The sequence below is a fragment of the Hevea brasiliensis genome, unplaced genomic scaffold, assembly GCF_030052815.1.
Source record: "Hevea brasiliensis isolate MT/VB/25A 57/8 unplaced genomic scaffold, ASM3005281v1 Scaf365, whole genome shotgun sequence".
Classification (NCBI taxonomy): domain Eukaryota; kingdom Viridiplantae; phylum Streptophyta; class Magnoliopsida; order Malpighiales; family Euphorbiaceae; genus Hevea; species Hevea brasiliensis.
The window spans coordinates 874-72,962 of record NW_026614879.1 but is presented as its reverse complement, the minus strand read 5'-3'; the positions used below and the strand labels follow the sequence as shown (position 1 = coordinate 72,962).

Genomic DNA, 72,089 nt, shown 5'->3' with positions numbered 1-72,089 from the left:
TTTATAATAAAAGAGAATATCCTATTCCTTAATTTTAATAAAGTAGCAACTGCAGCAAATATTTGGATTTTGACATTTGATAACTGAAAGGAAAATTTTTGTCATAGAAATTGTATACATTGATGTATTACAATAGGTATTTAATACCAACAATAGGAAAGTGTTAAAACACTTCATCCCAGTAAATTTCACATTTTTCATGACATGGACAAATATATTGCAATCATTTCTAAGGGTTCAAATCAAATGGGAAAAAAAATAATCAGAATTCTACAATTAAAAGCAACACACCACATAGCAATCCCATTACAAGTTAAACTCATAGCAAATCTCTTCAATCAATACTTTCATTTGTCAATAAGTGAATGAATTTAATTACAAAATAAATCAAAACACAATAGCCCATAGCAGAAAATTTTCTAAAAAGAAAAAGAAATCAATTAACAAATAAAACAGTAAACTTGGTACAAATTGAACCTAAACATGTGACAGTGCAACACTCAAGCAAACTCCCAACACATGATAACAGAAACCTCAGCAATTTAAACTCAACAATTCCTTTATTGTCTCAGTTCCTTAGAACTCAACACATCTAAGGGAGTTAACACCCTTGAACTTGAAGGAATCCAATCCAAAAACACCAAAACATCAAAAATTCAAGCACAAGAAACATGGTCAGGAACGACGAATGAGAAAATGTACTCGAAACTTGAACATGTCGTTAAGTTCTACGATTAGAAAAAAAGAAGTGAATAAATCAAAGAATATGAAATACAGAATCAATGTAGTTGCCACCTATGACTGCAAGCATTATCAAAAGGGAAAGAAAGAAACTAGAGAGAGAGAGAGGATTTGATTCTTTAAGGGAACCGAAAGGCAAATGCAGGAGAAAAAATATTTGAGGGAAGAGTTTACGCTTATTTGCTTGACTCAAAATATCTAGCTAAAATTGGAAAAATTATTAGTTGCCTATTTACTCAGATAAGCATATGTTTGGTATCCAAAACTACTTTTCAGAGAAAGGCATTATTTTAAATGCTATTAAAAAATTTTAAAAATAATTATTTTACTATTTTTATATTTTAATAATAAAAATTTGTTAAATTTAATTTTAATTTATTTTTTAATATTTTCTAATTAATGTATTTTAAAAAAATATTTTTCTCAATGGTATAATTTCAACAACATTACCAAATAAACCTTAAAAAATTACTTTTCCCTTTTATTTTCCTTTCTAATCCAAACAATGATGATTTTTATTTTTCTCCCTTATTTTCTTTTCTCTGTAACAAAGCTTCTAAACATAGGCTAAATATAAACCTTTACAGATTAGGCCCAACTTAATTCATCCAATTGCATCTGTGCATATTTGAGGCCCAGCCCAATTTACAAAGGGACGGAAACAAATAGCGCGACCTTTACAACGGGATACCTTTATTTTGATTGATTCGTAAAATGTTTGAAATAACCAAATCATTATTAAGTGTATTGAAATTATTTAAGTAATTCTTTTTTTTAACTGAATTAATCTTCTTTGACCATTGGGCGATGGAAGTGATACGATAATTGCTTAACTGATTCCCAAATTTAGTGAGTGGTTGAGGGCATGTCAAGCCAATTTTTTTAAATAAAAAATTTTTACCTGGACTCGATGGGCATTTGGATAAATCTACCCAATAAATTAACTTAAACTATATTAAAAATTGCACATGTCTATTACGGACTGCTCTGGCTCTTTACTAGGATGAGAATTTTCTGGCAAGCCGGAAACAGAGTTCAAGAGAAATAAACAGCAATCTCCAATTGAAAAATCAAAAGCCAAGTAATTATCAGATATTTTAAAAGAAAACCGTCTTTGATTTGATGATTTCATCTTCAAATTCTGGAACTCTATATTTAGATTGCACCCACCAGAAGCATTTATAAAGCCAGATCCAGTCTTTATAAACCAGCAAGTTGATTGATTCATAAAATACAACAATAATAGAACTAAAAGAGAAATGTACAAGAAAATTAAAGCGTTATTCTTGCAAATCCCATCTAACATCTCTCAAGAATTTTGGACGAGAAGGGTAAGATTCTTCATAATGGCAACCTTCATCAAAGTTCTGAGAGTAACTAACAGCATCATAATGGAAAGACGAAGGTTTTGATCCATACAAGCTGTTCTTCCCATCTCTCACTAGCCTTCTTATCAAGTATCGCCATCTCCGGCGCCCTCTCTTGCTGCTGCTGCTGCTGTAATGGATGCGCGAGTATTCCATTTCTTCGTGCACAGGGAAGCACGAAGGAGACATCATGCACCCAGAGAGGCACGACGATCGCTGGTGAGGGAGAGGGAGAGGGAGATCTCTCTCCATGAAGAGATTTAAGATTGATCTTGAACTAAATAATTGATGTATAGCTAGCTAGCTTGTTTTTGAAGCCAAGCTTTTTCTCTGCATATATTGTCTCTCCTCAGAAGCAATAATGTTTTGGTGTTTGCAAGTTGTGTGTGTCCTTTTATAGGTATGAAGCATCTGGTAAATTATATGCTTTCCTGCATTAATTTTTGTGGGTCTTACCTATGTTTTTCTATCTTTGATACAAGTCGTATGCATGTCGTCACAACCACCATTGTTGTCTAGGCAAAGACTAGAGATTAGAAATAAGTTGAATGTGAATATATTTTGAATAGACTCTCATATTTAATAAAAAAATTAATGGGGTATAATTTAAAATTTTTTATATTTTTTTAATTTAATGAAAATAAGAAAAAAATTAATGATTTTTATTTTTTAAGTTTTGATATTAAATACAACTAAATTTGCCTTATATTTGCAGTTGAATGTGTGAATTCATCAATCCTTATTAGTTGATAATTAATTGTTTGTGTTGTAATCAAAAAATCATCATTTGTTTGGTTGAGTGGATACATCTGTTGCAACCACTGCCAAATTTTAATAATTTTTATTATTCATTTGTAATAAAAAAATATAATCACATTATTTGAAATTGGAAAACAGTATTGTTATTAGCATGAAATCAACATCTTTAATTAAAATTTCTTTTTTATTTTCTTTCCTTTTTCTAGAGATGAATGTTTGATTGATAGCAGGAATATTAATTTCGGGAAGAGTTTGGATTATATTATTATTATTATATTTCGACTCGTAAGATTAGAGTTAGAAAGAATCATTTAATTAAATTAGAGATATTTGATTAATTTTGTGATAAAATAGCTTTTAAATCCTTGCCTATTGCGTTCTTTTGTCAATCTCATTCATCCTTGCCATCATTTATTCCTTTGACCCAATTTCATATGGGGTTTCAAACTCATTTTTGAAGTTTTTGTAGGTGTTCTTTCAATGGACTTCTCTACTGCCAGCATCCGACTGGATACAAGAAACTTCCTAAACTAGGCAATTGGCAGATTGTTCCTTATACTTTCTTTTCCTTCTGAATGAATATTGTTCCTTGTGTTTATGTTGATGGCAATTGAAGAGAGTGATTGTTGCTTTTGATCTGACGAGTAAGCAGTGAACTCTCATCTATACCAATTCAACTGGTTCTTTGGGTGAGGTGATGAGAAGTTGAAGAAGAGCGAGAAGGAGATGAGTGCGGCGCAGGGGAGCGGTGGCGTATGGGTGGTACTGTTCTTCCTTTTGCTGTAGGCGGTGATAAAGCATATTTTCCTTCACTTACATTTATATCAAACTCATAATTCATATAAACTTGTAAGTTGTTTTTTTTATGGATTATATATAAAATAAAGTTTAACGAGAAAATTATAATGCACAAATACAATGTAATTCATTAAAAAGTGAAAATTAAAAACAAAATTAAAAAAAAAAATGCATGGAATGGAATATTTTTGGCTTTTCGTTGAGAAAATGACATCACACACGTATATGGGGACATCCCATAATGCAAAGCTTGACTGTAATTTGGGAAAGACACATCCATGTAGGGCCGAGCAGAATTCAGTTTGAATCGAAAAATTAAATTGAATCGAGTCAATTCGGTTCAATCAATTTGATTTTAAAATTTAATCGGTTCGGTTCGATTTTAATTTATAAAAATTTCGGTTATTTCGGTTCGGTTCGGTTTTGAAGAGAAAAAAATCGGTTAAACCGAACCGAACCGAATAGTGATTTATATAGTCAAATCGAACCGAATCGATTTTTGAATTAATTTATTTTTATGAAAAATTTATGAATTATATTTAATTTTATATATATTAATTGTTTAATTTCATTGATTAATGGTTATTAGGTTCAAACCAAAGTTAAAATTAGATCAAATAACTTGAAAATCAAGTCTAAATTAAAAAATCAATCAAAAATCAAACCGATCGGTTTAAACCGAATCGAACCGAAATAAAGCGGTTCGGTTCGATTCGATTTTTCACCAATTTCGATTCGGTTCGATTTCTAAAATTGACGGTTCGATTTTTATAATTTAATTCGGTTCGGTTCGGTTCGATTCGGTTTGAACCGATTGCTCACCCCTACATTCAGGGATAAAGTAACGGTAACCATTTTTAGTGTACAGGCAAGAAGAACTATGCCATCAATGGTTGTTTAATATAAATTGTTTAACTTTTTTATTTTTTAAATAAATTTTAGTTTTTTATTTTTTTGTATAAAAATTAAAACTCATTATGCATATTTTACCTTTTTAATGGACCGTCTTGGCGGAAATAAGATTAATTCTTATTCATTGAGCTGAGAATATACGGGGGTATCCAAAAAGAACCACTAAGCCAATAATTTTACATATAACAATCCTTCTTTAATAAGAGAGTGCCACACAAGTGCTCCATATTACAGTGCATTTTTAAATTAACCCGTAAAATTTTAAATTTAAATTTAAATTCTAATTAGATTTAATTATAAAAAGAATTTTTGACCCTATTGATAATATTAGTTATTTTATCGCTATTAATTATTTTAGTAACTATTAATTATTTAATTAAAATATTATCCAACAATAACTTTTAAGATAGAATTTGTTTTGATCATAATTAAAATATTATTTTTTTTATTTCTATTATTTAATAATAATATTTATATTAACATTTACAAATTATAAAAATAATTAATAAAAATTATCTTTAAGAGAGGAATTGAATATTTTAAATAAAATTAATAATATAATATTATTATTTTTATATTTAGTTGATAGTTTAATAATTATTTTATTAAATATTTTTATTTTAAATTATTATATAAATAATTAATTATTATTAATTAATATTTATTAATTATTACTAAATATTATTTTAAAAGCTATTATTTACCATGATTATTATCTGTTGTTTCTAAATGAATGAAAGGAAATATAATTAGAAAAATGACTATAATTTTTGTGTAATTACGCGTGGCAGGCTGATTCTTAATAAAAAAAGAAATGAGAAAATTAATTGAATTAAAATAATTTTAAAATTATAAAATTACGATATCTAAAATTTAATAAAATTAATAAAAAAAAAATTAGGTAGGGCATGTGATGTTGGCAGGACAAAACCTGCAACAGCAGTACCCACCAAAAATCGTGGGGACAAAGGTAGATTGTCGTGGTGTGAAGAGATAAGAAGAGAACAAAGCATGAAAAGACAAAAAAGGACATTTCCAATTCTCTAAGATTCGCTCCATCCATTGTTTTATCATCTTCTGTGCTCTCTCTTCTTTGGATTCCTTTCGCAGTATTCATGCATCAATCATACACTGTCTTTTATTAACGTGGCTTCATATGCAAATTTCCATCATTTAATTTAATATATTTCGAAATTTTTATTAGAAATAAGAAATAATTTTTATATAAAAATAATTAATAATATAAAATTATTATCACTAATAATGATAACTTAATTCGATTATGAAATCATAACATTATTGTTTTTGTCATTATTAATCTTAATAACAATATTTTTTTTTATAAAAATTTACATCATATTGTTAATAGTATTTTAAGAACTTAAATTTATATAATATAATAAATTAATTTTAAACGCATGATCAATTTATTGCTAAGCATTAAAGCTCTAATTAAAAAAATTATATAAAGAGAATATTTTTTGGCTGAATTAAAAATGTTAATCGTGTATATTAAAGTATGATTATATTTAAAATTTTTAATTTTTGTGAAATAACTAAACTTTTTAAATTTGTAATAATTGTAGCCAAATGGATGATAATTAATAAAATAATTTATTAATTAAATTTTATATTTAAATTTATATATATATTATATTTATTTTTAATTAAAATTTTATATTCAAATATATTTTTATTAATTAAAATTAACGTAATTTTTTTTTTATTTCACAAAAATCCCTAGCCCAAGGAACCAAGATTAATTTGTCAGCATTAGATCGACCCATTAAGAGGTAAAATACTCCTAATGGATATATATATATATATATATATATATATATATATATATATATATATATAATTTTTTTTTTCGAGATAGACACACACAGCTTAGTGATGAAAATAAACACTTGCTAAAACCATGACAATTTTAACAAGGTTCTTGAGGTATGTTATCTATCCACGAGCATAATATAATTATTTTTTGATATTATTCACCTAACAAATCTATGTTTAGTTCCCACTCTCTCAATTACCCTACTAAAAAAAATCTATATAAAGAATAAATGATGCTATACCCATAAAGTCATTTTGATAATAAAATCATGCATTATTATTTATCTTGTTTAGAGGAAGATTCAATGGGTTATATTCATAGTTAAATGATGTATATCAATAGGGATTCTGTCACGACCCAATCTATGGGCCGGACCGCCACTAGAACCTGGGCCAGCCTAAAACCCCCAAGGCCCGTAGTAAGCCTAATTATTCCTCAACCCAACTTTAAGGCCCATTTGGGCCCAATTTTAAGAATTAAATCGGACAGAGTCCGGCCATAAAATGGACCATTTAACGGGGAGTTTTTTACTCGTCCGACTTGTAAACACAATATATAATAAAATGGGGAGCTCAGCTCACCCTCCACATAATAAAAAGGTCATAACTCAAATGGAAGCTCAGCTCCCTCATCCAATCCCATCATGCATACATTTAATAATCTTACAGGTCCAACATAACTTTTACAATACAGGCCCAAATAAAATAAGTATTTTTAACACATGCTGAGTCTCAAATTTAACTCATTTGTTCAAAATACATTAAATACTATCAATAGACCTGTGAATAAGAAAAGCAGGTTAACCATAACAATAATCCTCCTGTAGCCTGGAAAAATAAATGAACAGAGAGTAAAATATCAATTTTAACCATAATCTCTATAGCTATCTAAAGCTAATGCACCCTGTGGAGTGAAATGCAACATCGTCAATATTTTCATATCATAACAGCAAAAAGGCAATTTGGAGTACTCACACACTCAACACTGTCAAACAATACATATATGGGAGCTGATCCCCTATACAGCCCTCTTAATCCAACCTCTGCCAGCGAGTGTCTCTCAAGCCAGACTTTCGCTTAATAAACCAAATGCGGGGTCCCAGCGAGTGTCTCTCAAGCTGTGTCTACTCATCTTGTATATATCCAATACCATACCACACGCACGCCACGCACACACACTGCTCTAAATTACCACAAATAACATCCATGGCACTTCAATAATTATGAATGCTATATAAAACGCGCATAGTATTTAACTACATAGATACATATTTATATGTGATGCATGGGCATGCTTGAATATATAATAATATCGAAATTATAATTAAAATTAATATTTTACTCATAGACTCAACCAAAGTCACTGTGACAGCTGGGTGGAGAAGGAAGGCTGTCTCGGCTCACCTGACAATTTTATTATAATTATTTAATAAATTTGACTCAATACAAACTAATAAAAAAAAATCAAAGATATCCTAAGTCATGCCGAAAATCAGGCAGAGTCTCCCCTACACCTAGGACCTATCCAACCAGCAAAATGGCTTAAAACGCACTTCTATATCTATAAACCACACACCTACAACTCAATCACATCACACAGCCCCTCCTGGGCCCATCCAAACAGTCAACAATCATAATATGAAAAATTATAGTTTAGTCCTTATAATTAACCTTTTTGTAAAAACTACCCAAACAAGCTCTAAAAATTCTAAAACTTTGCCCCGCGGTTCTTAGCAATATTATTAAGCTAATGCAAAAGGAATTATAATTTCTAAGCTACCACGAATATTCTATGGATTTTTAACCCAATTCAAGCACTAAATAATTAAGAAAAAATAAGGTTTAGGTTTACTTATGCCGATTCCGACCCCGGGAACGCACTCGGAATGTCTGGCAATGATGGGGTAGCCAAAATCTCGACTCTTTTTCAAGACTTTTTCTGTAGCCTGTCTGTCCGATCTGAAATTTACAGATCTGGGCAACAATTGAATTTTCTGAATTGAAGGTACCTACATGAAGCCCACAACACGGGAGTTAGTATATAATTTTTACAAAATTTTCTAAGCTCATTTAGTGCCCGAAAAAAATACTACGAAGTTTCGTGGGACCCACAGAAAAATGGTGTCTAAAAATTTTGAAATTGGTATTGTCGCAAAGCTCTCGACGTGTGGAGCACTCCGGTACTCTCGGTTTTTTCGTGGGGTTCACGGTTTGCGAGAAATCTAGCCCAAAAGTCGAAATGGGCTAAAACTTTCCGAACAAAAATTGGGCAAATCGCTTAATAGATTTTGGTGTTCTTGGTGTCTATGGAAAACTCTCAAGGTGCAGAAGAGTTTTGACACAAGACCCGGTCCGATCGGTGGCCGGATCGGTCGAATTTTAACCGGGAAGGTGAAACGACGCGCTGCGCGAAGGGGAGGTTTCACACAGCTTTTTCAGCGGCCTGGAGTATTAGCCGATGGCGGGGAGGGGCTGGGGTGGCGCGCCGGCGAGTGGGGAGGGCTGGGGTGGTGGCGACGCGGTAAGAGGAGATGAGAGGAGACAGAAAACGGGAGTGGAAGGAGGAGTGTCGGGAGCACGCGCGAGGAAGAAAGAAGAAAAGAAATGGCCGGTCTGATTCAACCGGTCTGATCCGGTCAGGTTTGATTCGGCCGGTCTGATTCAGGATACAAAATTTTGAATTTTTACTCTGCCTTGGGACCGAAAACGAGGCCCAAAAATTCTAAAAAAATTCTAGAAAACTCAGAAAAATTCGTAGAGTCCAAATATATTTTTAGTTTTGCCACGTGGTCTTTAAATTAATTTTTTAAAAATCATCAAAGTTTTATATTTTCGAAAAATTGAACCCGATTTCTAAAATTCGAAAAATTTCAAATAATTTTCTAAAATTTAAATAAAATAAAATATTAATATTTACCCACAAAATAATAAATTTAAAAATTATGGGTATTACATTCTTTCCCCCCTTACAAAAAATTCATCCTCAAATTTTTATACAAGGCAGAATAAAGTACAAAATTACATATTGAATAGATAAGGGTACTTGCTACGCATGTCCCGTTCTGACTCCCAGGTGCACTCTTCAACTGACTGGCTCCTCCACAAAACCTTAACCATAAGGATCTGTTTTAATCTTAGCTGCCTCACTTGGTAGTCCACTTTGGCTACAGGTTGCTCCTCAAACGTCAAGTCTTCCTTTAGCTGTACTATATCTGGCTGTAGCACATGAGAAGGATCAGGTATGTATTTCCTGAGCATAGAGATGTGAAACACAGGAAGAACATGAGAAAGGTTGGGTGGTAACTCCAACCGATAGGCAACTGCTCCAACTCTATCAGTAACCTCAAAAGGTCTAATATACCGAGGTGCCAACTTGCCCTTCTTTCCAAATCTCTTGACTCCCTTCATCGAAGAAATCTTCAGGAATACATAATCGCCTACTACAAACTCCACATCCCTCCGCCTGGGATCTGCATAACTTTTCTGCCTACTGAAAGCTGTTTTCAATCGTTCCTTGATTAAAGGAACTATCCCTGAAGTATACTGCACTAGATCTATATCATGCACCTTCGCTTCTCCCATTTCCATCCAACATAGAGGAGACCTACACTTTCTGGGTGCTATCCCTATGCTGGAATGATAATTGTTATTGTAGACAAACTCCACCAAGGATAGCTAATCATCCCATTGACCTCCAAAATCCAAAACACACATGTGAAGCATGTCTTCCAGTGTTTGGATTGTTCTTTCGGACTGCCCATCTGTCTGAGGGTGGAAAGTGGTACTAAAGTTCAACTGTGTGCCAAGCGCCTCCTGCAACTTCCTCCAAAACTAAGTAGTGAACTGGGGCCCTCTGTCAGATATTATGGAAGCAGGAACTCCATGCAATCTGACTATTTCTCGAATATAGAGCTGGGCGTACTGTGCAACAGAATATGTAGTCTTCACAGGCAAGAAATGAGATGATTTAGTCAGATAGTCTACAATTACCCATATCGAATCATATCCCCACGTGGTACGAGGCAACCTAGTCACAAAATCCATAGTAATCATTTCCCACTTCCATTCTAGGATAGGGAGCTCTTACAGCTTCCCTGACGACATCTGGTGTTCAAACTTCACCTTTTGACAAGTCAAGCACTTGAACACAAAGTCTGTTATGTCTCTCTTCATGCCATTCCACCATTTTTCACATCATGGTACATCTTGGTAGAGCCTGGGTGGACATTGTACAGTGTACAGTGTGCCTCTCACATGATTTCATTTCTGAGATTGTCCACGTCGGGCACACATATCCTGGAACCTTGCATAAGGGCACTATCATTGGCAAATCCAAACTCACCACCTTTACCCTGCTATACTCTTTCTATGATCTTCATCAATTGTGGGTCTCTGTGCTGGGAAACTCTGACTCTATCTCGTAGGTCTGGTCTTACCAAAAAATGGGCTAACAATACCCCATCATCTGAAAGATCTAAGATCATACCTTGATCCATCAACTTATGTATTTTCTGAAACAACGGTCTCTTCTCCGCTGATATGTGTGCCAAGTTGCCAAAAAATTTTCTGCTTAAAGCATCTGCTACTATATTGGCCTTCCCAGGGTGGTACTGGATGGTACAATCAAAGTCTTTCAGAAGCTCCATCCACCTTTCCTGTCTCAAATTTAAATCCCTCTGTTGGAAGATGTATTTCAAACTCTTGTGGTCGGTGTATATCTCGCACACTTCACCATACAGGTAGTGTCTCCAGATCTTTAGTGCAAAGACTATAGCCGCCATTTCCAAATCATGGGTGGGGTAGTTCTGCTCATGCCTCTTTAGCTGCCTTGAAACATAAGCCACTACTTTTCCATTCTGCATCAAAACACACCCTAAGCCAATTTTGGAGGCATCACAGTACACGGTATATCCTTTACTACTCATCGGTAATGTCAACACAGGGGCGGTGGTTAGACACTCTTTAAGCTTCTAGAAACTCTCCTCACAATCATCTGTCCAAATGAATGGAACATTCTTCCGAGTTAACTTAGTTAGGGGAGCTGTTATCTTGGAAAAATCCTGCACAAAATGCCTATAGGATAAAAGATAGGAAAGTTTGATCTATTGGAATGTATCGTAGTAACTATGCAATGTTCTTGATGTTTATACTATAAGCTGAAGATTACAGTACCGACTTGAGATTATTGTGTAGAGCTACGTACTACTGATAGTGCACCAAGATGAGAATAGTTGCCAACGGCATCTGTATTGGTATAGTTATGTCAGGACAAAATTTTTTTATTGAAAATGAGTTTGGAAATCCTACTTAGGGAATTAAAACTCAAAAATTAGATTATCGAAAGGTTATAGTTTAGTACAAAAGGAAGTAAGTTATAGAATATTAATAGATAAAAAGAGTTGTGGAAGTAAAAATTTGAATAGTTGGTTCAGATATAACAAAGAAATGTTACGAATGTGAGTAAGATTGTTGACTAGAATGGTTAAAGGACCCATGATTAGATAAGTAATTCTAATACGACCATAATAGTCATTCAAGAAGGGAACATGAATCGAAATATTAGATAGAACGATAGTAAGAAAAGATTAGTGCTGTATAAATAAAGTAAATATTATATTAGATTGTTAAAAGTCTTACACAAATTCAGAGGAAAGAAGATTATACGATCATATAAAAAGGAGGAAATAAACGTGTGAATATTGTAAGATGGCTATTGGGTAAAATTTCATGAACGAAATTTATTTTAAGGGGGGGGGGGGAGAGAATTGTAACACCCCTATGTTCGGGAGTGCGTTCTCTTGTTGGGTGGCGATTGTCTAGGACACTAGGATGCTTGGAGTTATATTTAAATATTAGTGTGGAGATATAAGGTAGTGAAATACAATAGAGGAAAATACAAGAAAAAAATAAAGAAAAAATAAAAGAGAGAAAATAGAACTAAGCTAAATGAACAAAACCGTACCGATGGATAATCGCACCGAGAAGTTGCGGCGTGGGCCGTTGACTAACTTTGGACCGCGGGGAACCCTAGAAAATATTTTTGGGACTTAAATAAACATATATTGAAAAATAAATGATATTAGAAATATCAAAAAAAAATCAAATAATTAGTACAAAGAAAAAACGAAAAATCGAGAAACCGACAAAAAATCGGTGTTACCGAAAAAGCCAAAAAGCAACCCAAATACGGGTATTGTGATCAATTGATACCCCGAGTTACCTTTTAACCTAAATGTACATTAAAAATAAATGATATTAAATTTTTAAAATACCATGAAAATTAAAATGGTGGTCCATAATTTAAATAGTGAAAGAAAAGGGGTTAAATGTGGGAATTATGAAAATTTTGATTAAACAAATATTATAAATGATTTTAGTGCTCCACTAACATTTTCAAAGTGGACCATTAAGTAGATTTTGGGTAGAATATTCCATCATCTTCTTCATTTGGCAAACCAGCCGAAAATCATTTGGGAGAGAAACTCCATTGCCGTTTTGGTTGAGCTCCATGCAAACCCTTTGGAGCCATCCTTTCCCCTAAGTCCTTTCTTTAAAGTTAATCCTCACCTTGCAAGGAAGATTTTGGTGTCAATTTTAAAGAGGTTTGGTGAGGTTTTGGTCAAGCTTCAAAAGTGGTAAGTAAGTGTTCTCCATTCTTGTTTCATTAAACTTTGAGTGGATGTTGTGGTGAGTGGTTTTGTGGTAGAAGTTTTGAAGTTTGATGTTTTAATGGTGGTACACCATTTCGATAGCCATGGAAACTCACTATTTGTAACTTGTTTTTACTTGTTAATGGTAGTTTAAGATGTTGGTATAAGTGTTTATGTGTATAGAAAAAATTTGGATAATGTATACTAAGTGTATGTGTGATAGTGCACTTGGTTTTGGAAGCTTGGAAGCAATTTGAAAGAGATGTGTAATTCGGCAACTTTTAAAGTGTAGTTGAAATGTGTTATTTTATGGTTTGTTTTATTGAATTATGTTGTTTATGGTGGCAGCATGTATATGTGTATAATAGATTGGAATTGGATACGTAAATGGGGTATGTTCATGTGGTTAAATTGTGTAAATGGACTTTAAAAAATTCTGAGTTATAATGTGTATATTGAGAATGGTTACAAGCTGTCCAAAATGACCAAAATATGTTGTTAAGTGTGTTAATGGTATGGTACAAACCAGAATTGGCATGAAAGAGTTAGCTTGGTAAGTATAGAATGTGTAATTAGTAAGTGATGAAGAATGTGTAGTAGGGCAATGTATGTTTTAGCTTAGAACCTTAAGTGTGTGACTCCAATTGGTATGAGACTAATTGGAGGTGAAACTAGACACAAAATGTGCCAACTTTCATGAAGGAAGCTTACCTAAATTCTGTCCACAAAGTGACATAAAAATTGACTAAATCCGGAATAGGTAAGTGCAAGCCAGAATTTTTGACCATATGAACAGTAGTCTTTAGGAGGACCATAACTCACTCAAAACAGGTCCAATTGACCTGAAATTTTTGCCATGAATATTTTAGACATAGATCTACAATTCTTATGAAGACACCAAAGCTCAGAAATGGCTAGAACCAAGCCAAATAGCTTTCACAAGTTCGGGTACTAAAACTGGCAGAAGTGAAAATGACCTAAAAATGACATAATCCTACCATTTTAGTGCATTCTATCCAGCATTGGTAAATTGACCATATCTTGGTCTACACAACTCAGAATGACCTGAAATTTTGCCCCACGTGCAATAAGACATAGACCTACAAGTTTGTAGTTTGGACCAAAACCCGAAAACCGAGAGAACTAGGTCGTCCGGCTAGGTCAAAATAGTACACCAAAATCTGATAAATTGTAATAAAATGCAATACACTTGAAAATGAATTTGGTAACATATACCAACACTAAATGGCTCTAAAATGTGACATATTGGGAACATTAAATTAATCACCTAGAGTGCATTAAAGGTCAACATTATAGGTTGACTAATGAAATGAATTGAAAGGAATAGTATCAAGAAAATTTAGATATTGGATTTTATTATTAGAAACAATTTAACTGAGTACTGAAACACTTTAAATTGTGTGCTTCAGTTGAAAAGGATATTGGGAAGCATAAGGAACATTGAGTCAAGGCCTAGAAGCGACTCAAATCAGGTTTGTGCACAACTAGTTTTTAAGTGATTTTGTTCTGAATATTTCATATGATTAAATGACATATTTTTCTTATGTATTATGTTTAACAAGCATTGGATTTAATTCAATGATTATTGAAATTGTTATAGTATGTATGAATTTAGCTTTTTGAAATGGTATTTCCACAAGTATTAAGCATTGTTATGGATTGAATAAATTATGTTTTGGAAAATTGTGATAGAACATGTTTTGAATTGTGATGGGCAATTTGCATGGAAAAATGCAAATTTATGATTTGAATTGTGATGAGCATAAAAGTTATTGGATGTTGGAATTGACTTTGAATCGAATTGTATTGTGATTTATGCTCACTAAAAGGATTGTGATATTGTTTTATATCTCACTAAAGATGATTGACTAGGTTATTACCCGTCTCTCTCATTTGTTGAGAAGAAAATGGAGTTAGTAGTGTTTTGATTACCATGGTACGTGCACAGGCTTAGATTCTCCTCTTATTAGAGGTTAGATATAAGTTTTATGTTATGGCCCTTTCAAAAGATTTATTATTGTGGTGTGTATTGTGCAGGATAATTTGACCTCCCCGACCATAGGGAGTTAGAATCTGATTCGACCTCCCCAACCATAGGGAGTTAGAATCACCTCGAAGATGGCCGTTTCGGATTAGTCTTGCATAGTTAGTGAGATAAAGAATGGTTTTCAAGATAAAGAATGGTTTTTGAGATAAAGAATGGTTTTTGAGATAAAGAATGGCTTTTGAGATAAAGAATGGTTTTTGAGATAAAGAATAGTTATTGAATAGTAAAGAATTTCGATTTCAAATGGGATTTATGTGTAATTGATTTTATTGGAATTAATCTTTATTTCCAATAAATTGTTGGAATTACCTTAAATGGTTAGTTATGATTTGATAAATTGAATTTCTTGATCAAAGTCATTTTATACAAATGATTTATATTATTGGCAATGAATATTTTGAGTTTTGCAATTTGATGAGTATACAGATTCCCAAATTATTTGCTGTAATTTTTGTTAAGGTATATTATACTATGTTTTAAATTATAGTTATGCACCACTAAGTTCACCACTCAACGATAGCTTTGTATGCTGTCGCAGGTGAAAAAAGCATAGAGCAATTGAGTAAGCTTCTTTGAAGAGACATTCAGATCAGCTCCAGGTATACCCATGTACACAAGTTTTGATATATGCTTGTAATAATATGTATGTAAATTATTTGAGCAATTGTATAAAAACTATTGTAAAATATTTTGGTATGTAATTAAATATAAATTATTGTGATATAAATATTGAGTCTTGTAATCAATGAAATGTTCTTTATGATGAGATTGATTTGATTATTGAGAATTGAATTGTGAGTTGAAATGAAGTTATTGGAGTTATATTTGAGAAAACATATTGGGAGTGTTTTCCTTTTCAAGTTTGAAGAAATGTTTTCTCAAAACACAGTCGGCACTTTGCTGAAATTTTGAAAAAATATTTTATAACACCAGATTTTAATCGATGATTTAAATTTCACGAAAATTATTTTAAAATCCCTTATAGTATATCTAATGGGTTATCAGTAGGCGAAGTACGGTAATTCATTAGGTGTACTACGGGATCATATTACATCTTACGGGGGAGTAGGGTGTGACAGGCATTGATATGGGGTTTGTACCCGACACAACATCAATGCAGAATTTTATTTCCCTTTTTGGTGGTAACCCTGGAAGCTCCTCAGGGAAGACATTCATGAATTCTCTGACAATAGGAACATTTTCCACGTTAAGACCTTCTACAAATGTATCTCTCACCAATGCCAAATACCCTTGACATCCACACCTCAACATCTTTCTAGCACTAATTGCTAACACCAAATTATATGGGGCCACGCTCCTGTCACCATCAAAGCTAAACTTTTCCACACCAGGTATGTGGAAATACACCCTTTTGTTCCTGCAGTCTAAAGTGGCATAATGAGTTGTCAACCAATCCATTCCTAGAATTACATCGAAATCCATTACTGGTAGAGGAACCAAGTCTACTGGGAGGATTCTTCCATCCACTACTACTGGACTACCCGAAAAAACCTTATCTACATCTATGTTGTCACTAAGCGGGGTAGCTACAGACAAAGGGCATTCTAAAGTTGTAGGGTTCCTATCCAATCTCATGGCAAACACTAGGAAAACAAATGAGTGCATAGCACCCGGATCTATCAAAACACGAGCCTCATAGGAACAGACTAGAAGAATACCTGCCACAACTGCATTGGAAGCTTGAGCATCCTGGTGGGTCAGGGTGAAAACCCGAGCTTGACCCCTACCCTGCGTTGCAGAACCCTGATATTGACTTCTACCTCCTGATCTGCCTCCAAATCCATGTCCTCCTTGTCCTCGGCCCTGTTGGCCACTGAACTGACTGCCTGCCATGCTAGAAGCACCAGGATACAACTGACGAGGAACATTTGCAATAGAACCCTGTGACCCCATCTGTGGCTCGCTGAACACTGGACATTCTCTAGCAAGTGACCCAGTTGGCCATACCAGAAACATACTCTTGAACCCATCATACAAGGTCTTGAATGTCCTCTTCCACACTGCGTGCAAGGTGCAAAGGAGGATCTGAACTGACCAGGCTATAACTGAACTTTGACCACTACTGGATCCGTACCCTGGTCTGAATCCTCGAGATTTGTGTTTAAAACTACCCTTCATATTGCTTCTACCTCTTTCTCTGTAGTGACTTTGGCCGCCACTATCCGTGGTACCCATGTAGGGAACACCTAAAGAACCTTCTGCTCTATTCTTCTTTGCCCTTCCACTATCATCTCCTGTATAGCTAATCTCAATCTGTCGGGCTCGATCAACTACCATATCAAAAGACTGATCAGACATCATGACCAGGTTTGCATACCTCATGTCCAGCCTCTTTAGGAACCTTTTCACCTTCATACTTTCTGTAGCCACTGCTGTAGGGGCATACCTGCTCAGTTCCGAAAATTTTGTAGCATATTCATCTACAGATCTGCCATTCTGCCTTAAGGCCTCAAAGACCCATTACTTTTGATCTCTGAAACTTTTTGGCACAAACCTATGGATAAACAGTTCCACAAACTGAGTCTAAGACAAACCTTCAATACGAGGTAGTACGTAGTCTGTCATCCACTATCTTGGCACTGGCCCCAACACATGCTGCACACACTCTATAAGCCTCCTATCAGTCAATTGCAACTCCATCCCTGCCTATTTGCAAAAATTCAAAAATCGATAGGCATCGTCTGACACATCACAAGTACCAGGCACCAACTTTTTGAAATTAATTATTTGTTTGTAAGGTTCCCCTCTTGGTGTGGTAGACCGCTGCTGTTGGGGATGGTGGACCATATACTGTGCCATCATATCGATGGTTCTCTGCAATCTGGCTAAGGTAGCTGCCATTAGGTCCATGGGACCCTGCGCCATAAAAGACTGATCCTGAACTAGTGGCAGCTGCTCTTCTACTTGAGCAGCTCTAGGCCTCTTACCCCCGCCTCCTCGGGGCAGGCGCCTCATCCTGTGCCGACACCTCGTCAGGCACATCCGGTTCTGGTGCAGTGGCAACTCTTCTGCTTCTACGCATTTTCTTGAAATTCAGCAGCATTAGCCCACAAAATTTCAAAACGGCATATTATACAGCTCTATAGACTTATATTTATATACAATTATATAAAGCAGAAACTAGAAGCAAAGATGACAATGCAAGACAAATGTGGACCTTATTCTTCGCATATGACTCCTATTAGACTCTTCCCAACACTTTAGACAAATATTCCCTATGAATCTGGGGCCTACGCTCTGATACCACATTCTTCACGACCCAACCTATGGACCAGACCGGCACTAGGACCTGGGCCAACCTAAAGCCCCCAAGGTCCGTAGTAAGCCTAACTATTCCTCGACCCAACTCTAAGGCCCATTTGAGCCCAATTTCAAGAATTCAACTGGACAGAGTTCGACCATAAAATGGACCATTTAACGGGGAGTTTTTGACTCGCCCGACCAGTAAACACAATATATAATAAATTAGGGAGCTCAGCTCACCTTCCACATAATAAAAAGGTCATAACTCAAATGGGAGCTCAGCTCCCTCATTCAATTCCATCATGCATACAGTTAATAATCTTACAGGTCCAACATAACTTTTATAATATATGCCCAAATAAAATAAGTACTTCTAACACATGCGGAGTCTAAAATTTAACTCATTGTTCAAAATATATTAAATACTTTCAATGGACCTGCAAAGAAGAAAAGTAGGTTAACCATAATAATAATCCTCCTGTAGCCTGGAAAAATAAATGAACAGGAGTGAGCGTTCGACTCAGAGAGTAAAATATCAATTTTAACCATAATCTCTATAGCTATCTAAAGCTAATGCACCCTGTGGAGTGAAATGCAACATCGTCAATATTTTCATATCATAATAGCAAAAAGGCAATTTGGAGCACTCACACACCCAACACTGTCAAACAATACATATATGGGAGCTGATCCCCTATACAACCCTCTTAATCCAACCTCTGCCAGCGAGTGTCTCTCAAGCCGAACTTTCGCTTAATAAACCAAATGCGGGGTCCCAGCGAGTGTCTCTCAAGCCGTGTCTACCCCAAAGGACCGGGTCCCAGCGAGTGTCTCTCAAGCTGTGTCTACCCATCCTGTCCATATCCAATACCATACCACACGCATGCCACGCACACACACTGCTCCAAATTACCACAAACAACATCCATGGCACTTCAACAATTATGAATGAAATATAAAACGTGTCTAGTATTTAACTACATAGATACATATTTATAAGTGATGCATGGGCATGCTTGCACATATAATAATATCGAAATTATAATTAAAATTAATATTTTACTCACAGACTCAACCGAAGTTACTGTGGCGGTTGGGCAGAGGAGGAAGGCTGTCCCGGCTCACCTAATAATTTTATTATAATTATTTAATAAATTTGACTCAATACAAACTAAGAAAAAAACCAAAGATGTCCTAAGTCGTGTTGAAAATCTGGCAGAGTCTTCCTTTTACCTAGACCTACCCAACCTGTAAAAGGGCTTAAAACGCACTTCTATATCCACAAACCACACACCCATAACTCAATCACATCACACAGCCTCTCCTGGGCCCATCCAAATAGTCAACAATCATAATATGAAAAATTACAGTTTAGTCCTTATAATTAACCCTTTTACAAAAACTACCCAAATGAGCTCTAAAAATTCTAAAACTTTGCCTCGCGGTCCTTAGCAATATTACTAAGCTAATGCAAAAGGAATTATAATTTTCTAAGCTATCATGAATATTCTATGGATTTTTAACCCAATTTAAGCACTAAATAATTAAGAAAAAGTAAGGTTCGGGTTTACCTATGCTGATTCCGACCCTGGGAACGCGCTCGGGACGTCTGACAACGGTGGGGTAGCCAAAATCTCGACCCAATTCCAAGACTTTTTCGGTAGCTTGTCTGTCCGGCCTGAAATTTACAGACCCGGGCAACCGTTGAATTTCCTCGAATTGAAGGTACCTCCACGAAGCCCATAACACGAGAGTTAGTATAGAATTTTTACGGAATTTTCTAAGCTCATTTAGTGCTCGAAAAAACACTACGAAGTTTCGTAGAAACAACCGAAAAACGTTATTAGAAAATTTTGAAATTAGTATTGCCACGAAGCTCTTGACATGTGGAGCACTCTGATGCTCTCGATTTTCTCGTGGGGTTCACGGTTTGCGAGAAATCTAGCTCAAAAGTTGAAATGGGCTAAAACTTCCCAGACAAAAATTGGATAAATCGCTAGATGGATTTTGGTGTTCTTGGTGTTTATGGAAAGCTCTCGAAGTGTAGAAGAGTTTTTACACGAGACTCGATCTGATCGGTGGTCAGATAGGCTAAATTTTGGCCGGGAAGGTGAAACGACGCCCTGCGCGAAGGGGAGGTTTTGCGCAGCTTTTTCGGCGGCGTGGAGGGGCTGGGGCGGCTCGCCAGCGAGTCGGGAGGGCTGGGGTAGCGGCAGCGCAGCGTGAGAGGAATGGGAGAGGAAGGAGGAGTGTCGGGCGCGCGCACGAGGAAGGAAGAAAAAAAGAAACGGCCGGTTCGATTCGACAGGTCCGATCCGATTCATGATACAAAATTTTAAATTTTTACTCTACCTTGGGATCGAAAACGAGGCCCAAAAATTCTAAAAAAATTCTAAGAAACTCAGAAAAATTCGTAGAGTTCAAATATATTTTTAGTTTTGCTATGTGGTCTTTAAATTAATTTTTAAAAATCATCAAAGTTTTATATTTTCGAAAAATCAAACCCGATTTCTAAAATCTGAAAAATTTCAAATAATTTCCTAAAATTTAAATAAAATAAAATATTAATATTTACTCATAAAATAATAAATTTAAAAATTAGGGATTTTACAAATTCATAATTAAATAAATGACTCTTTTCATAATCCTCCGGATAAAAAAGATATTATATTCTCTTTTCACTCTTTATTTTAAAAGATTAAATTAAAAACATTTATGTTGAGACTATGAAATGGAATTATATAGACATATGATTGCACTGGCATGACCTAAGATTTACATTTTTCACCAAGCATATAAATTTTCATACAATGGTCCCATTAATTAATTAATTAATTAATTTCTTGACTACATAAATGATGTCTTGATGAAAATTGATAAGAAATTATCAAAATATATATCATGCTCGAATTTTTTTTATCTAAATTCAGTCCACTATAAATTCAATAAATAAAATATATGATGAAATTCACATATTAAATATATAAATTTCACATATTTATATTTTAAATTTATAATAAATCGAATCTAAATAAAAATTTTTCTATATAATTCCTTTTCAACTTTTTGAAGTTCTTATCATATTGATGTAAAATAGCCTGTAACCCTTAAACTAGACTTTGATTTGGTTGAGTTGTGAGCATGTGGAGTGTGGACAAACCAAATCTTCTTCATCATCATCACACACACACATATATATATATATATATAGAGAGAGAGAGAGAGAGAGAGAGAGAGAGAGAGAGAGAGAGAGAGAGAGAGAGAGAGAGAGACTTGGGAGAGCAATGGAGTTTTCACATAATGGGGGTGAAGATATCTTAGGACAAAGTTGGTGAGTTCACATGGACAAAATAAATAGAACTGCCATTATTTGTTTGCTATGATTTATTTGCTTCATTAATTGTAGTGTCATTGAATACTATTCAAGCACTTCCATGTGCAAAAAAATGAAAAAATACCTCTAATTTTTGGTTAAAAAAGCTCCATTTGATTTGTGTAGAATCCATATCTCAAAGTCAAGAATTAAGGGTATAAAAAGAAAAAAAATATATTATTAAATCCAATTGTCAGATTATGGTCGTATTATTATTTATCCATATTACTATTAAAATATATTATGAAAATTCATAATAAAGAGAAAATTTTCATTTTCATTCATATAATTAAAAAAAAAATTAATGGGGTGTAGAGTGAATTGAGACGATTTCAAAAATAATTGCCGCTACTAAATATGTCAAAAAATACAGAGTAAATTTAACATTATTGCAAATAAAAATTTGGTTGGCAGAGTGAAGACAGACACCAGCCAATCCTTAGCTTCAAAAGCAGGCCTTTAAATAAAGCCTCATTTGAGCCACTCTTCTGTTTCTTGGCCCAGGATGGTGTTAGCCTTTTAAAATTCCTCTACTTTGTAAATTCTAGCCCTTTATAAATCCAAAGAAAACCTATTTTCATTAAATTAATTATTAATAGAAAAACTAAAAAATAAATAATAAAAAATTAAAATATTAATAATAATAAAAATTCAGGAATAAAAATATTCATAATGATAAAATTTAGAGATCAAACAGTAATTTATCTTAAGAGATATTAATGTGATTACGATAAAATTGAAATTTTTTATTTTATTTTTAAAATAATAAAAAGAAATTGTTTTATAGGGAAGCTTGACTCGGAGTCTCGGACGAGACGACAATGTATGTGATAATGATGGATGAGTTTATGCTTGTAACATGGGTTTGGTAAGAAGCGAAGGATAAAATCTTTCGTGGCGAAATATCTCTCGCAAATACACATCGTATCCTATCAGGTTATACTTACAAATCTTCGCTTTGTGGCCAAGAAATGGCAGCAGTTCGGATAGGGCTTTCATGGCTGGTTTTCGTGCAACATTGTTTATTTCTCGTCCTCTCACCACCCTAAATATTCGCTACATCCAATCTAATATCATTTTAAAATATCATATAATATACCTCAATTTTATAAAATAAAATTAAAATATCTTTTAACCCTTTAAAGGTGAACTTTATTTTATTTTTTTAATCGTTAAAAAGTATATTTCAGCTGTTAACCAATTAGACCAATCACTTTTTTAGCCTTCACAATTGCCTAAGGGTCATGGGATTCAGATAGTGAGCTGTAAGATTTCAGGTCAAACGACACACTTACAGCTTTCAGGCTTGAACCCAGGGACAGAGTCAAGGGTGGGCGAAGAGGGGCATTGAACCCCTTGAAATTTTAAAAATTTTCAAGGATTTAATGATAATTTAAAATTTTTTTTTATTTTTATATTAAATTTTGATGATTATAAAACTTTGAAGGTTTTAAAAATTTTAAGTAAGTTTAATAATAATTTTATATAAATTTTATTTTATAATTATGAAACGATTATTATCATTAGTTATTCAATCTCTTCAATTAATATTTAAATAAATAATTTATTAATAAATAATATATTTTAATTAGACCTCTTAAATTAAAATTTTAATACCATCATTACTTGAACTTGAGATCACTCTCAAGCTTATAGCATCATTAATTACTAAACTAGTAAATTATCGGTGAACTTTAATTATTAAATTAGAGAGCATAAATTTTAATTGTGCTAACATAAGATACGAAGGATATCTTAATTCCATTCAGCCGGTTTATCTTTTATCATTTTATAAAAAAAAATAGAGAAGAAGCTAGAGCGAGAGCGAGCATGAGAGTTTAGGGAGAGCAACCCCTTTCCCTTCGAGGGGATAACGAGATCATCAGCCACCAACACAGGACAACAACAGAACCAGAATAAATAAATAAATAAATAAATATAAATAAAATTAAATATTTTTTTAACCACCGCAAGTCCATCAAAGCACAAAAACAATATTCAAATTCAGAGAAAGAAAGAGAAGAAATGGCAATGGCAATGGCGCTTCGCAGGCTCTCCTCTTCTATTGACAAACCTATTCGCCCTCTCTTCAATGCCACCTCCCTCTATTACATGGTTCTCTTCTATATCTCTCTCCGTTCTTTTCCTTTGTTTTCCCTTATTTTGCCGATAACCAAACAGATGAAACCGTTAACTCCCTCAACAATTGATTCTCCTTTTGTTTTCATTTTCTAGTTCTCATCATCTTCATTTGTTCCTTTGCAGTCTTCGTTGCCTGATGAAGCTGTGTATGAGAAGGAGAAATCTCATGTCAGGGTAAGCTCAAGAAATTTTCTCTAACATATCTCATTCCACTTTTCGCTTTCGTTATTTTGTTGTTCTACTTCTATAAATCTGATATATATTTTTTTAAATCCTAAATGAAAATTTGCAATTTTACAGTGGCCAAAGCAGCTCAATGCACCGCTGGAAGCGGTGGACCCTGAGATTGCTGACATAATTGAGCTCGAGAAAGCGCGCCAATGGAAGGTATGTACGCTATATATGCATTTATAACCGTTTCAATAATGAATTAGACCTTTTTCAAGTACTGGCTAGTACTGGCTAGATGTTTATTTGCTGTGTTCTTCTGTGATACTGATACAGTTTACATGTCTTGGACTTGGTTTCCTCTGTGCCCATGGAAGTACATGTAATTAATTCAATAAAATTTTCCCACTCCCATAACTTCTTAGGACCCATATTTTCTTCTTTCCCAAAATTTTATTTTTCCATCTATTTATTTATATATTTATTTTATTAGACGTTGTTTGCCAATGATATGTGGACAAGTAGTTTAGCACACTGTTTACAGTTTGATTATCTAACAAAAATTGATTTTGTTTGTAGGGGCTTGAACTCATACCCTCAGAGAACTTCACTTCTGTGTCGGTGATGCAAGCTGTTGGATCAGTCATGACCAACAAGTATAGCGAAGGATACCCTGGTGCAAGATATTATGGAGGAAACGAGTAAGGCCTGCAATCTCTATCTCTTGTTTATCATAATTTATTGAATTTGAGGTCTTTATGGTTAGCTAGCATATTCTTGTAACTGACCGTTGTAACTTTTGTTTTTGAGCTTCAACTTTTCAGGTATATTGACATGGCAGAATCCTTATGTCAGAAGCGGGCATTGGAAGCGTTTCGATTGGATCCTGCAAAATGGGGAGGTACATATACTCTTTCCCTTTTGTGTCCTGGTGATAGGAACTTTACTGCTGTTTGTAGTAGTTGTTTGCTATTTGATGACAGGGAGACTGTTTATCTACACATCATGGTTCAGAAAGAAGCTTAAATGGACTGAGATTTGTTAGCATGTTTTACCAGTTCTTTGAAAACATTTCTCAATTTTATGTTGCAGTGAATGTGCAGTCTCTATCTGGGTCTCCAGCAAATTTTCAAGTCTATACTGCATTGTTAAAACCTCATGAAAGAATCATGGCACTTGATCTTCCTCATGGTGGGCATCTTTCCCATGGTTATCAGGTGCTTGCAACTTCCATGATTTTCTTTCTTCACTTGTCTTATTTGACTTTCTAACATTATTTATATGCTGTATCTCTGTACCTAAATTGTAGCAGATGTACGCCCCTATGGACGTCAGCAGGATATTTTTGCACCAGCAGTAACTAGTTGTTTATGAAAAAAATAGTTCATCATGGATGAATGAAATATTCTCCTTTTCCCCCTTGGCTCATGCTTGTCTGTTTTACTCTCAAAAGCTTAACGTGATCATGCCTTATGATCATTGGAAACCAATAGAGCATTGTCCCTGCTACTTTGTTTCTTTATGACAATTTTTTGCGAAGAACCCTTTTTTTTCCTTTGCCATTTTGTATATAATTTTCATGATAAAAAAGCAAACCAACTTGTCCAAGGTAGCAGCACAATGCATTCTGCTAAGCTATTGAAATGGAACTCTGATTTCAAATTCCATTTCCTACTTTCTTCTGGTTTCTTGTTAGCAATGAAGGGGGAAAAAGGATAAAAATCTCCATTTCCTTGATTTTCTGGGAATCAAAAGGAAAAGTTAAAATGCAAGATCATTGATCATTAAGTTGTGTTGCTATAATTGCCTAAAAAAAGTTGTCTTGCGATAAGTTTTGAGTTCTTTTTGTGATGTACTTGTTGTGCTCTATTGATTTTTATTTTTATTTTTATTTTTAATTTAAGATCATAAAATCTACAGGGAGTATAATAACATGACTGGTAATTGTAATAACATTTAAGTGGGTTTAGCTTGTCCATTGATTGTATTATGAAATACTTTCTCGTATTTTTGAGGACAAGTTTATTATCATTTCTTTTCCTACTCTGCAGACGGATACCAAAAAAATATCTGCAGTGTCAATATTTTTTGAGACGATGCCATACAGATTGAATGAGAGCACTGGCTATATTGACTATGACCAGGTGGGTAGTTCCCCTCTTTGTTATAACTATGTTCTTGTTTTACGAAAACATCTGTACTGAAATTGAGTTAACTGGGGAAGATTTATCTTTTTTTTTTTTTTTTACTTTTCACACTATCTTCATTCTAATGTGTTTCCAAATGTGTTCCATTTCCTCTTTTGGCTACTGTTGACCCATTTTAAGTACTTGAAAAAAATGAGAGGTTTTGTCTTCCCCTCCATCGTCCATCCACTTCCACAAGAACATGAAATCTTGGAACTGGTCTGAAGGCAATCCTTAACCTTCTGAACCAGTAATGTTATTATCATTTGATGCATTTAGCTGTGATATTCCTTATTGCAAATATTTCAGGTAACTAGGTGGAGATTCTCAAAAGCCCTTAGTTGAAAACTATGAAAATTGGATGAATATAACAGCGATATCTTTTTACAATAGCTGCATCAAAGAATTGACATACTCACTTTTTTGTGGAAAGTTCAGAACAGAACTACATCATATTTCAAACACTTAGTTATTTGGACATCTTTGTCTATATGTGAGTAAAAGGAATGTGTGAAATAAATTGCAGTTGGAGAAAAGTGCCACTCTTTTCAGACCAAAGTTAATAGTTGCCGGTGCTAGTGCTTATGCTCGTCTATATGATTATGCACGTATTCGCAAGGTAACCTCCTTTGGATTAATTTATTGCATTTCCAATTTTCAATTAAGACATTGATGCATTAGAGCTTGCAGTTTTGATTTAATTTGGGGGTTTTAGGGTCTAAAGTTTATGTGTTGCAGGTTTGTGACAAGCAAAAAGCTATACTGTTGGCAGATATGGCACATATTAGTGGATTGGTTGCAGGTGGTGTCATCCCATCACCTTTTGAATATGCAGATATAGTGACCACCACAACTCACAAGTCACTTCGTGGGCCACGTGGAGCCATGATTTTCTTCAGGAAGGGTGTGAAAGAAGTTAACAAACAAGGTCAACAGGTGAGTTGCTAAAGGAAAATTAACATTTTTATATACCCTTTTACTTTCCAATTTTATGTTAGCATTGTCTGGATCATTGCTAATTGATGATAAGTTGAGAGAAGGGAGATTGAGGTAGTTTGGTCATGTGAAGCGTAGACATAGAGAAGTTCTAGTTAGACAAGTAGAACACATTAGGTTAGAGGATAGAAAGAAAAGAAGGGGTAGGTTTAAACTGACTTGGAGGAGAGTAGTACAACATGACCTAGAAGCATTACACATTTCGGAGAATTTAACCCAAAATCGTTTAGGGTGGAGAAAGAGAATCCATATAGCCGACCCCAAATTTTTTGGATAAAAGCTTAGTTGAGTTGAGTTGAGTATTGTCTGGATCATTGCTGCTTATTTCTTTTGCTGAAATTCTGATTTTTAAAGTGGAACTATCATTTGTATTGTGTTCTTGTTGAAGGTGTTCTATGACTATGAAGACAAAATCAATCAAGCTGTCTTTCCTGGACTTCAAGGTGGCCCCCACAACCACACAATAGCCGGATTAGCAGTTGCATTGAAACAGGTAATTTTGCTTATAAGATATTTTTCATTGATTTTATATTTCTATAGGTGGCAATTTTTATCTCAGCCAAACCTGTCAGAATGTGCACTCAACCTAATTTAGTATGAAAATTTGCAGGTTAAGTCAAAAGTGACTGGTCCGGTTAAGTCAAAATTAGCATAGCATTTCACTTTACTATTTTTCTCTTCTATTTTATTCATATATTCATGCTCTATCATGTAGGCTACAACTACAGAGTACAAAGCTTATCAAGAGCAAGTTCTTAGTAATTGCTCAAAATTTGCACAGGTATTAACTTATTAGATGTAGCAAAGTTTGTTACTAAACATTATTATATAAGCATAACCTTATCTCATTGATGAGAATTTTTTATGATGATGTGTCATCTCATTAGAGTATGGACTAGATTCAATTCGTTGCAGTATCTTGGTAACTTGAAATTTTACTACTTTTGCAGACTTTAGTTGAGAAGGGATATGAACTTGTTTCTGGTGGAACTGAGAACCATTTAGTTTTGGTGAATTTGAAGAACAAGGTAGGAAGATTTTTCTCTCCTATTTGACCATCCATATAATTTCTCTTGGATATTAGACGAAGTGTTAAAAGGTTGCTTTAAGACAATTCTACTTGTGCTAATAGAATAAAATGTGTGGTCCATTTTTTGGTTGTAAATTTGTTAAATTTTAATAATGCAAAGTAGAATTTCTTCTCTCTCTATCCTTTTTTTCCCTGCTTCGTTAAATTTTCATGATATCAGGGTATTGATGGCTCCAGAGTTGAAAAGGTGCTGGAAGCTGTTCACATTGCTGCAAACAAAAACACCGTTCCAGGAGATGTATCTGCCATGGTTCCTGGTGGCATAAGGATGGGTAAAGCCCTTTTCATGACAAAATGTTACTTGATTTGTTTGTAGTGACTTTCGATGATGAATCCAACTGCACTTCAGGAACCCCCGCTCTTACATCTCGGGGATTTGCTGAGGAGGATTTTGTTAAGGTAGCAGAATTCTTTGACGCTGCTGTGCAGTTGGCAGTGAAGATCAAGGCTCAAACCAAAGGTTAGTAAGTCTCGGATAATATATTAATTGCTACCTTAGATCTGGTCATTACTGGTGCTCATTCTGGTTATGTGATGTGTGACCTCATGACTTTATATTTATGGTTGATTGTGGGTCTTCAATTTGTGCCGTATTAATTTTTGTAAATCAGGGACAAAGTTGAAGGACTTTGTGGCTACAATTCCTACTTTCCAATCTGAGATTGCAAAACTGCGCCATGATGTTGAAGAGTATGCTAAACAATTCCCAACTATTGGGTTTGAGAAAGAAACCATGAAGTACAAGAACTGAGCAAAAACCCATCTGCGTCAGGTATATGTTAACCTTAGTGTTGTTGGAGTTTAGCCTGTTGGGGTAGGGTAAAAACCTGCTACATTTTCTATTCATTTCCCAGAAGGAAGATGTATAATGTCTAAATTTTAACACTAGGACAATATTCATGGTGATTTGAGGGATCTTGGAAAGAAATTTTGCAGTTAACATTTAGGATCTTTGTTATGGTAAATCCTTGTATTCTGCGTTCAGGTTGTCCAACACTTGTCTTTTTAGAATGCATCAAGCATCAAGCATCAAGCATCAAGCATCAAGGGAAGAGGAATAATAATGCAACATAACTTTTTAATTGTTTAGTTAATTATCCCTGGAAAATAATAAACTACAAACACATGCACTTTCGTAGCGAAAGAAAAAAAAATGCCACCGTTATTCTCATTTGCAATTACATGCCTGTAGTTCTACTGCTGCTTATTTTTAACCTTATTTATCTCATAAACTATATGATGTTCTAATTTCATATTTTATGTCTACTTACAATATTTACGGATTCTTTATTTGTGTGCAGCAGGTTTAGCAAATTTGAAATGAGTTTTTCTACTTACTGAAGGTGTTTGAAGATGTGGCATTAACTTATAGGTCATATATCAAGGTTGCGAACTAGGGCTTCTTATCCATATAATCTTGCAAACCTTGATCTGTGCCCGTTTTAAATGTATATACACACACACATCAACTGAAGCCAAGTAAAGCAGTGAACTTGCTCATTCTGAATGTGATCACATCTTTTTACTAATGGTCTGACCAGTTATAAATGCTATTGCTCCACTTGAACGGATAGACTACCATGTAGGTTAGCTCAGGTGGTTTTTCCATTTTTTTTTTTTTTTTTTTTTTTGGGAGAGAAAGAGAAGGAGAAGGGAGAGAGAAGAGAACCATTTAAGCTTGTGGGAATCACATACCCGCATTTTAGCGAAAAAACAATATTTGAAAAACACTGGAAATCTTTATCTGGTTTCAAAAACCTAATGTTCTTTTGGCACTGAATATCAGGCTTACGCCTATTCTTTAGAGACTAAGATACCAATACAAACTTTTAGAAAGAGGCACCTTCAGTTGAAGCGTCGTTAATGTAACCATCTTTTCGCCATTCAGAACCTGGCCGCATGAGCTTTTTCTCTCTTTTTGCAATCCGCTGCATCTTTTCTGGTGAATCCCCTCAGCTCTATTATGTGATCTTGTCTGCTGTTTTTCTGCTTTCATTTTCTGTTGGGTTACAATCCTCTCCTTCCATTTCTCAACACTCTTTTGATGCCTCTTCTTCTCCTTCTGTATGTTCTGTTTCAACCGCTTTTGATCATCATGAACCTTAACTCCTGCAGCTCTACTTGTTGCAGCTTTCCACAAATGCTTCTTTGAGATAATATCTGCTTTCACCGGGTCCTTCGCTTCCTCCAATTCTTTTGCCTTTTGAAGCTCCTTTAACTTTGAAAGCTTCCTCTTCTTCTTTTCTTGCCCTTCTTTATTCCCTAGTTTAACATGACTAAATTTGAGTTCTTTTACCTCTTCTACATCCTTCTCCACTTTTTCAACTGAAGTTTTTGTGGGCTTCTTTTCTTCAGACTCTGAATCCCTCTTGCGTTTCTTTTGCTGAATTTCTTCTCTCATGCTTCTTCTTTACTTTGTCTAAGCCATCATTGTTTTGACCTCGTCTAAGCTCATCAATTTTGTGACGAAGTCGTTGCCGGAGTTCTTCGTACGTCACCCTACGATCATTGTCTTCTAAACCAGACATCATAGGATTAATCTCCAATCCTTCATCAATACTCTCATCACTTGATTTTTCCTTTTCCAAGATTTTCATCAGCCTATCAAGGGTTGTTGTAGAAGACTTATCTGGATCTAGCCTCTCTCACTGTGCTTTCTTGATGTTTTCTCTTGATTCCTTCTTTGCTGAAGCCTTTTCATTCTTGCTAAGGCCTTGGCCATTTCTTCTCTTTATCACTGATTGGTAAATAGAACTTAGCAGGGATCAATTCAATCAACTTGTCAAAGAACACAGAATTCTGATTAATGCAATATTTAAGATCAATATCAGGACTGGGTGCATTGACTGGATTGTGCCTCTTCTTCATTTCTGCAGAAACTAAAATTGTGCAACAACAAAGAACAAACATAAAATAAACACAGTTAATAACATTGAAATAGCTACTAGTTAATGATTTACTTCTTACACCTTTCTAGATATGGATAGTGAGCTAAAGAAGCCCTCATAAGATAAGATAAAACATATAGACCTATGTACAACAACAACAACAACAACTAAGCCTTAATCCCAATTAATCCAAACTAGTTGGGATTGACTATATGATTCCTTTTTCGTCATTCAGCTTTGTTTGACACTAAGTCCGCATCAATTTCCATAACAATACCAATTTCCATCAGCTTCGTTCGCCATTCAAGTCCGTTTCAATTTCCATAACAATACCAAGTCCGTTTCAATTTCAATAACAGTAAACCTATATGCTATAGCTAAACCATGGGAATTTTTCATGCCCTTCACTATCTGCTAAGATCATCAAGCTTGCATTTTCAATCAATAATTGATGGGCGTCCATAAACTTGAATGGTAAAATCTTAAAATTTTACAAATTGTGAAAAATAGCCTTGAAAATATAAATATGTATTTGGAAGGGTTAATTTCATTCATTATCCCTCAACTTAGTTGTTTGTATCAATAATATCCTTCAACTTTAATTTGTATCATAAAAATATCTAAGCTTTAATTTGAGTATCATTAAAATCCCTATGACCTACTATTATAGGTTTTCAGGTTAACTTATTACTAAATTTCATTTATTGTCCTTTAACTTTGATAAATATACCACACACATCCCTCAACTTTAATTTATCTCATAAAAATCTTTAAACTTTAATTTAATATATAAATAATTTTAATACAAAATGTACCAAATAATAATAAAGACTGGTATGTTATTTTGCTAATTTAACAAACAAAGACAAAAACTATATACAATATCAATTTATATAGGAAAAAAAATTAAATATCAATCTATATATAAAAAAAAATTAAATCATTCTTACTTAAAGCTCGGATAAAGGAGAAGGGTTGCGGTAGGTGACAACTAGCGTAAAAATTTTGTCACATCTCATGATGTGGATTCTTACAATATAAACGTTGGGGCGTCCTCTACTTACAACGTGCTACATCGGAGCCCGAGTGTATGACAAATATGCAAGAGTGTAGGGCATTCACCGAAAGCGACGCGCCATGCCATGCCGGCGCCTAGGTATGGTGTTAAATGAGTAAGGGTTCCCACGTCATAGACGAGTGTGGATAAAGAAGTTAGTCCATAGAACATATAATAGAACAGATAGTGGAATAGAACACAAGATAGGCATTAAGAACAATAGAACATATCATAGAAGGAGATCAAACTAGGAAGGAACAAGATAGGAAGAGAATCAAGGTTGGTACTTAGAATGTTAGATTACTTACATGAAAATTAAAGAAGCTTGTGGATACCTTGAAAAGGAGAATGGTAAATATTGCTTGCATTCAGTAGACTAAATGGGTAGGAGAGAAAAGCAATGAAGTGGATAATTCATGATACAAACTGTGGTTTACCGAAAAAGAGAGAAATAAGAACGGAGTGGGCATGATCATAAACAGGACATTGAAAGATGCCGTAATAACTGTGAAAAGAGTAGGAGATAGAATTATACTAGTAAAGCTAGTACTAGAAAAAGAAACAATAAATGTAGTTAGTGCTTATGCCCCAGAAATAGGATTAGATAGTGAGAGTAAACAAAGGTTTTGGAAAGATATGGATGATCTAATACATAGCATACCAAATGAAGAGAATGTTCTCATCGGTGGAAATTTGAATGGACATGTAGGAAGTGATAGGCAAGGTTATAAGAATGTTCATAGAGGTTTTGATTTTGGTAGCCAAAATGAGAGAGGCAAAAGTATCATAGATTTTGCCATGCCGTACGACCTAATACTAGTAAATACCTACTTTATAAAAAGGGAGTCGCAGTGACTTTCAAAAGTGGACAACATAGAAACCAAATTGACTTCCTCTTAACCAGGAAGATAAATAGAGCTCTATGCAAGGATTGCGAGGTTACTCCAGGAGAGGCTTTAAAAAGTCAACATTGGTTAATGGTTTTGGATGTCAAGTTTAGAAACAATTCAAGTAAGGCTAGAAGAAATATTGTAACTCAAACAAAGTGATAGGAGTTCAAAGGAGTAAAGCAAGTGAAGTTAAAAAAATGAGTTTCTTGAGTCCGAAGCATGAAAGCTGAATATGAAGGCCAATGGTATGTGGATACAGATAGCATCATTGATTAGAAAAGTGCTTGAAGAGTCTAGAGGATATAGACCACTCTCAAAAGAAAGATTGTGGTGGAATGAGGAAGTACAAAAGACAGTGAAGAGAAACAAAGAATGGTATAAAAAATTATCTAAGTGTGATAATAATGAGGCTTATGAACAATACAAGATAGCAAAGAAAGAGGCAAAAAATGTTGTTAGTCAAGCAAGAGTGCATGCCTTTGAAAAGTTATATAAGAAACTTGAAACTAGAAAAAAAGAGAAAGATATTTATAGATTAACAAGGAGGAGAGAAAAGAAATGTCAAGATCTCAATCAAATTAGGTGCATTAAGGATAAAGAAGGAAAATTGTTGGTGAAAGATGAGGACATTAAAGAAAGATGAAAAAATTATTTTGATAATCTCTTTTATAATAGTCAAAGTGGTAATACCGTGAATATATACTACAGAGTAATAGAAAAGAATGTGAATTACATTAGAAGGATTAGATTTTCAGAAGTAAAGAAAGCACTTAAGAGAATGAAGGTGGGCAAAGCCTGTGAATACGATGGAATACCAATTGAAGTGTGGAAGTATTTGGGAGATGTGGGAGTGGCATGGTTAACTAAATTGTTTAATAAGATTCTAAACTCAAAGAAAATGTCTGATGAATGGAAGAAGAGTATTTTAGTACCTATTTTTTAAAATAAGGGAGACATACAGAGTTGCTCAAACTATAGGAAATTTAAACTCATGAGCTATACTATGAAGTTGTGGGAAAGAGTTGTGAAACATCGACTACATCATGACACTTCTATCTCTCCCAATCAATTTGGCTATATGCCCGGTCGTTCAACTATGGAAGCGATCTTTCTCATTAGAAGCTTGATGGAGAAATATAAAGATGTGAAGAAAGATTTACGTATGGTTTTTATCGATTTGGAGAGGCTTATGATAGTGTTCCAAGAGATATCTTATGAAGAGTGTTAGAATAAAAAAGAGTATCTATTAGGTACATACAAGTGTTGAAAGATATGTACAAATGAGCAATTACTACTGAGCGCACAGTGGGAGGGGGCACAAGAGATTTTCCTATCTCAGTTAGATTACACTAAGGTTCAGCTGTGAGCCATTAACTTTTTACATTAGTTTTAGATGAATTGACAAAACATATACAAGAGAGTATCCCTTGATGCATGATATTTGTGGATGATATAGTTCTGATAGATGATAAGCGAAAATGAGTCAATAGAAAGTTAGAGCTTTGGAGAAGTATCCTAAAGTCAAAAGGCTTTAAGTTAAGCAAAATGAAGACAAAATACATGCATTGCAAGTTCAGTGAAGGCCAAACTGGTGATAGTGAATGAGTTACTTTAAATGGAGTGGTGTTGCCCCAAAGTAATCATTTTAAATATCTTGACTCAATCCTTCAAATAGATTGGGGATTTGAGGAGGATGTTAGTCATAAGATTAAAGCCGGATGGTTGAAGTAGAGATGTGCCATGAGAGTTTTATGTGATCGCAAGATTTTTAATAAGTTGAAAGAAAAATTTTACCGTACAGTCATACGATCGACCATGTTATCTGGTAGTGAGTGTTGGACAATGAAGGAGCCATATGTGTCTAAGATGATAGTTGCGGAGATGAGAATGTTAAGGTGAATGAGTGGCCATACTAGACTAGATAAAGTCTGTAATGAGAATATTAAATAAAAGATAGGAGTGGTGCCAATTAAAAATAAGTTGAGAGAAGAGAGATTGATGTGGTTTGGTCATATAAAGCGTAGATATACAGAGGCTCCACAAGTAGAGCACATTGAGTTAAAAGATAGAAAGAAAAGAAAAGGTAGATGTAAACTGACTTGGAGGATATTAGTATAATATGACCTAAAAGCATTACATATTTCCGAGGATTTAACTCAAAATCATTTAAAGTGGAGAAAGAGAATCCATATAGCCAACCCCAATAAGTTTTTTGGATAAAAGCTTAGTTGAATTGAGTTGAGTTATTTTTACTTAATTAAATATTTTCAAAATCAAGTAAAATATTATTTTTTTTTCTTACATTAAAATAAACTAAAGAAATTAAGATAAACTAGATACAGATCTTTTAGATATTAACCTAAAATCGAATTAAAAAATAATATATGTAAAAATAATATTTTTATATGATAAATTAAACAATTAATTAGTTGTAAATATTTATAAAATATTAAACTATTTCTAAAAGTACGATTTTATTTTAAATAAATAAAAAATAAATGAATATTTAAAATTTAAAATTAACTATAAAGTTGTTGAAAGATGACTATGATAAATCTATTTAAGTCAATGGACAACAAGTAAAACTTAACCACAAGTTAACCTGAAAATCTATAACAGTAGGGTCATAAGGATTTTAAGATTTTTATGATATAAAGTGAAATTAAAGGACAATGCTAATCCAACTATCTAAATTAAGAACAATAAGTGGAATTAATCCGTATTTGGAAAGACATAAATATGCTTTCAACCACGCTGTACATAAATTCAATAATGCTTTCACATCCTTATCAAACTTTTGAACTCAGGCGGAGAGGAACCTTATAAAGATTGTACTAATCAAAGAAAAATAGGATTAACAGAGACTGTTTTAGATGGCCAATTTGAGAATAACACCAACCAATATAACAAGTCAATAATTATAATTAATTATCAAAAAGTCAATAATTATAATTACTCAAACTTGACATTCAAACTTCAAGTCATAACCAACATAACAATGGAGTAATATCCATTGATTACTCTCTGAGTTCTTATTTACATAATAGAGGAATACAACGTCAACATATAAGACTAGTTCATGCCCTCACAAAATTTATATCGAAGACCCAACATTAGTGACCCAAAATCCCATTCCCAAACTATATATTTACTAGCAAACGAAACATTGCAGAGCACGAAGCAAGGTAGTGAATAGAGGACAATGGCCGAACAATGCAGTCAGCTACAACACCAACGAAAACAAGAAAGCCATTGGCAATGAAATTTAGATGATATTCGTGTACCTGATAGAGGCAGAGATTGCGAAGAAGGGAAACCAGGCCTGTCTAAGCACATGCATAAAAGAATCCTCACAGGTCACAGAAATTTCTTCATGGACGGCGGGAACTAGAAGAGAGAGCAAGTTCGGCAAGAATCCTTAGGGTTGATGAACTAGAATTCCCGATCTGGGTATCTGATAGTTTCTCTTTCTCACCTTTATAATTAAATTAATTAATAATATATTTTAACTAAATTTATTAATAAAATTATTAATCATATATATATATATATATATATATATATATTATTGATTAAAAAATTAATATTATTAAATAATATTTTAATAATATATAATATTTATTAATATTTTAGTTTTTATATAAAAAATCATAAATAATAATTTATATATTTATTTTGATTAAATATTAATTTAGTAATTAAAATATTAAACCTAAGTTAAAGCATTTTTTTAAAAATAAAATTAAATTTGAAAAATTTTTATATTAATAAATTAAAATTAAATAACTAAAAAGAGATAGTTACATTTATAAAGGTTTGAATTCAAATGTATATTTTTTTTAAAATATATTATTTTATGTATAAAAAAATAATTTAAAAACGTTATTTACCTGTGCTAAATATATTAAATTAATTTTTAATAATTTTAAAAATTTATGAAGCCGAACCGTGAGGCCGGCTGAACCATGAGGCCAACTGAATGAGCAATTTCGACTCAAAATTAAATTGAAATCGATCCATGATCAGGCGTGCTTGCAAAATTGATTTTCTTCAGAGATATTTACAGGGACAAAAGGAGCCAAAGGGTCCAACCGAATGAAAATGAGAACTACGCTACACATACCAAATAGAGTCCTCTTCCTCCTAGCAGCACTTCTTATAATCGATATGCTTATGGCCTCTCGTATCTCTCTCTCCCGCTCAATCCACCCAATCCTAAAACGTTCTCCTTATTCCCATCTTGCCCCCAAACAATTCCCCAAATCTCATCCCTGCCCTCTCTGGTCCTCTTCTTTCTCCTTCTGCCTCCAATCTTTCCATAAATCCACTACTTCCTCTTTCTTTCCTTCACTCTCTTCCTCTCCTTGCTATGCTTCATTCTCTTCACCTTCAGTAGCTACTCCTGATGATACTCTTCCCTCCAATCCTCTCTTACAGGACTTTGAATTCCCTCCCTTCGATATTGTTGATGCTAAACATGTTCGACCTGGGATTCGTGCTCTGTTAAAGAAGCTTGTATGTTGCTTTGATCTTTTGTAATGTTTTGGTTACTTTGGTTTCTTCTTTTTTGTTTGTTGGGTGTCTGGATTTTTAAGAATTCCAGCCTTTTGAATGGCTATTATCTCTTGTTGTGTTTTTGGTTTCTGGATATGCATTTCTTGTTTTTCAATTTTCGAACTTCTATTATTTGAACATGTGTTCATCTTTGCAGTCGTTGAATTTGTTTGATTGATTGTTTGTATACATGAGACTTGTATGACTATTGACTATTCCATGTTTCTTACTTTCTTTTTTTCATTTCATCTGATTCTGATTTTTTTTATTTGAGTGATGGGGATTAAGCTTGTACAACTTTGAGATTGGTTCCTTTTGTATCTTTGGTGAAGTGTATACGTTTGGTGTTTTATAGGAGAGTGATTTGGACGAATTGGAGAGAACAGTGGAACCATCATGGCCAAAGTTGGTGGAGCCATTGGAAAAGATTATAGATCAGTTGGTTGTTGCATGGGGTGTGATCAATCATCTTAAGTCTGTTAAGGATACACCTGAACTACGTGCTGCAATTGAAGAAGTTCAGGTAAATTTTTATGTATCGTATCTCTCACTTTCTCCCTCTGTGCAGACACTGTTCTGCATGCAGTGCACCTATGCTACATAGGTAACTAGATTTGGAAAACTAGTATAATATATGTAAACAAAAAATAACTCTCACTGAAGTTAAATATATGCCTGGAGCAACCGAACCAGAATTTTGTGATGATGGATTTAATTTCATTGTACTATTGTGTTCCAATTTGTAATAAAGTTTCTTAGCTCTTAGTAGCATTTAGACAGTTTGTCTTAAATTGCTTTTCAAACTTGATTAAAGCTGCATAGGTGCATGAAGTTCTGCACCATTCTCCTTGTTGCAAGTGCTCATGGCCTTTAGTTTTTGTCTACACTCTACAGCCAGAAAAGGTCAAGTTTCAGCTTAGGTTGGGACAAAGTAAACCAATTTACAATGCATTTAAGGCCATCCAAGATTCTCGTCAATGGCAGTCACTAAGCAATGCTCAGAAACGTATAGTGGAATGTAAGTAATGCCCTTCCATTGTATTAATTAGCAATGCTTAAACATTTAAGATCTTGTTTAATACTTTTGTATTTGTGTCTGCACAGCCCAAATAAAGGAGGCAGTTCTTAATGGTGTTGCCCTTGAAGATGACAAAAGGAAAGAATTCAACAAAATTCAACAGGTATGCCCCTAATAAAGAATAGGAATACTCATGTTCTTACCTAAAGTGGTAGGGGGAGTTGGTTTGCTGCAATTTTCATTTTTGAAGTCTTGAGTTATCTGCTCTTCCTCCTCTTCTATATTTTCTTCTGCTGACTTGCTTTCTTGTTGCATTGTGTCATTAGAAAACATCAGCTATTAAATTATTACTATGTACTATTTAAGTGTATATCATTTGTTGCTATCGTTACTATTATTATTTATGTTTATTGCTCTTGAATCAAGGATTAATTTGCAGGAGTTGGAAAGGCTATCTCAAAAGTTTGGGGAGAATGTATTGGATGCCACAAAGAAATTTGAAAAATTCATTACAGATGAAAAAGAAATTGAAGGGTTGCCTGCTACGGCACTTGCATTGGCTGCACAGACAGCAGTATCGAAGGTATTACTTGTGAAAATATGTTCTATTTTTCTATTAGTATTTATTTTCATTTCATTCATCAAGTCTAGCACCTCTTTTTTTTTTAGTCATTTTTATAGTTCATCATTCAGGGGCATAAAGAAGCAACAGCTGAGAATGGACCATGGATAATTACATTGGATGCCCCTAGTTTTATTTCTGTTATGCAACATGCTCAAAACCGTGATTTGCGTGAAGAATTCTATCGTGCTTATGTAACTCGTGCTTCTAGTGGTGATCTAGATAATACACCAATTATTGACCAAATATTAAGGCTTAGGCAGGAAAAGGCTAAGCTTCTCAATTACATCAACTATGCTGAGGTATGATTTATTACTATGCTCAACAATACCCTTGATTCCTAGCTAAAGTATATATAACAGGTAAGCATGGCAACAAAAATGGCGACTGTTCAGAAGGCAGAAGAGCTCTTGGAAAAGCTACGCACAGCTTCCTGGGATGCCGCAGTTCAAGGTAATATGTTATATAAAATTTGTCAACGGGTGGTAGCATATCACTAGTTTAGTTCCTATTATTTTGAGCTTAAGGTGAAACTTTTTCCTCATAAAGGTTTCACCTTTTTGTAATTTTTTTATTGACTATTTGTTGTTTGCACGCAAACACACAATCTCATATCCTGAAAAATTTTATGATTGTGTTGTTTGTATGTGTAATCATGTAACGTGCAATATTCTAAAATGATAGTTCTGTTTGGATCAATTAAATCTAGGGAGTCTTCATTCCTTTTGGCCTGGTATGGTATAAGCATAAATTTTACAGTTGGACTAAATTATAAGGTCACTGTTGAAGATGGCTTGCTTGCTCTAACATCCAAAAGTTTTCCTTTCTTAATGCTACATTCTTAGCAAATTCGCTTTTAGTTGGAATGGAACATTCCCAACCACATCACTATTTTATCTTTGCAGATATGGAGGACCTTAAATTTTTGCCAAAAATCAAAGTGCAATAGAAGTGAATGATTTAAGTCATTGGGACATCAGCTTTTGGGCTGAGAGGCTTCGTGAGTCAAGATACAATATCAATGAGGTTGGTCTTCTCTGTTTCTCTCTCGTGTGTTGTGACTCTGTCTCTCTGAGGCTTATTGCAAATTTGGTATGTTAACTATGTTATGTAGAACCAATAGGATATTGAGGATCAGGGGGGTGAGAAACAAATTCTCCAATGGTAATCAAATACTAATTAGGAATTACAAATCACACAAAATTCTTAAATAACAAAATACTAAACCTAATAGAACTCTATAAATATTCCTAAATAATAGTAAAATTTCTAAATTATAGAAATCTAAACTTTCTAATTGTATAATGAATATAATTCCTAAGTTGAGTCTTCTTCCAATACTGCATCACGATGATTTTTTTCTTTTATGATTCACAATATAATCTTACTGATATCATGGAGTTTATATTTTAGTCTATTTATGATACATTATTACCGCATTATTCATCGACCTTGGAATGCTTTGTTTTGTTGCTAGCTCTGTTTCGGATTTTATCGAACTTTTAACATAGCCAATTGGATTGTATTGTCATGCACTGATTATGGTTGGAAGTGTAGAAAGAGATGATTCTCCTTAATTTCAATTAATCTGTACATGGGTATATATATACAATTGATTCTAATAATTGTGTTATACTAATTAGGAAGAAATCCTAAAAAATAAATCCTAAATAGGAATACAGAATATGCAAAGAAATAATATAGTGATTGACTTTCCATAACACTCCCCCTCAAGTTGGAGGATAGATGTTAATCATGCCCAACTTGTTACAAATGTAGTCAATCCTAGCTCCATTCAGAGCTTTTGTGAAAATATCTCCTAATTGCTCTCCAGTTTTGATGTGTCCTGTTGAGATGATCTGTTGTTGAATCTTTTCACGAATAAAGTGACAATCAATCTCAATATGTTTGGTCCGCTCATGAAACACCGGATTAGAAGCAATATGGAGAGCAGCTTGATTATCACACCACAATTTCGCTGGCAAGGAAGTCTTAAATCCTGTCTCATCTAGTAATTGAAGTATCAACATTACATCACATACTAATTGTGCCATGGCTCAGATTCGGATTCAAAGACTAGATCGAGAAACTACACTCGCTTCTTGCTTCTCCAAGACACCAAATTTCCTCCAACAAAAACGCAATATCCGATGGTGACCTCTGTCAACTTTAGATTTAGTCCGATGGTATCCAAAAACATTCAACATTCAAATGCCCATGATTACCATATAGCAAACCTCTTCTGGAGCGCCCTTGGATAACATAAGATTTGTTCCAAGGCTTCCCAATGAGCAACAGCTTGGGGAAGATATAAACCGATTTACCACACTAACGGCATAAGCAATGTCGGGATGAGTGACGTAAGGTAGTTCAATTTTCCTACCAATCTCCTGTATCTCTCGGATCTTCAAACAACTCATTATCCTCGCTAATGCTTGTAAAGTTGGAGTCATTAGTGCACTACAAGGCTTAGCACCTAATTTTCCTGTCTCTGTCAATAGATCGAGGACATATTTTCTTTGAGATAAGAAAATACCCTTCGTACTTCTCATAACTTCGATACCCAAGAAATACTTTAACAATCCCAAGTCTTTGGTCTGAAACTGGGTTTGGAGGAAGGTTTTAAGAGATGAAATACCTGCAGAGTCACTCCCAGTGATGACAATGTCATCCACATAGACTACCAGGAGAATTAGACCAGCCCTAGATTGCCTATAAAATACTGAGTGATTACACTTACTCTTTTGCATACCAAATTCCTGTACTGCTTCACTGAATCTCCCAAACCATGCCCTAGGACTTTGTTTCAAGCCATAAAGAGATTTCCGAAGCCTACAAACTTTATTCAACTCCCCCTGAGTAACAAACTCAGGTGGTTGCTCCATATACACCTCCTCCTGAAGATCACCATGAAGGAAAGCATTCTTGATATCCAATTGTTGCAGGAGCCAATCATATGTAGCTGTTAAAGAGATAAACAAGCGAATAGAAGTAAGTTTAGCTACAGGAGAAAAAGTGTCAGAGTAATCAACCCCATATGTCTGAGCATATCCTTTTGCTACAAGGCGTGTTTTTAACCTAGCCACAGAACCATTAGGATTTACCTTTACTGTAAATATCCATTTGCAACCAATAGCTTTCTTACCAGTGGGCAAAGGCAACAGTTCCCATGTACCATTAGCATCTAAAGCCTCCATTTCCTCTTTCATAGCAGCACACCAGCCAGGATGAGACAGTGCCTCACCAACAGTATTAGGGATAGGAGCAGAGTCTAAAAAAGTAACAAAACACCGAGAACAAGAAGACAATTAATTATGAGAAACAAAAGAAGAGATAGGGTAAGTACATGAACGTTTACCTTTACGAAGAGCAATAGATAAGTCTAGATCAGAATCATGATCAGTATGAGGTACAGGATCTCCCAACGAAGTAGCTGGTGGAGGATCTAAGTCAGGAATCTCCAATCTCCTGGAATAAACATGAACAACGGGAGGTCGAGTAGGTCTAGAGACAGAAGGAACAGGCTGTGGGAGAGGACTAGACATTGGTTGGACAGTATATATTAAGAGATCATCCTCCTCCCCCTGACTCTCATACACAGATGATTGAGGAAAAAATAGAGTGGACTCAAAAAATGTGACATCGGCAGAAATAAGATAACGATTAAGAGTAGGAGAGAAACAACGGTACCCTTTTTGGAGCCGGGAGTACCCAAGGAAGACACATTTGAGAGATTTTGGATCCAATTTAATAACCTGTGGACGAACATCACGCACAAAACAGGTACAACAAAAAATACGGGATTCAATAGGGAACAAAGATTTTGTAGAAAACAAAGCAGTATAAGGAATATCCCCATTAAGGACAGAAGACAGTATACGATTGATAAAAAAACATGCCGTAGAAACTGCATTCCCCCAAAAGTGTTTAGGAACTTTCATCTGAAAAAGAAGAGCACTAGTTACCTCAAGAAGATGCCGATTTTTTCTTTCGGCCACGCTATTTTGGGATGGGGTATCCACACAGGAAGACTGATGAAGAATGTCATTTTGTGTCATATAAGACTGAAATTGTGTTGAAAAGTATTCTTTGGCATTGTCACTTCTTAATATGCGCACAAAAATATTAAATTGAGTTTTGATTTCATTACAAAAGGCACAAAAGATAGAAAACAACTCAGAACGATTCTTCATTAAATATAACCAGGTAATACGAGAATAATCATCAACAAAAGTAACAAAAAAACGAAATCTAGTTTTAGAAGTAACAGAACAAGGACCCCAAACATCAGAATGAATTAACTCAAAAGGGGATGAAGCCCTTTATTGACTCTAGACACAGAAGGCAAACGGTGATGTTTTGCAAACTGACACGACTCACATTCTAGTACTGATAAAGACTGAAATTGAGGACACAGCTTCTTCATGGTAGACAAAGAAGGATGACCCAATCTACAATGAGCTTCAAGAGGTGTTAAGGTACTGGAGCAAACAAGCGATCGCGGTACATGATTTTCCAGAATGTAGAGACCACCTGACTAGCGTCCTCTACCAATAATCTGTTTCGTCGTAAGATCCTGAAACAAACACTGGTCAGGAAAAAAGGAAATAGAACAATTTAATGTACGAGTAAGTTTACTAACAGAAAGTAGATTAAAAGAGAATTTTGGTAGACACAAAATAGAAGATAAAGAAATTGACGAAATCGGGTTCGCAGTTCCAGAATCCATGACACAAGAAGTAGAACCATAAGCTAAAGTAACAACAGAGGAAGTGAGATTAGACTGAAAAATAGATAAAAGACTATAATTACCTGTCATGTGATCTGTCGCACCAGGGATGAGGAAGACACAAGGCATGTAATGGATTTACCTGACTCAGCGATTGCAGTGACAGGGGAACTGGTAGGCTTTAGAGATGCCTGACATCGGGAAAATTGTGCAAAATCCTCTCAGATACCATAATAGTTTTCTCGAGGAAGATATCAGAGAATTCTCTCACGCCATATTTGCCATATGTGATCGTTGATTTGTCCTTTGAAGTTACGGACAATTATATTTTGTATGGCCAGGCTCATGGCAATAATAACAAATGACTCTTCTTGAGTCCTGATTAGAACTAGCCTCTCCATTACGCTGATTACTTCATGTCTGTAATTCCTCCTCTACTTCCTCTTCTATTACCCTGTTGTCCATTTGGATTACGGCTAATAAGAGCACTACTGGCAGGCTGTGAAGATTGGGTACTCTGTACGAAGGACCAGTGTGAACGTTTCATGTAAAGAGGAAATCTCAGAACTGGAGAAAATCTGAGATTTAGCGCCTCATATTCAAGGAAGGCCGCAAGAAAACTCATAATGACCAGTTGCTCGTTGGGCCTCACTGAACTTTCACATCGTGACTAAAAGACAACAACATATTAAGTTCCTCATATACCCGCTTTAAAATCATAAAATAAGCCGTGAGAGACTTATCCTCTTTCTCAGCACGGTATAATGCCTTACAAACATCATAAATACGGGAGATATTCCCTTTACCAGAATACAGAAAATCTAAGTAATCCATCAATTCTTTAACAAATTTGGTGATTAATTAAACTAATTACCTCACCGTGAATCGAGTTCAAGTTGCAAAACAACCGAGCATCCTCACTTAGCCAAGTTTGTCGTGTATCATCGTGGGTGGATCTTTAGTAAGGTGATCATCCTTATCAATGCTACGCAAATAGACCCTAACGTCTTACTCCACCTGGTAATTGAACCATTAAGTTTGTGTTCCGTGATATTAGTCATCATCGGAATCACATCAGAAATAACATTCTTATTGTCTGCCATTTGTTGAGACAAAGAAAACTAACCGAAACGCTAATCCAAAGTGCTTACAGCAGCAAAATAACCCAAAATCACAAATCAAGCAAATACCGAAATAGGATCTGAGAGCCAAACCTCAGAAGTCCTTTAATAGTGTAATCGGATCGTGCAACAAAGACATAGTGGTGGAACGAGGGGGGGTTGAGGCGACGCCAGCGATGTTGATCGGAGTCGAAACGGCCGATCGGCGGCCAAGGTCTCTCCTGAGCTGGGTGGTGAGAACAAATAGTCACCCTAGATAGATGACCTGCTCTGATACCATGTAGAAAGAGATGATTCTCCTTAATTTCAATTAATCTGTACATGGGTATATATATACAATTGATTCCTATAATTGTGTTATGCTAATTAGGAAGAAATCCTAAATATGAATACAGAATACAGAATATACAGAGAAATAATATAGTGGTTGACTTTCCATAACAGGAAGGAAGGGTAGAAGGCACTAATTTAGCACATAAAGGAACTGCCTAGAGGGATTTAGAATATAATACAGTTTATTTTTCCCCGACTGTCAGAAAAGAAATTTCTGTTCCTTGTCTGTCTACCTATTGGATTTTTCCTTTTTAACCAAGGTTTTATTCCCTATACTAGTTATTTAAGTGAAAAAAGTTTTTTGCTAATAGTGAATATGATTGTAGTTCTTTTTTTTTTTGGGAATAAATCATTCTGTCTGATTTTGACAACTTCGAACTGAAGAATGGAAATAATAGCACGTTTTTTTGCATATCTGAATGTACAAGCACTAGCATTCATGTGCAGGCCAACCATATGCGTGTAGTGTGATCAAGAGTGCATATGTTATTTCAGTATAGTATCAACTCCTATCTATGATTGATTCCATGTTCTTACCTTCATTTTTTTCCAAAATTTCTGCTATCTTTCGTGGAGAAAAGCTTACTTGTTTCCTGTTTTCAATTCAACAGGAAGAACTGCGGCCTTATTTCTCATTGCCAAAGGTTATGGATGGCCTTTTCAACCTTGCAAACACACTTTTTGGAATTGATATTGAACCAGCTGATGGTTTAGCTCCTGTAATATATTCAATTTGCTCCTTTTTTGTTATGTTTTCTGCCTTAAATGTAGTTTATCTAACTGTTCTGCCCCCTATTAATACATGCTTCTGATTTTATAGGTTTGGAACAATGATGTTAGATTTTATCGTGTTAAGGATTGCTCTGGTAGTCCAATTGCATATTTCTATTTTGATCCATACTCTCGTCCATCTGAGAAAAGAGGAGGGGCATGGATGGATGAGGTTGTCAGTCGAAGTCTGGTTTTGTCATGCAATGGTACTGCTCCAAGGTTGCCTATTGCCCACATGGTATGCAATCAAACACCACCAGTTGGAGGAAAACCAAGCCTTATGACATTTAGGGAGGTATGTGTAAACATCTTTTTGGCTCAATAGCTTTGATTTATATTCAAGAGCACAAATGATTTGTTAGACACACTTAACGTTTAACATCTAACAAAACTTGAAAACATGGTCATAAGAAGGCTAGTTGTTTAACTAAGACCAGTTGTTTTATTTTTAAATATGTTTAATACAAAATGACTTAAAGTTTCATGTTATCCATTGCATTTTTGGGACTTTATTCTTCTTTTAAGAAAGTGAAGTAAGGTGTGTTCTCATACAACTATCCTTATATGGATCTCAAGGAGCAAATATATATAACCATCACATAATTTTTTTGAAATGAAGAAGGATATAATCTAATTTTGACATAAATTGCTTGTTTATTGGGGCATTTATATGCCCTTTTAGAAAAGAAAAATTGTATTGGAATTGTGGTTGTGTAAACTGTAAAGTGAGTTCATTATGTGTTCCTAGTGAGGATTGATGGCATTTCTACAGGTTGAGACTGTCTTCCATGAATTTGGTCATGCTCTTCAGCATATGCTAACCAAGCAGGATGAAGGTCTTGTTGCTGGAATTCGAGGAATAGAGTGGGATGCTGTTGAATTGCCCTCACAGTTCATGGAAAATTGGTGTTATCACAGGTAATTTAACCCCTGCCATTATAGATCATTATAAATTATTACTTGCAATGTTCCTCACTGAAAATTCTTTGATATAGCTTTCTTTTCTCTTTATTATTTATTTAATTTTTTTTTTGCTAATGTGAAATTGTTTTTCCAATGATTGGTGGCATGCTTTAACTTCTTATATTATGTAATGCTTAATTAGAATTCATATTTGTTTTTCAAAAATTTCTTTGTTGGACGGTGCTATTTTCAAACTGATTCAATGTGCTTATGTTTACATGTTTTGCTGTAGGGAAACCTTGATGGGCATTGCAAAGCACTATGTGACTGGAGAGACTCTCCCAGAAGATGTGTATTTGAAGCTCCTTGCTGCAAGGACTTTTCGTGCAGGTTCCCTTAGTCTTCGTCAGGTTTGTTGCATATGTTGGTGTTTTTCTTATGTTTTTCTTCTGTAATCTATTTGGATTTGGTAGGTCCCAAATCTATTGAGGGTACTACTTCCTTATGGAATGCTGATACAGAATTGCTTTCCTTCTAGTTGTGTAACACATTTTCTTTTTCATGCACATTGCTTTATATGTGGTTGCTAACCTGCCTTATTAATTACTGAAGATGTTATTTATAAGAGAATATAGCTTTCAAACAAAGTTATGAATTTATGACAAGTTATGAAATTGCTTACATTGTCATTGTGATATTGCAGTTAACTTTTGCAAGCTTAGACTTGGAGTTACACACAAGGTATATACCTGGTGGGTCAGAGACCATCTTTGACGTTGACCAAAGGGTCTCTAAGAGGACACAAGTGATCCCTCCGCTGCCTGAAGATAGATTCCTTTGTAGTTTTAGCCATATATTTGCAGGTTCGCTTTCCTGTGAAATTATATGTATTTCTCAGCTTTAACTTCCACTTTTAATTGGTGACCTTCCCTTTTGACCTAATTAGTTGAATTCTCCTTGTGACTGTTAGGTGGATATGCAGCTGGATACTACAGTTATAAGGTAATATATTCTTTAGTTCCAACATTCCTGTAGTTTCCTCCATAGTTAAATGATGCCCTATTATTATGGTAATGAACTAATGATATGGGAAGTTTTGATCCCGAAAAATTGGAGTGTCCTAAAAGTTTATCTGCCCTCCCTCACTTGCTTTTGAAGGTTCACATGTGTTACTCAAACATTTAGCTTTCTAGAGCAAACAACCCCAGCTTGAGCTTGCTATTTATTCTTCCTCTTTTATTTCTTTTTGGAGGAAAAAGGAAAGAAAGAAAGAATTTTTTGCATAATTTATTTTCTTTCTTTTTTTTCCCTCTCTTTTTGTTTATCCTTTGTTGCATTCAAAAGTAAAATTCTTAATTGCAGTGGGCGGAGGTACTCTCTGCAGATGCTTTCTCAGCTTTCGAGGATGCTGGATTGGATGACAGCAAGGTATGCGTGCAGAAAATGCTTTCCAGGACTGACCTTAAAAGCGTTGTTACTGATTGTGAATTTTAATTTATTGTCCTTTCTTTATATGCATTGTCTTATTGATTATTGTATTTGTGCCTGCTTTCCATGAATTGCATTACTACCTCTTGAAAAGATTTAATTGGTTGTTTATTGCATTATGAATCCGCAATGTAGCCACTGAAAATAGGATGTTATCATGATTTCTTAAGATGCTATAAAGCTTTATCGATGATTGATGAATTACAATTATTGAGTTGTGGATATCAGTAAAATGGAGTTAGATGTGGAAATTCTAAAATGGTCTTAATACGGGATCCTTAATTCATATTCAGGATTTACTTCCCTGTTAGGATTATTCCATAAATATACTGATTTGCTGTTCATTATGTTACTTCAAGTTTTGTTTTATTAATGTTTACGGAAAACCGACCCCAAATTTTTGGGATAAAGGCTTAGTTGAGTTGAGTTGAGTTAATGTTTACGGAAAACCTATTAGTACACTAGCCATCGAAGCAGAGCTTCTTTAGTTTGCATACCAGATGAGTATTGCATGGAATAAATAAGCTTTATTATTGTTGCAGGCTGTCAAGGAAATAGGACGCAAGTTCCGGGAGACCATTCTTGCTCTTGGAGGTGGAAAAGCACCATCAGAGGTCAGAGGATAGAAGCTATATTTTTCCTTGCATATCATTTATTATTGCTTCCTTCCCTTGCAATTAGCTGATGCGAAGCCTGGATGATCATCATTTTTTTTTTGCTGCATATTTATGTGGTTCATCAAAATTTCCAGACATCATGGCTTGCCCTTATGCAGTCCAGTTTTCAGTTTCTTCAATTTGACCTTCACATGTTATGATGTTGCATCCAGGTTTTTGTAGAATTCCGCGGACGCGAACCATCACCAGAGGCCCTGCTTCGACATAGTGGTTTATCATCAGTTACAGCCTCAGCATAACTTAATACTGTTCATCTGTATTCTCTCGGTGTATATGGATTCTAAATGATATGCGGGCATGTTCATTAGGCCTTCAAATGCTGTGCACTGATGATCATGGGCTAAATTCAAAGAGAATTGTTCAATCCCTTGTTTGGTTCAATTGGTAGATTTTAAATGTGCAAGATCTTGAAAATAACAACTAATTGCTTTCCCCTTTGATATCTGCTTTTATTGGTCGGTCCTTCTGACTTTTGGTTTTTGGTTGCATGAAATAACTTTTAATGTCTTGCTGGTGCTCTCACGTCGTTGAAAAACCAGATTAAACCAGTTCAGTTTCTATCCGATTCAAATTGCGGTTCTAATTTTGATTTTTAATGATTTCGGTTCGAAAACAGTTTGCTCTACGTGGCGCTCTCAAAAGCTGCCATTTTTTTTAACAAAAAAAGTTTGAACGGAGTCAAAACTGATAGTTTGAACTTTCAATTTAAGTCCGATTCGATTCAAATTTAATTCACAATGCAGAAACGAGTCTATAAATCCTAGGAGTTTTCAGATTCGATCTCTAGAGAAGGCAAATAAAGGGATTAGTATGATTCTAGAATGGAGACAAAAATATCTTTTTATAATAATTGGCCAAATGGATATTAGCTTAATTTGGATTTTGCGCCATAATTAAGCACTCTTTAGTTCCCTCTAGGCTCTTGTATAATTATTTATCGAATAAAAAAGTCAACCGACCAACAAACCAGTCGACAGTGGCAGAAGCCTGCAGTTCTTGCTTTAGGTCTCTGAAGATCGAAACAGGGAGAGAAAAAATGGCAAGAGCTGGAGGGATTACAAACGCTGTCAATGTAGGGACAGCAGTGCAAGCCGATTGGGAAAATCACGAATTCATCTCTCCCACTTTCCTCAATGTTCGTCGCCTCTTCGAATTCCTCCTCCAATTTGGTAATTTCCTTTTGTTTTCGTCTCCTAAGAGATCTTAGTCACATGGGATATATATATATATATACTCAACTCAACTAAGCTTTTATCCCAAAAATTTGAGGTCGGCTATATGGATTCGCTTTCTCCATTCTAAACGATTTTGGGTTAAATCTTAAAAAATGTGTAATGATTCTAGGTCATGTTGTACTACTTTCCTCCAAGTCAATTTAGGTCTACCCTTTTTTTTTCTTTCTATCCTCTAACCTAATGTGTTCTACTTGTCTAACTGGAGCTTCCGTATGTCTACGCTTCACATGACCAAACCACCTCAATCTCCCTTCTCTCAACTTATCTTCGATTGACACCACTTCTACCTTTTCTCTAATACTCTCATTACAGACTTTATCTAGTTTAGTATGGCCACTCATCCACCCTAACATTTTCATCTCTGCAACTCTCATCTTAGACGCATACGACTCTTTCAGTGCCCAACACTCACTACCATATAACATAGCCGGTCGTATAAATGTACGGTAAAATTTTCCTTTCAACTTATTGGGAATCTTACGATCACATAAAACTCCCGTGGCACGTCTCCACTTCAACCATTCGGCTTTAATCCTATGACTAACATCCTCCTCACATCCCCCATCTACTTGAAGGATTGAGCCTAGATATTTAAAGTGATAACTTTGGGACAATACCACTCTATTCAAACTAACTCCTTCCCTATCACCAGTTTGGCCTTCCCTGAACTTGCAATGCATGCATTCTGTCTTCGTTCTACTTAACTTAAAACCCTTTGACTCTAGAGTACTTCTCCAAAGTTCTAACTTTTTATTGACTCCTTCTCGTGTCTCATCTATCAGAACAATATCATCCGCAAACATCATTCACCAAGGAATATTCTCTTGTATATGTTTCGTCAATTCATCTAAAACTAATAATAAAAGGTAAAAGCTTATGGTTGATCCTTGGTGTATCCAATTGAGATCGAAAAATCTCTTGTGTCCCCTCCCACTGTACCCACAATAGTAGTTGCTCCTTTATACATATCTTTCAACACTTGTATGTACCTAATAGATACCCTCTTTTGTTCTAACACATTCCATAAGACATCTCTTGGAACACTATCATAAGCCTTTTCCAAATCAATAAAAACTATGTGTAGATCTTTCTTTACATCTCTATATTTCTCCATCAAGCTTCTAATGAGAAAGATCGCTTCCATAGTTGAACGACCGGGCATTAAACCAAATTGATTGAGAGAGATAGAAGTATCATGACGTAGTCGATGCTCCACAACTCTCTCCCACAACTTCATCGTATGGCTCATGAGTTTAATTCTCCTATAGTTTGAGCAACTCTGTATGTCTCCCTTATTTTTAAAAATAGGTACTAAAATGCTCTTCTTCCATTCATCAGGCATTTTCTTTGAATTTAGAATCTTATTAAATAATTTAGTTAACCATGCCACTCCCATATCTCCCAAACACTTCCACACTTCAATTGGTATTCCATCGGGTCCATAGGCTTTATCCACTTTCATTCTCTTAAGTGCTTCCTTTACTTCTAAAGATCTAATCCTTCTAGTATAATTCACATTCTTTTCTATCATTCTATAGTCTATATTTACGCTATTACCATTTTGACTATTATTAAAGAGATCATTAAAATAATTTCTCCATCTTTCTTTAATGTCCTCATCTTTCACCAACACTTTTCTTTCTTTATCCTTAATGCACCTAACTTGATTGAGATCTTGACATTTCCTTTCTCTCCTCTTTGCTAATCTATAAATATCTTTCTCCCCTTCTTTAGTTCCAAATTTCTCATATAACTTTTCAAAGGCCTGTGCTCTTGCTTGACTAACTGTCTTTTTTGCCTCTTTCTTTGCTATATTGTACTGTTCGTATGCCTCATTATTATCACATTTAAGTAATTTCTTATACCATTCCCTTTTTCTTTTCACTGCCTTTTGTACTTTCTCATTCCACCACTATCTCTCTTTTGAGGGTGGTCCATGTCTTTTAGACTCTCCAAGTACTTTTCTAGCTAATTCTCTAATCTTTAATGTCATTTGTATCCACATATCATTGGCCTCCATATCCAGCTTCCATACTTCGGACTCGAGAAGCTCATTTTTGAATTTCACTTGCTTTACTCCTTTGAACTCCCACCACTTTGTTCGAGCTACATTATTTATTCTGACCTTACTTAAATTGTTCCTAAACTTGACATCCAAGACCACCAACCGATGTTGACTTGTTAAAGCCTCTCCTGGAATGACCTTGCAATCCTTGCATAGAGCTCTATTTGTCTTCCTGGTTAAGAGAAAGTCGATTTGGCTTCTATGTTGCCCACTTTTGAAAGTCACTAAATGTGACTCTCTTTTTATAAAGTAGGTATTTATTAGTATTAGGTCGTATGCCATAGCAAAATCCAAGATTTTTTTCCCTTCTCATTTCAACTGCCAAAACCAAAACCTCTATGAACATTCTCATAACTTGTCTATCACTTTCTACATGTCCATTCAAATCTCCACCAATGAAAACATTCTCTTCATTCGGTATGCTTTGCATTAAATCATCCATATCTTCCCAAAATCTTTGTTTACTCTCACTGTCTAGTCCTATTTGTGGGGCATAAGCACTAACTATATTTATTGTTTCTCCTTCTAGTACTAGTTTTACTAGTATAATTCTATCTCCTACTCTTTTCACAGCTATTACTGCGTCTTTCAATGTCCTGTCTATGATTATGCCCACTCCATTCTTGTTTCTCTCCTTTTCGGTAAACCACAGTTTGTACCATAAATTACCCACTTCCTTACTTTTCTCTCTTACCCATTTAGTCTCCTGAATGCAAGCAACATTCACCCTTCTCCTTTTCAAAGTAAGCTCTATTAATTTTCCTATAAGTGATCCAACATTCTAAGTACCAACCCTGATACTCCTACTATCCTGCTCCTTCCTAATTGGTCTCCTTATATGATATCTTCCATTGTTTTCTATGTCTATATTGTATTCTGTTCCACTATCTGTTCTACTATCTGTCCTATGGACTAACTTTTTTACCCACACCCTGGGAATCCTTGCTCACTTAACACCACACCCGAGCACCCGAGCACCGGCATGGCATGGCGCGTCACTTTCGGTGCACGCCCTACACCTTTGCATATTTCTCACTACATTCGGACTCCGATGTAGCGCGTCATTAGTAGAGAACGCCCCAATATTTATATTATTTGAATTTTTGGCTAGTGTAAAATTTTCCTATCGCAAATTTCTTGGCTAGTGTAAAATTTTCCTGAATATCAGGTGACAACCGTCCTTAATAGAAAAATTAATAGAACTTCTGGATACTTTGAAAAAAGAGGAAGAAAAAGGATAGGGGCGAATATTGCTTGCATTAATGCTAGGAAAGAAAAAGTAAGTAAATGGGTAATAGCAGCATCTCACCCTTCTCCTGAACGTAAGAACGTACGATGTAAAGAAATTTTTAAGCTGTTTATCACCTGTCGCAACCTTCATCCTTTACGCACACACACAGATTACTACCAAGAGTATATTGGTGCTTGATACGCTGGAGCGATGTCTAGAGGTCCTCGAAGCCCAAGTGGGTACTGCAACTGCCAACCCTTCTCTTCTTACTACGTGATTTTGATTTGATGGATGGTGTTATTTTGTAGTGATTCTGCTTCCATGTAAGCGCTCCATCTTGTCTGTAATTCTGCTTGTTAACTAAATATACTTGATCTTGTATGGTATCCCTTTTGAGGTAATATATGTGTCTTCTCTTTGTGCCTCATTTTGGTGCATGTTTATGTTTAGCATTTATTTATTATTTTTTTTAATAGAATGGCCCTATGTTCTTTGAACATCTAGCGTTCGATGGATAGAATTTTGTTTCAGAATTCTTTAATGTTGATTTAATTATTCTTGGCTAGTGTAAAATTTTCCTGAATAATTGCTGCACAAATTTTCCTTGGTAGTTGTTTACAATTTACAGACTACCATTTGAAATAGGCATTTACTGTAAAAAGCGTGAGATGCTGACTGGGATTCATGTAAAGTAATTCGACCATAAGCCATTTGATCATAGAGCACACAAGGCTTCCAATCTTGTTAATTCTTAGTTGATGGCAAGTTTGCTCACCTTTGAGGGATTTTTTTTTTTTTAAATCTGAAGTTGGTGTTTGTTATACCAAGAATATCATTTTTTTGAAAATCATGGACCCATATATTTTTATGAAAATCATGCCTTTCAGTAGTTGGTTTTTCTACATTTGCTGCACGCCATTGGCCCATTGCTGATGCTTGATATCCTAAGAAGTCGTGGGAAGAGTCTTCGTGCTGGCAAACAGTAGTTTGATTATCTAGGAGGAAGGGAAATTCATACACACTGATGCTTGCATCAAATAGAACTGTATGTTTCTGTATGAACTGTGAAATCCCTCAATTGAAGCAAACTGAACTTAAACAAACAGTTCATGTAACATTAATCCTTTTGTTAGATTTGGTTCAACATCCATGCCTGACTCTAATATTTGGTAAAGCCAAACCCACTAAGATCTGAACATTATAGGTAAACCAAGACCATTTGAGAATTTTGGAAATACTTGGATAAAATGGTCTTGATTTCTAGTTTTGAGAAATTTTAATTATATTTGTTAGATACCTTTTCTGGCGTGCAATGTATTATGAGAACATACCCAATTGATTCAAGTAATTAATTGTCCTGAAGTCATTGGAATGAATTTGAAAGTATAAATCTCAATTTAGATATTGAGTTCTTTAACAGGTCTTCCTGTTTTAAATAAAAATAAGTTAGATGCTTTGACTGATTTTTATATCTCCTGCTGCCAAGATAGACAATGATCTACCATCACCTAGTTTTTAACGATTTATCCTAATCTTTATGGTTGTACTTCTAATGTAATGCAAACCCATGATACATAGAGTAAACTTTTTATTGCAAAAGGTAGATTCTTTAACTTGACTATTAAGGGAAAATTTGAAAAACTTGAATTTAATGGAATAGATGGATGATCTCTCATAAAAGAGCATTGGGAATAATCCTCAAATTTCCCTTCTGTAATTCATCATATGCTGCAACTAAACTGACAATAGTTTTCCAATTATTATCTTCTGAACCCTTCTACTATCTTGGTTCTGGAGGAGCCATCGCTTGTGTGTTAATCGGTGAAGGTTCTGTTGGGGTTGGAGTGGGTGGTGGTATAACATTCTTCTTGTCTGTGACTATCGAGAAGCGATTGGAACCTCCCAAGCTGTACCCCCCTATGCTGTCTATGGACTTCATATACTCAGATGCATTGTTCTCTATGATCAAAGCATCTTCCAATTCCCTAACAATGTCAGCCATGCATGGTCGATAAGCAGAGAAGGGCTCAATGCATGCCAATGCAGCCTCAACCACTCTCCACATTGCCTCTGCATGATATGCTCCCTTTATGCTAGGGTCCACAATTTCATCAATCTTTGACTCCCTTATAAAGGGTTTTGCCTGCAAGCATAGTTTTTCTTTTTGTTTAGAATGATATTCAGATCTTTGATACCTAAAAGAAAAGGGGTAGGTGGGAAGGGTTGTGGGGGGAGGAGGAGGAAGAGAGAGAGAGAGATCAATGCAGGCAATAATATCAGGCTTCAGGAAGTAATGAGTTAAGTCATAAGGTTGTTAAGATTAAATATGGCATCTGGAAGAGAAGCATAATAAACATAATTCCCTTTAGGCAGGAGCAAGCGTGAACATACCCATTCAACCAAGCTCCATTCATTCCGTGGCCTGTGGATGTTGAGAGGTTCCCGAGCACTTACAATTTCAAGGAGAACCACCCCAAAGCTAAAGACATCACTTTTTGCTGATAGATGCTGCGTTGAATAGTACCTGAATGATAGAAATATCAAATAGGATTTAGTGACGGAAATTTTTTAAGGTTATTATGGCTTCCTTTTGAAAAGCTTGTGACCAGCATTGACATCCCATTCAGCAACATAAACTTTCTTAGCAGCTGTGGAGAAAACATCCAATGTGCATTTGTTTGTGAAGGGTTACATAAGAGACAATTGTTGATTGAAGCATTATATTTCTTGCTCGTGGTAAAGGAAGAAAATAAAACTTGAGATAGAGCAAGTTAAAGACTCAAGAAATATAGAATTGTGGTGTGAAGTCCGTATAAGTTTATTTGAGACTGTGTTTAGTTTTTTCTAGCCCTTACAGACTCCTATATTTAGGCTTATTTAGTTAAATTATATGCTGTTGCAGTGTATTTGTAATTTTAGCATTCAAGGAGATCATATTATTTTCAACTTTGCTGGAATAGCCTGGGTTTTATTATCTTGTGTCGTATTTTGAGTTGTAATCCAGTCTTTCATTATGTTGTAGGGGTCCTAGGAGTACCTAGCCTTTTATCTTTTGAGTTTTGTAGTTGGAATCAAAGTCCCTACGTGGTTTAGGAATAATAGAAACCTCTATATTTATCCTTGTAATCTCTTTTAACAAGCAGCTAATTTAAAGACTTTTCCAGTTGCTTTTTGGGGTCGTACGATGCTATACGAACTCTAACTGAGATGTTTGTTATAGGAAATCAGCTATGTATCATGTAAATATTGTTTTCCTAAATTAGCTGGCATAGCTATAGGGATATATTCCTATTTAGTTCCTAAATAGGTTGCATAATTATAAGCATTCTTGTATATAAATATGCATCCCTTTCATTATTGGAATATGCAGAATTTTTCACAACAATGTTGATGGGATCTTTGGATGTGATACATATGGAATTCTAGGAATGAAATTGGAATCTTGCAGCTTTTTCATATTCTCTAGTAAGCTTCAATGCTAGTAAGATCTGAACTTTTTTTTCTTCAATGCTTACCTGTTCTACATCAGTAAGCATAGCTGATTGAATTTCAAATTGATATTCGAGTCTATGAAATGTGTACTTACTCTGGATCCAAGTAGCCAGCAGTGCCTCTTACTTCCAGAGAAGCACCACTGTCCCCTTCCTGAGGAGCATATTTTGAGAAGCCGAAGTCTGCCACCTTGGCATTCATGCTTTGATCTAGAAGTATGTTGCTTGACTTTACATCTCTGTGTATAATGCAACGGCCAGAAAATGTATGAATATGTGTCAAACCTGAATAATGAAAAATATCCTTTAAACATTCTCATATTTTTCAGTTGTTGTCAATTACAAATGCATAAAAAAAGTTAAGGGGAATAAACCAAAAACAGGACCTGGGTTAATCAAATAATGTGATTTTGATAAACTTGTGTCAGAATATAGTGTTAACTGGAATTCACTTTTTATTGACTGGAATCCATAGCATAGAATATTTTTTTATGATCTACTATATCATTTGCACACTTGTTGTATGTCCATTACTCCTTCCCTAATAACAAGAGAGAATTTTCTGGTGACATGGTTGATTTCTCGCTTTTTTAGGGCCGAATAATCTCTGATCTTTAATTTGTGGATCTCCGCCTCCAATTTTTTATATTAGAAAAGTTTTTCCTTAATGTGCATTTGCTAATCAATCCAGAATTTAGCTGATCTCCGATAGTCACTGTTTTACTGACATCAAATTTCCTAGAAAGTATCTTTGCACTTCATTCTGTAGCTGGTCACAATCGTTACTTAGAGCAGTCTTTTCAATTAACAGAGTTGTTGCCTGAATAGAATAAATTTTAGATGTCAATACAGCGGTCTGCTTTTTCCATGCTCCTTCAGCTTTTGTATAGTTGGGCAACAATAACCACACCATCTGACATTATTATTTTTTATCTTGAATCTATATGGTTGCGTCGCAATAAACATTTTAGAATTGAAGATAACACTTATTATTGCAAATTTCATCACTTATAATTGAGAACTTCATCTTATTATTGCAAACTTCATCTTTCACATCCAGGTCTTCAAAACTATATATGAAAGGAAGGACCATGTGGATTTGTCCCCTATATTTTTAGGATCGGGTGTGGCTTGTATAATCCATTACATGCCTGTGTCCTGATCCAGAGTGATAACCCTAGTTAGACCTGTTTATCTTGTTTGGCCATCTTTATTTTGATGCAGCATTTAGCTATGCATGCCCTGAAGCTACATTTGTGTCAAAGTGTTCCTTTTCACCGGCAAACTATTCTTAGTGAGCCTCTTGTATTTTTTGTGAAGAGCAGAAGTCAGCACTGACATGTGCTAAATTGTTGATGCTCATAGATTGTATCTAATAGTGTCACAACATTGCTCCCACTTCACAGACAAAATTCTAGAATTAAATGCGTGTTTTTATGTTGCCTGTGAGTGTTCCTTGGTGAGTGGTCAGCTCTCCTGCTTTAAGGGGCATTGGTGGAAATTATGTGACTGTTTTTAACTGAGACCTTGGATCTTATATTCATAACACAGTAATGTTAGTCTAGGAAAAAAGTTGAGCTTAATTTTCATGTCAGATTTTGGTATTCGGGTAGAAGTTGAACACTAGAAAATAATAAATGCTTAATATCCCTACTAATTACTTGCCTCGAGCAGCACCAAGAGCAATAGAAAGTCTGGTTGGCCAGTCCAGAGTTTTCCTTTTAGCTGCTTCCCCTGTTATGCAAATAGTTATTAAAAAGAGATGAAAGTTGAAACAAAATAGATAGGGCTTTTGATGAGAAGTACAAGTAGATAGGGCTTTTGATGAGAAGTACCATATAGGCGATCTTGCAGAGAGCCATTGGACATGAATGGATAAACAAGGATTTGTTGGTCATTTTCACAACAATAACCTAGAAGGGGCACCAGATTCTCATGACGGATAGATGAAAGAAGGTTTAGCTGTGGCATACATTGGCAATAATTGTCAGTTGGTATATATTTTAGATAGACTGAAATCCTAATTGTGGAGTTATGCAGAATGGAGATCTACTTTAATCTGCTTTTATTTTCCCTGATAAAAAAATTTATATTGAATGGATGACGGACCAAGAAATGTTAAGAAGGGATGTCATTTGATTAAATCTGAATGATTGTTATGATACACTAATTTCTATTGGAAAGTGGATACAATTGCAAGAGTGAAATGGAAAGTGATAAGATGATTCCTGGCATATCTATGGGCCTAGAAGAATGTTTCTATTTGACATAGGAAAAATAAATTTAGAGCTAGTATGTAATAGACAGAAAATTACAATACAAGTGCTTTGTTATACCTCATTTTCAAATTCCCGAGTTCCTTGAGTTGAGGTGGATGACCGGACCTTCACTGCCACCTCTTGACCATCAGGTAGTGTGCCACGGTATACTGATCCAAAACCACCTTCACCTATCAAGGTTTTATACTTGTGGGTGGTATTCTCTATGTATTCTAGGGTAAACATTTGAATAGTTATCGACTTCAAAGCTACATCATCCAAGCTTGGCAGAGAGAAAATGGCATCTGCATATGTAGGAAACTTTTGTTGAGACTTGAGAGATGCTTATTTTGCCCTAGGAGTATAGGACACATTGCAAAAGAATATTTTATTGACCAAAACAACAGTTAGCTGTAAAGTTGATTGAGCAATAAGCATACTATAGACGTGTGAGTGCATGTATGTAAAAATTTATGTGTGCACTGCACATACAAGTACTTGCACTTGCTTTTGTCATCCCTATGCATTTTAAACTGGATGGAATTTTTTTGTTGTTTGTAGTACTGCTTTGTATGTCAAGATGATAAGATCTTTGATTGTACTTTATATGCTTCTTTATTCAAGTTTTTCTAGGCATGTTTGTAAATAATTTCCATAGAATGGAAGAAATTCTGGGCGATTATATCCTATAGATGATATCTCTGCATGTACCACGTTAGATTATAATGGACCTGAAAATAACACAAACCAACTCAGGTTAATGTATTTGTGATAAACAGATAAAACATACCGGGAACTGAAATTATCTAAACTTGAAGATCTAAGTTAGAGGCAGATGCTATGATTTGAGACTGTCAGCCAACATTAATGATGAATTTACTCACTCTTTGTCATAGGGAGTAGTTTTACATCAAGGTTTCCCATAGCCATGAACTTTTGTCTGTAAATGCAAACAAAAGCAAATCCAAGTGCCAATATGAAGGATCCACATGCGACAGTGCCTATGACAATTCCTTGTATTTTACTTGTTGATCTTTGTTCGACACATGCCTCATAACTGAAACATAATACTTGGGTATTAGATATATCTTCCATTCTTGAATAATGAATACTGAATCTTTATGTGCACTGTTAAGGCATAGATTTTCAATGTCATACTCTGTAGCAAGTCTTGAGCAGTTAAAACTGAGAGACGCAGTGCTGAGAGAATTGCCTCCACAGTATCTGGGGGAGCCAGGATGTGAGTGGTTAATTAAACATTCAACAGTAAATTATGGAGGAAGCTCCATTTAGATAGACACTTTCTTTTAACATATTAGGAAAAAAAAAAAAAAGGCTAGCAACTTACAGTATTGTCAAATTTGGAAGCGAGGTCAAAGAATTTGGAAGAGATCCATCCAGTTCATTGTGGCTTAGATCCCTGATAAATTGAATGTAAATCAGACAGTGGCATGTACTGTTGTAATTAATATGAATATTTGCAACACTAAAAAACTTCATGCCATAAAACGTGGAAATTATGCTGTACATGGTCATTCAAGTATGAGGAAAGAAGAAAGAAGATAGAAGACAAATTAGTATTTCTTAGCACTAGGGTAGAACTTCATAATTCTTAGTTCTCACATTCCTTAAAAGCTTGCAGATACTATAATGTCAATAGAAAGCTATTAATCTGATAGCTAAAGAAGAAAGAGATGGACAATTACACTGATGTTAACTTGGAGTACGATGGGAATTCTGGTATCTTTCCAGTAAATTCATTGTTGCTAACATTCCTATGTGCCAAAAACAGATGAGAAACTATAGTTACTACCAAGAAGAAAACCAATATAAGAATGACGATAGATAACAGCAACATAAATCTTACAATTGCATTAGGTTGTTCAGCCTAGTAATATTAGCTGGAAGCTTCCCACGTAGATGACTTGAGGAAATATCCCTGGAAAGCATCTCAAATTAGAATATTACAGTGGATAGAAAAGAGAAGAATTGATGGGAAAAGTAAGTGCTCTGACAATAAAGGCATAAAAGTTTAGCTTCAATTTTTGTTAGTTACATTAAATCATACTTGTCTGGTATTCATTTGTCATGAAATTTTACTAAGAAGAACAAAAATAGATATAGAACATACAAAAAGATGATTTTTTTTTAAGGCACTTCAAATATCATTAATAAATCATTTGATTCATCTAACAAATAATTTTAAACCATAGGGATACCTTTTCCAAATGTAAATTTAATGATATTATAGTAATGATACTAAAACAATTGAAAATTGAGAACTCATGGTACTAATATGACCAAAAAAATTTTGTCCCTTGACCGTGAACTGTAAGGTACTTTTTTTTTTTTTAACTTTCCCAAAATGAGAAGTACCCTTTTAAGTTTTAACATGAATGTATAGAATCTCATGTAAGAACCATGATAGTTTCCAGTTTCCCCAAAGAAGAACGGAAGAACTTACAGGCTGGTGATCACTTTGGCCCCATTCATCGGTTGGCATGTCAGACCTTTCCAAGGGAGGGGTAGACATGGGTCTCCTGACCAACTCTGCAACAGTTGATTTTCTTTATTATGCGAAAGCAGTTCATCTCTCACCATCTTTATTGTGTCCACTGAAAGAGACCAATTTAAGTAACAGTAGGCAAAACACATTGACTGAACTATACCATTATTGAAGCATAAAAGAAATCAAATTTTGGGTTTAATACGTTGCAACTCTTGAACTTACCGTCTTGCTGGTTAGTTCCTTGAATCCATGGGTACACTTGTAGGATCTCATAAGCATTTAAAATGGGCCCAAAGACAGACCTATTTGTGACCTTGACTAGGGTCAAATTTAGAGACCCTTTTGCTGTGACATTCAGTTCAACTACATTATAATGTGATCCATTGGCCTGTATGTCAAATTCCTTCTGGTGAATCTCATTGTTAATGTATATGTTAAACACCCTTTGTTGAGGTTTTATAGTGAAATTAAGCTCAAGAAAGTAGAGGAACAGAGTGTAGTTGTGGTCTTCTGCATCAAGGCTCCTGTGTAGGAACTCCAATCTGTCTGTATGTGTTAGTGCTGTTTGGAGAACTTTAAGAGGCACTGTTGTGCTATCATTAAGGATGTTGGATGTAGCTGGTGTCGGATCTGGTGATATCAAAACTGTATTGTTGTCGAGTTTTTCCCAAATTCTATCAGAATAATCATCTGGGTACCTGAAATGGGCAAGTATAAAACTTAAGTAATATGATTTTAACATTCACAAATATGTTGTTATTATAATGTTGCCTTACCATATGCCTTCTCTTTTTCTTCTGCTGTACAAGATAATAATACAAGATTCCTACAACTCACTGATTTTTACAATTCAGTTTATGACTTTATGTATACATTTTCTTGAATTTGAAAGGAAAAGGTCATGAGTTTATTATAGAAATGGTTATGGTTTGGTGTTTACTTTTCTAAAAGAAGTTCAGGAAGGGGATGAGGGTGAAAGCCTGTATTGGGGTGGGGTGGATAAATTCAATCTTTTCATTGTAATATATTTGATATATTCAATAAACTTTTCTGATTTCCTTTTATTATTATTGTTATTATTATTATGAGGTATTTTGCTTCAATCTCTTTGGCTTTAGGATTAATAGTTTTCCCCCCTTATCCTACACGTGAGAGGGGATATTTTGTGGTGTTCTGAAGAGAGCTAGTGCTAGTGGCACTATGGTGTCATTTAGTTAAATATACTTTTGTCAAGACTGTTATCTGAAAGCTCGGGTTTTTCATTTGTGTTCTTTCACAGGCCCTTCCAAATGAAAGAATAGCTCTTGCTTCATTTTGGTTTCAAATGTCCTTGTTAGTGGTGTATTAGGAGACATGCATTGCTTTCAGGGCTTCATATAATTCTACTTGTTTCAGAATTTCTATTTATATCCATTTCAGCAGACAATCTTTACTTTTTCCTTTCCAAGAAAGAGCTGACGTACCTGATATCATCTACTGCATTTCCTACATCAATTCTGCTAACCAATTTCAAAACATCAGAAGCTTTTCCCTGTATGTTTAAATACTCCGAATATTCCAGGGGCCTGAGTTCAAGCTGTGAAATGTATGGGTATCCCTTGTCATGCAGTAAGCAAAAATCTATATACCGATGTGTAGCTCTAAAAATGCCCTCGACTGTCAAATTCTCAACTGTGTTCACTGTGCTTATTTGTGTGACACCAATCAAAACATCAAAGGAGCACAAAGATTCCACTGAATCTCCATAAAGAAATGTAACCCTTATTAGATAGTCTTGGTCCTTATTTGTTGATAAGTTATAACATCTCTTCCCTGAATCAATTTTGAAAACCCGAACGTCATAGCTTGTGGAATTTGCTTCTGCCCTGGTTATATGTCGGCAACTTGCTTCATCTGGGAACCATCCAGAATCTGACATCCAACTTATTTTGTTGTCATCTGTAGAATTTGATGCAGCGCAACATTTGATGCTCACAAAACCTGCATGAAATACCAGGTTTAGTGTTTGGTTCAATTATATTATAAACCTAGAATTAATTTCACATAAATTCTACCTAGAATTCATTTAAAGTGAATTATATTGTTTAATATGACAACTTAAAATATAGAATTCAATTGAATTCTATATAGATCACGTTTGGTATAATTTCATAATCAAAATTCATTTATCATCACTTTCTAAATTACCCTCAATAATAAAAATAAAAAATTATAATATTCTACTTTTATAAAAAAAAAATCTTATATCTAATAAATTTATAATATTGACAAATACATAAAATAATTAACAATATATTAATAAATATAAAATAAATTCACATGTCTCGTAATACAGGAGATTTATATAATATACATAGTGTCATTATTAAATGTATAATAAATTTAGATATTAAAAAGATAGTATAAAAATATAAAATATTTTATATAAACATATTAATTACAATTTAACTTTTTTGTTAAATAATAGAAACATATTAATTGAAAAAGAATTTAAGGAATGAATAACAAAGGCCAACTACTACTTTTTTTTAGCATTCTTTTTTTTTTTTTTTTAAATTTAGAAGGTGAATAGGTGTGGGAAATTAATAAAAATGTGAAATAAGTAGAAGTGGGTGATTTATAGCAAATTTTTTGATAAGGGCATTTTAGTTCAAAAAATATTATTATTTTAGCTTTGAGGAATTCATTTCAAATTCTATTATAAGTAAATTCATGAAATTGAATTCTAAATTATATTCAAACCAAATAGATAAATCATGCAAAATTTTATGGAATGGAATTAAACCGAACATAACCTATTATGATTGTTGAGATACTATCTTGATTTACTCCTTTTTAGTTGTATTGTAGGCTAATTATAGATTATAATCAGCTGTAAATACGTAATTAGAATCATTGTAATTTTGATTATCTTCCCATTTTGTATTCTTCAAAGATGTATAAAAGCATACGAAGCCTGACAGATTGAATCAAGCTTTTCCACCACAATTTCTCCTCTTCTTTAATTTCAACGTTTTTCCAGGGCACTATTAATAAAACTATTCCAGAATTTTTATGTGGTATACTTTGTTTATTTTAATTAAGATCATGCTAGTAAAACTCAAAATATACTACTTGATTTCTGATCAATTGTTTGTTTCACATCTTTCAAGGAAGATCTAGTTTCTGTAGTGATTAGAATCGTGATTAGAATCCTCCAGTATCTAGCAGATTAGCTGCAAACTCATGGTTTTGAAATATATTATTAATGGTCGACCAGAATTGGTGTTCATTACATGAAACATGCCTGTAAGTTTAGGTTTACCATTTTAACATTTAGAGCAGATTGTGAGATCAGGAAAAATTAAACAAATTATGCATTAGAAATCAGTTCTACAAAATGAAATTTCTCCAGGCAACTTTCAGAAGAAAAGATCATTATTTATCAGATTCCAGGGTTTTACCAAAGTAAAGATTAAACATGATGAAACCTGATCTGAAATTTTATATGAAGAATTTGTCAAGAATTTGAACTCTTCCATATGCATTTAACAATCATGAGACTTCAGCCAATTTAGGAGAAACAGTACTAACCTTCTTCTGCACAAATCAATGGAATAAGTATGAACAGGCAAACAGTAAAACACTCGACACTTTTTACAATCCAGTTATGCATTCCCATCATCTTCTCATCTTAAACGGAGCTCGCCCCATCTGGTCATCAAACTCATAATCAGACTAGCCGCAGGTTGTGAATTTTCCTGTACTCCACTAGCTCAAACCTGCAGTTTTCTTGTGTGAGTGAACCTATAGAGACAGATTTAGCTATATTCTCTCTGATGCTTGAAATTGAAATCCAAACAAGAAACCACGGCAACAACAGAAGGGCATCAGAGAGGAGAAAATTTTGAGGAAAAAAAGGTTGATAACAAAGGTTTGACTTCAAATATAGAAATTAGAGAAGGAAGGAAGATAGATGAGAAGGAGCTTGAACTAGATTAGAATAATCCAAATTTGATAATCACTTTATGATTATTATTATTATTATTATTATTAAAAAATATGTGATTTGGTGGTGTGGGTCTAATCATTTATATTCAATTAATCAAGGTTTGATGTTATTGGGTGGAGCCACCTTTCATTTTTGTCTGTCTCTTTGTCTGTTACCATGCATGAAACATCATGGAAATACCAGTTTGGTTCCTACAGTAAAACTCCGTCTATTACGGTTACGTAAATTATTGGAAATTGACGTGTTTGACAGATAGGAAAGAAAATTTTCTAACAGCTAGCTAGTGTTCTACTTGGTCAATTTATACGTTGGACCATCAACTTGTTTCTTTTGTCCTTTAATCATAGTCATTTTATAATCTGAATCTGATGATTTGTGAAATTTCACAGTAACCGTTTTAACGGTTCTTGCAAGGTTCAAAGAAAAGACCATGAATAATTTAAGTATCAGAAAGTTGTTCTTGTCTTCCAATTTAATCATTTATCATAATGATTTCTTTAACTTCATTTGCTATGATTTGTTCCAACTTCAAAGCAAAAAATGGAATTTTATGACTGTTTAAATAAGTTGAATGTTGTCTTCCATTACGTTGGTCCAGTTCACACTTGAGTTTGTTGTTACAGAATGAAGCAAGCCAAGGGCTTTTGTGAATGGTCTTTATGTTATACCAACCTGGGAATAGTTCAATGAAATTTGGGTTGTTTTTACTTGGGAAATGATGAAGGAATCATAAATTTATTTGGGTTTCATTGCGATTACAAATGTGATAAAATAATATTTATATCTCATGATGTGGATTTGAGGCTCATAAAGGACTATTAAAATGGTATCCTTGCATTTACACCCTCACTTAATTCTGATGTCAGAGTTGAATCTTCTTTTCAAGGACTTGGGGACTTAGCAAATTAAGGAAATTTTTTTTTTAAAGAAATAGATGGTTCATTGATAGAAAAATACCAGACAAAGTTAAGCCCAAAGCAATACAAAAAAGTCTCTCTACAAGCCCAACCTCCAAGCTCTATCATAAAGGTTCCACCAAGCCGATCACCCAAGCCCAACCCACCATCAAAAACCCCGGGATTTGGTGGGTATTTGACTCGCAGAAGAGGATCTGGCCAAATACTTAAAGTAGCACTGCTCATGTACACAAGAACGAAAACGTCGAGCCAACAATCGCTCGAGAAAAGCAATGAACTCGAATGCATAACTTGAGGAGGACCTGCACCAGAGAAAGCCAAGCAACTCTATTGAAGCCCAAGGAAAGTCCCCGCGCAAAACAACAATTGCTTCCCTAATAGGACTAAGTCAAGAACCTTTGTTCACCACTTGAGAAGCAGATTCGAGGGAACTACAATAAAGCCAATTGAAGACCAAGGCATGGAATCAGAGATACAACAAACCGACATAGACGTTGCACTGAGGGTGAAGATGGTAGAGCTTAAACGGCAATGTGCCATGAGAGGCTAAGCCGACTAAAGACGCCAAGGATACCATCTTCTACATCCTCAGACCCTTAGACAAGCAAACATCACACTCGACTGCTAGAAGCACACAAACAGCCCTTACCAACTTTCAAAGAATCACCCTCACGGCCTCACCGTTAACTCAGTTGCTGCAAACTAAACAAACCCAAACAACAAAAATTATTTACACCCCAACTTGGTGGCACGGAAGGTGTAAACCCACGCACAGAAAAGGAGGAAGCTCCCCCGTTTAATAGGGGAAACAGGTAGAAAAGAGAACAGAAAAAGAGAAAGGAGGAACAGCTTACAGAGAAAAACAAAGCATAGAGAGTATTAGAAGAGAGAGGTTTTGTATTAGTAAAGGATCAGTTAAATGTGTCTGTTAGTGTTAAGAGAATATTAGGATTAGGATATATGAAATATAAATATAGAAAATATTGAAATCGGTGTGTGGGGGGGCCACCACCACCACCACCACACCCCCCACCACCACCCACCCCCCCACCCCCCCAACCCCCTCCCACAAGCCCCACCTCCCATTTTTTTAATACATATTTTTTTTTTTAATAAATATTAAGATATATAATATATATATATATATATATATATATATATATATATATATATATATATATATATATATATATATATATATATATATATATATTTTAATAGTTTAATTAAATTAAAAATAATAAAAAAAAATAGTTTATAGACTAATTATAAATAGATTAAATATTAAAAAACTTTTTTTTTTCATAAAATTTATCTCTTATTTTATTTTTTTTTAGTTAATTTAGTTAATTTGAAAAAAGAAGAAATTATTCAATTCAAAAACATATGAATCTTCATATCCTATATTTTTTTTTTGATGTCTCTTTATAGCATGTTTTACTTAACATTTAACGTAATACTAAGGTTAAGTATTAATTTTAACTAGTATAGACTTTTTTTTTGTGTTTTTTTTGATTATTTAAAATTAATAAAATATATGATTTATTAAAAAACAATAAATTTTAATTTTAATAAAATTGTAAATTATAAAATTTATTAATTATAATAATTATATTTCTATTTAAATTTTGACTCTTCTATATTGAATCATGCTTCCAACCCTGTATAGGGGAATGGAGTTTTTAACTTGGATGATTGCTTTGATGTTGAATGTGGTTATGTAGCAGATGATGATGGGTTTACCAATACAAGAAATTCAAAGCAAGAGTTTGTTGGCTGTTTCTGCGCATCTCACTTGGTCTCTTTGATTAGCTTGCTAGTTGTATCTTCTTGATGCTTTCACTTTTAGTTTGAATTGTTCTTGGGCTGTAAATATGGTTTAGGCCTATAATTAATCTGTTTTCTCTTCAGATTTTTTCACTTAGTATATTTTATTATAGGTCGGTTGTTGTGGATGGGTTATATGCTAAGTTCAAGGACTAGAATATGCCTCCCTCTATGCTTATAGCAGTTGAATTAAGTACAGAATGAGTTAATCTAATTAAGGTTCTTTTAAGCGGCCTATGACTTACGCCTCTTACCACATATAATATTAAAAGATTTGTCAAATTTTAAATTTAGTTTTAATTATTACGAATCATTAAATATAGATTTTATATCATAATTAATGTGTGTGCAATATATAGCTGTACACTTGACCTAGCTGGTCCAAGTTATCCACAAGAAGCTCTGCCCAGCAAGGTAAGCAACTATGCATCGATGCTTGCTATGGTTGGCAAGTATATTCCAAGCATTAAACTTTGTCTATTGCTGATATATATATATTTATATTCGATAAAAGGTACTTTCATGGCAGAATTTTAAATTTCTACCCATTAGAGTTTAACAATTTTTTTAATGCATCATTAAAACATATTATCCAAAAACTTTAATATGCTATTGATCTTATCTTTTAATTTTGTTAATAATATCATCAACTTCAGAAATGAGTATATATATATATATATAATTCATCATCATTATTTTTTTGTGCTTTATTGTGAAATTTTTGAAATTATTTAAATATTGTTTAAGACAAATTTATCTATAAATATATAAAGAACTTTTTTTTAGTAGGAGAATGGAAAGTGAAAACTTAAACATGAGTCTGTCGAGTGAAAAATATATCTTTAATTACTGAATCAAGTCAAGTTAGGGCAAATTATTAGGTGTACTTGGTGTATATACACTTTCACTCACAAAACAGTGGATCCTACATTCCTATTTTTATGTTATAATTGCTTTTATATGAGTATGTAGTGCACCAATTTTTAATGTATGAAGAGTACTCTATAATTTATTTCAAGTTAGCATGTAATTGACCTAATATCCTAAAAGTTAGGAGATGTATTATTGATACAAACAAATTAAAGATGGGCTAAAATTGGCACATGTACTAAATTGTTAGGTTGTTTTAGGTAATGTTATTATTTTTTTTTTCTTATTTTGATGTCTAACCTTAGTGGTTGCAGCTTGCTGCAAGGTTTTCCTCTAGGAGACTGCTTGGGGTTGTTGCAAGGAACTAGCACAGAGAACAAAAGATCAAGTTTGAAGCAAATATAAAAATAAAAGAATAACTTTGAAGTTATTTTTATTTTTCTTGGAGGATCTTAAAAACCATACATGATCATCAACTAATTTAATCAGCTGATTTTACAGACAAATATCATATAATATATATATCAAATGCTAGCTAATGATTCGCTGGGCACTCTTGCTACGGTCAACGCAACTATGTGAACTTGATTTCAAATATAACAAATAAGAAACAATAACATTAATATATAAGAAGATAGCTCACTAAAACAAGAGATTGTCTGGCAGAAGTATTAAACATCAGCATATCCCCACTTAATTTACCTGTGTGAATTTCTCTACGACCTCTGGTTCTTGGAGAAGAATCGAAGAATTATGTAGAAAAATATCCTATATAGAACTGCCCAACCCAACATCACAAGCACCTTCTCCCACTTCTTGGATTCTTGGGTGCTAATATTGAGTGATTTTAAGATGGAATTGCCACTTATAGGGTCCCCATTTGGAGCATAGCCAAAAATATCCGATGTCTGGTACTGGTTCATCAATAGTCCTTCATATGGATAAGTCATGTTGGAAATCTTGTTCATCCACTTCCAATACATGGGAATATCATGGCTATTCAAGAAGTACCCACAGAATAAGAAAAAGAGAGCAGTGAAAGCAATCACAGCTGCATAACCCAGAATAAAGTTTGGCACCACTGAGCTCACGAAAACTACAAATGAGTTGGTGGAGAGAAGGGAAACATAGAGAACAAGTAAGAAATAGGAGAACGGTCCTTGTAGCTTTAAGGCTTTCCAAACAATAGCAGCATAGACACCAGACTGTAATGCAAGAAAAGGAAGGTAAGTGATCAGACCAGCAATGGTGTAAGAAGAGGCTCTGTAGGCATTATGGGAAGTTTCGCGGACGAAAATGAAGCGTTCTTGGATAAAGGCAGGAACAGCATCATTGGAAGAGAAGAAGAAAAGGCAAACAGTGAAAATGAAGAAACTAAGGCGATTGGTGATTCCTTGGGAGTTGTTTTTAGGGTTCATGAACATGGTTGCCATCATTAAGCCCATGATGGTTAGGACCATGAGTCTTGAAAGGAAAAGCTCAGGGGTTCTCTTAATATTCTTGAAGTTGCGGCGCATTAGAATCCATGTCTCTTTGAAAAAGGAATTGGAGAATTTTGAACCAAGATGATACGGCATGCTGTTCGGAGCAACACTTGGGGTCAGGTAGTCATTTTCGTTCACCGAGTAGTCGCTGCTATGAGGTGTTGGTGTGTACGGCAGGATCTCGCTCGAGGAAATGTAGTATCCAGGGGATGAACTGCATGAAAATATCATCCATCCAATGCATAGCAGGATAGGAAATCAATCAGCCTTAAGCATATGTTTTATGTAATTATTATTGAAGAAAAATTCTTGTATAAATTCTATTCATCGTGAATTTAAGACACACAGTATATGTAACGAGAATTATATATAAAATAGTTAAACTCTATAAATTTGTATTTTGGACCATTATGCACTGGATATAAGTAAATTTTGCATAACCAAACAAGCCCTTAATTATATCATACAAGGACTTAAAGTTATGAGAATCAACTACCTTACCTCATTGGATTTTGCATTTTCTTCTCATTCCTTTGGCGAGAAGGTGTAAACCTAAGCGGTTGCACCACTCCAATATTACTGCCACTCCATGTAGCGCTCCGCAGACTGTGGTCAAACTCATTTGATTCATATATACTTGTTTGTAAAGGAAGTCGTTTCCTATCATTTCTCCTTTTACCTGATCCTTCCGACTGACGGTGGTTCCCATAGGGCGGTGGCGGTGTCGGAGCAACCGTGGATACCGACACGTCCTCATCGGATAACTTGGGCGGTTTCGTTCCATTGAGTAAAAATTGTGCTAGTGCTTCC

The 72,089-nt window shown here is 34.6% G+C and overlaps 4 protein-coding genes and 1 pseudogene across 6 annotated transcripts in view; 2 read left to right on the top strand and 3 right to left on the bottom strand.

Annotated features, from left to right (window-relative positions):
- Positions 1-23,588: 23,588 nt before the first annotated feature.
- LOC131177221 (serine hydroxymethyltransferase, mitochondrial) lies at positions 23,589-29,879 on the top strand. 3 transcript variants are annotated; one of them, XM_058142178.1, is made up of 16 exons: positions 23,589-23,883; positions 24,034-24,084; positions 24,211-24,297; positions 24,658-24,779; positions 24,903-24,979; positions 25,171-25,295; positions 26,130-26,222; positions 26,791-26,883; positions 27,003-27,200; positions 27,649-27,753; positions 27,976-28,041; positions 28,211-28,288; positions 28,511-28,622; positions 28,700-28,810; positions 28,962-29,122; positions 29,655-29,879. In XM_058142178.1, the coding sequence occupies exons 1-15, from the start codon at positions 23,794-23,796 to the stop codon at positions 29,099-29,101; spliced, it is 1,548 nt and encodes a 515-aa protein (XP_057998161.1). In that variant the 5' UTR covers positions 23,589-23,793; the 3' UTR covers positions 29,102-29,122; positions 29,655-29,879. The 3 variants fall into 3 exon arrangements, with proteins under 3 accessions (XP_057998161.1, XP_057998162.1, XP_057998160.1); XM_058142179.1 differs by having other exon boundaries at positions 23,594-23,883; positions 29,652-29,879; XM_058142177.1 differs by lacking the exon at positions 29,655-29,879 and adding an exon at positions 29,336-29,640 and having other exon boundaries at positions 23,614-23,883.
- A 163-nt stretch (positions 29,880-30,042) lies between these two features.
- LOC110650168 (uncharacterized) lies at positions 30,043-36,650 on the bottom strand (annotated as a pseudogene).
- Positions 36,651-37,263: 613 nt separating this feature from the next.
- On the top strand, positions 37,264-49,841 carry LOC110650170 (probable cytosolic oligopeptidase A). The gene is given in 18 exon segments (XM_058142180.1): positions 37,264-37,700; positions 38,095-38,262; positions 38,634-38,757; positions 38,844-38,920; positions 39,197-39,340; positions 39,451-39,681; positions 39,742-39,832; positions 40,285-40,299; positions 40,302-40,405; positions 46,174-46,281; positions 46,383-46,628; positions 47,106-47,251; positions 47,529-47,646; positions 47,940-48,099; positions 48,207-48,238; positions 48,599-48,664; positions 49,267-49,338; positions 49,554-49,841. Coding segments are annotated over 18 exon segments (2,409 nt in total). The 5' UTR covers positions 37,264-37,280; the 3' UTR covers positions 49,641-49,841.
- Positions 49,842-55,579: 5,738 nt separating this feature from the next.
- On the bottom strand, positions 55,580-65,917 carry LOC131177222 (nodulation receptor kinase-like). The gene is made up of 15 exons (XM_058142181.1): positions 65,764-65,917; positions 63,654-64,170; positions 62,413-62,888; positions 62,146-62,296; positions 61,549-61,620; positions 61,388-61,456; positions 61,030-61,101; positions 60,840-60,905; positions 60,566-60,738; positions 59,760-59,986; positions 59,259-59,385; positions 59,089-59,157; positions 57,519-57,708; positions 56,324-56,456; positions 55,580-56,075 (listed from the first exon to the last, which is right to left on the bottom strand). Exons 1-15 carry the CDS (start codon positions 65,852-65,854, stop codon positions 55,713-55,715), a joined length of 2,796 nt encoding a protein of 931 aa, XP_057998164.1. The 5' UTR covers positions 65,855-65,917; the 3' UTR covers positions 55,580-55,712.
- A 4,594-nt stretch (positions 65,918-70,511) lies between these two features.
- LOC131177220 (ABC transporter G family member STR2-like) overlaps positions 70,512-72,089 on the bottom strand; it is a gene marked incomplete at its 5' end in the record, with an annotated part of 2,447 nt that continues 869 nt past the window's right edge. The window contains 2 exons of the mRNA XM_058142175.1: positions 70,512-71,493; positions 71,781-72,089. The exon at positions 71,781-72,089 is cut by the window's right edge and continues 410 nt beyond it. Of these exons, the coding sequence (XP_057998158.1) occupies positions 70,512-71,493; positions 71,781-72,089 (1,291 nt within the window). The remainder of the gene's footprint in view (positions 71,494-71,780) is intronic.

Coding starts and splice junctions, on each gene's coding strand:
- LOC131177222 (XM_058142181.1), bottom strand. CDS start 65,854: ATGATGGGAATGCATAACTGGATTGTAAAAAGTGTCGAGTGTTTTACT. Junction 61,102..61,387: donor TACTCCAAGTTAACATCAGT/GTAATTGTCCAT, acceptor TCAATTTATCAG/GGATCTAAGCCACAATGAAC. Junction 57,709..59,088: donor TGCTCTTGGTGCTGCTCGAG/GCAAGTAATTAG, acceptor TTCATTATTCAG/GTTTGACACATATTCATACA.
- LOC131177221 (XM_058142178.1), top strand. CDS start 23,794: ATGGCAATGGCAATGGCGCTTCGCAGGCTCTCCTCTTCTATTGACAAA. Junction 26,884..27,002: donor ATTATGCACGTATTCGCAAG/GTAACCTCCTTT, acceptor TATGTGTTGCAG/GTTTGTGACAAGCAAAAAGC. Junction 28,623..28,699: donor TCCTGGTGGCATAAGGATGG/GTAAAGCCCTTT, acceptor ACTGCACTTCAG/GAACCCCCGCTCTTACATCT.